Source organism: Populus alba, chromosome 18, assembly GCF_005239225.2.
Source record: "Populus alba chromosome 18, ASM523922v2, whole genome shotgun sequence".
In the NCBI taxonomy this organism is placed as follows: Eukaryota; Viridiplantae; Streptophyta; class Magnoliopsida; order Malpighiales; family Salicaceae; genus Populus; species Populus alba.
The window spans coordinates 8,503,677-8,575,765 of NC_133301.1; the positions used below are offsets into that span (position 1 = coordinate 8,503,677).

At 31.2% G+C, this 72,089-nt stretch overlaps 4 protein-coding genes across 8 annotated transcripts; 2 read left to right on the forward strand and 2 right to left on the reverse strand.

The window, feature by feature from the left end:
- Window positions 1–5,226: 5,226 nt before the first annotated feature.
- LOC118054121 (phenylalanine--tRNA ligase beta subunit, cytoplasmic) lies at window positions 5,227–14,361 on the reverse strand. Its single transcript, XM_035065566.2, has 20 exons — window positions 14,209–14,361; window positions 14,053–14,108; window positions 13,844–13,950; window positions 13,625–13,754; window positions 13,425–13,540; window positions 13,266–13,332; window positions 12,845–12,886; window positions 12,355–12,396; window positions 12,037–12,113; window positions 11,216–11,342; window positions 10,954–11,121; window positions 9,259–9,387; window positions 9,049–9,150; window positions 8,770–8,904; window positions 7,994–8,068; window positions 7,436–7,543; window positions 6,550–6,645; window positions 6,385–6,468; window positions 5,676–5,764; window positions 5,227–5,500 (listed from the first exon to the last, which is right to left on the reverse strand). The coding sequence occupies exons 1-19, from the start codon at window positions 14,264–14,266 to the stop codon at window positions 5,696–5,698; spliced, it is 1,788 nt and encodes a 595-aa protein (XP_034921457.1). The 5' UTR covers window positions 14,267–14,361; the 3' UTR covers window positions 5,227–5,500; window positions 5,676–5,695.
- A 6,272-nt stretch (window positions 14,362–20,633) lies between these two features.
- Window positions 20,634–23,283, reverse strand: LOC118054196 (probable caffeoyl-CoA O-methyltransferase At4g26220). 2 transcript variants are annotated; one of them, XM_035065682.2, is made up of 6 exons: window positions 23,057–23,271; window positions 22,221–22,401; window positions 22,010–22,089; window positions 21,748–21,892; window positions 21,459–21,590; window positions 20,634–21,187 (listed from the first exon to the last, which is right to left on the reverse strand). In XM_035065682.2, exons 2-6 carry the CDS (start codon window positions 22,281–22,283, stop codon window positions 20,897–20,899), a joined length of 711 nt encoding a protein of 236 aa, XP_034921573.1. In that variant the 5' UTR covers window positions 22,284–22,401; window positions 23,057–23,271; the 3' UTR covers window positions 20,634–20,896. The 2 variants fall into 2 exon arrangements, with proteins under 2 accessions (XP_034921573.1, XP_034921574.1); XM_035065683.2 differs by lacking the exon at window positions 21,459–21,590 and having other exon boundaries at window positions 23,057–23,283.
- Window positions 23,284–28,023: 4,740 nt separating this feature from the next.
- LOC118054175 (nudix hydrolase 19, chloroplastic) lies at window positions 28,024–39,983 on the forward strand. 3 transcript variants are annotated; one of them, XM_035065650.2, is made up of 7 exons: window positions 28,027–28,751; window positions 30,554–30,694; window positions 30,785–30,889; window positions 31,089–31,188; window positions 32,847–32,939; window positions 38,882–39,203; window positions 39,581–39,983. In XM_035065650.2, exons 1-6 carry the CDS (start codon window positions 28,128–28,130, stop codon window positions 39,169–39,171), a joined length of 1,353 nt encoding a protein of 450 aa, XP_034921541.1. In that variant the 5' UTR covers window positions 28,027–28,127; the 3' UTR covers window positions 39,172–39,203; window positions 39,581–39,983. The 3 variants fall into 3 exon arrangements, with proteins under 3 accessions (XP_073262472.1, XP_034921541.1, XP_034921540.1); XM_035065649.2 differs by lacking the exon at window positions 39,581–39,983 and having other exon boundaries at window positions 28,028–28,751; window positions 38,882–39,391; XM_073406371.1 differs by lacking the exons at window positions 32,847–32,939; window positions 39,581–39,983 and having other exon boundaries at window positions 28,024–28,751; window positions 38,882–39,391.
- Window positions 39,984–48,979: 8,996 nt separating this feature from the next.
- On the forward strand, window positions 48,980–52,877 carry LOC118054176 (uncharacterized). Of its 2 annotated transcripts, none has more exons than XM_035065653.2 (3): window positions 48,980–49,268; window positions 51,394–52,542; window positions 52,642–52,877. In XM_035065653.2, exon 2 carries the CDS (start codon window positions 51,472–51,474, stop codon window positions 52,489–52,491), a length of 1,020 nt encoding a protein of 339 aa, XP_034921544.1. In that variant the 5' UTR covers window positions 48,980–49,268; window positions 51,394–51,471; the 3' UTR covers window positions 52,492–52,542; window positions 52,642–52,877. The 2 variants fall into 2 exon arrangements, with proteins under 2 accessions (XP_034921544.1, XP_034921543.1); XM_035065652.2 differs by having other exon boundaries at window positions 48,981–49,268; window positions 51,425–52,542.
- Window positions 52,878–72,089: the final 19,212 nt, after the last annotated feature.

The following is a 72,089-nucleotide window of genomic DNA, read 5'->3' on the forward strand; positions in this document are numbered from 1 at the left end:
ATATAACCATACTCGTATTTCTAATAAAATAACCAAATTAATTATAGGATACGAGAAATACAATTAACCTAATTAAATGATACTTTAATCAATCTCGTGAATTATTACAAGTTCACTTATTAAATTTGTATTGAAACATAAGTGTAGTAAAATTAACTTCGAATAATATTGAATTTTTCAGATAATTTATCTTAATTAACCTCATTTGATAAAAAATATTCTTCCAAAAATTTCATTTCATAAATTTTATAGATACATATTATTGAAAAATAAAAATCTGGAAATTGTTTTCTTAATTTAAGGAGAGAAATTGATTTATTAATCCTTAAATTTTTAGAACACTACACAATCTCAATGAATATTTTGCCGTAGATCTCAATGAGCAAAAAACTTTAGGCGATTGATAGAACTTTTATCTCTAACAAAATTCCAATAATGATTTATTAAAATTTATTCTTGGAATTTCTTGTTATACGTACTAAAGACACTTGTCACTCTAAATTTAAGCGATAGATTATTTCATTCCTCTGAATTTTTGATTTTCTTACATCCAAAGTTTAATGGCTTCATGATTTCTCAATGGAAGTCTTGCTCCTTACAATAATGTGTCACAACTTAGATTAATCTTTCATTAGTTGACTCAAAATGCGTTTGAAAATTCATTAAAAGGAACTTCTCCATCTAATGTTTCTAATAATTTTATGATTTAAAGTTTTAATCTTTCAGCATTTTATTCCTATAATTATGTTGGAATTATTGTTTTTTAATATCCAATGTTCTATGGCTCAACAAAATTTTAAGTTTTTTTCTTCTGACACATAAATGTGTACTAAAATGTATATAAAGTTTTTATTAATCAACTTCAAATTTAATTTAAAATTCAAGAATGAAGAATCTTTTCTTTAATTTTTTTTTAATAATAATTCAGTGAAACTGAATATTAAAAAGTTATTTATATTAAAATTTTATGAGTTATTTTTTCCCTTTTTGTAGGAAATATATATATAAAGAAGAAAAAAGTTATTTTTATGATATCATCTTCATTAGAAAACTAAACCCTCACATTTTCTTTCTTCAAAAACCTCAAATGTATCCTTACAACCTTCATAAATCTATTTTCAACTCCAAAATCCATTTAAATCCACCTTAAAATTCTATAAAATTTTAGAAACCAAAACCTTATATCCCTTCCTCGGAAAAAATGGATTAGTTGTGGCAATTAAAAGAAACTTACCTCATTTTTGGATCAAGTCCTATGTTTCTTTTTTTTTTTAATCTAGAATTAAGTTAAGAAACATGGAATCTTTCTCTTTATTTGTCTTTGTCTCTCTCAAATGTTCTTTTTCTCTCTCATTGCAGGGATACAGGGACCAAAACGAAACTCAAATAAACTTCAATGATGAAATTAAAATCACCAATTAAAAAACTAAATGGTTCATCAAAGTCATGGAAATCACAAAATTGCCATCAAGTCAATAAAGTTATGTATGTGTGAACTATAACCATTAAATAGTAAATTGTGTTTATGTGAATAGTAAACCATCTACAATAAAACACTATTTTTTTTAGTATATTGGTTAATATATATATATATATATATATATATATATATAGTATAAAAATTAGTTTGTATCCCACATTATGTTATAGGTAGAGTTTCAAGTTAATTTTTTATGTAAGATAAAAACTTGACAACTCAGTTACAATAAAAACAAAAGGAATTTTAAGATCTATAAGAGAAGTTTAGGCTATTGTTATTGGTTAAGAAAAAGCAAGCTTCCAAGATGTCAAAAGTTATGGGAGAGGCATTTAAGGCTTAAAAAAGAATAACAAAATTGAAAGAGGCAAATAAAACACTTTGTGGATAATACAGTCATCAACATGAAAGAATAATTGCTTTTCTAAATGAGCAAATTGATTAGTTCTTTTTTGTCGAGTAGCCTTTGATGTTGGCAAAAGAAAATGTAGAAAGAAAGTAAGAAAAGTAGGCATCTAAGACTATACACTGTCATTTACAAGCAGAGAAGGTTAAAGCTTATATTATAAAATTGAGGAACAATGCACAATATATAGTACGAGGTAACCAAGTCACTCGGGGTGCTTTTTTATAACTCTTTGGTGAAGTTAGAGAGGAACTCAACCAAATTGCATCGCATTCCAACATGAAACCTTGGAAGGAGTAAGCACTCTTGTTTAGGGTAATTTTCTAAGGAAATTCATGTTGTATCAAGCTTTGTCATTATAATCAAACCTTTTGGATTAATAAAAAGAAGTATTATCATTTTGTTTCATACTTATAGATGATTCAGGTTCTTATAAGTTTAAAGTTCTTAATGAGAACCTCTCAAAAAAATCCAATTAAGTTTGTCTTCATAGTTACCAAACCAACAATCAAATGAAAAATTGAATAAATAATGAACATACATATTTAATCCAACATTTTGCATCTATTAGAACTTCCCATTCATTTATATACATTCTAATTATTTAAGTGAGATATAAGACCTCCTAAAAGATAATATTTTAGAATCCATAATACTTTACTCTACAAGAGGTAAATGCAAAATAAGGAGAGAGTCCAATTGAAGGCCCAAGATCAAACCGAGATTAATAATCTCAAAGGAGATATCATTGCACTTGCCAATCTACTTAAGCTAACCTTATAGTCTAATCCACCAAAAGCTCCATAGTCTAACTTAGTAGTAGGACCCTTAACAAAATCTGCAATCAATACACAACAAACACTCATGTAAACAATTTTTTTGTCTTTATTCACAAAACCTGAGAGAAAATGACACAATATTTAAGTCTCAACTTGCTACCAACTTTCTTTTTACACAACCTGTTTCTCCCTTATAAGCATCAGTCATTGTGGACTTGATGACTAATGAGTCCTAAGAAATAAAGATAATAACAGATGTTGATTTCAATAAGCTATCTACTATAGAAGAAAGACTTAAAGATATTGAAGGGACAAATTTTTATGACGTGGTAAAAGCTGTGGAAATATGCTTAGCTGTAAAAGTTATGGTTCCTAAAAATCTTAAAGTTTCATAATTCACTAAATATACTAGTACATGGTGTCCCATGACATATATGAAAGTGTACTACAACAAAATAGTGAAGGTCATGAATGATGAGAAGTTGTCGATCCATTTCTTCCAAGAAAGTCTAAGTGGAGCTATGCTAAGTTGGTACATCCAGCTAGACAACAATAAGGTTAGAAAATCAAAAGAACTTAATGGATATTACCAAAGACTAACTCAAGATCAGATAAATTTCTTCAATAATTTTATGAAACTTCTTTTCCATACAAATGGTAGTTTCTTGATCACTTTGAACTTCATTATTATAGAGTACTTTTGAAAGATCTTTTGTTTTGGTGACATAGAAAGGCTCTTGATGAAGTTATAAAAATCTCAAATTGGATTTAAGTTTTTTATGGTTATGTCTTACACTAAAAGTGTATGAGCTTATTGTTCCACACTTTCTAGTAAGAACAAGTCCTTTATCATGATAGGAGACTCTCTAATACTTAAGACAATAAATATAATTAAGAGAGCAATAGTTTAGGAGAGTGAATATCATGTATGGTTGTGTTGTTTGTTCTTTAGTTTTATGTTCAATGTGTTTACCTAGTGCCCCAAAGTATTTATATACCTTAATTATGTGAGATTACCTTGTATAGCACAAAGTTGCAATAGGACTAATCATGAAAAATTATTACTTTATTGCACAAGTAACCTATAAAATATGTTTTTAATTATTGCATATTTTTGTGTTGTTAGCGGAAAAGGTTGGAGCTTGTGGATGATTGGAAAGAATAGTTGGCACCGTACTAATAACATGTGTGCCATACTTGCAACTAGTTATGGTTATTGAAGAGAAAACCAGGCAATTCATTGGCCTCTAAAATATTGTAACATTGTATTGTGATGTGTGTCAATCATCGGGATTCTTGGGAATTTTCACTAGATTATCAATCCTAGGTAGAAATATTTTTTTTCTTTTTTGATGAGTTCTCAATTTAATTTTATAATTATCTATCTATAATTTATAATTTAACTATAATTTCTCATTCTACATTACAGTAGCATTGACAAATTGATTCTATAATTACCCGGGTTCCTTGAAAATTTCTGAATAGAACTTATTTTCAGTGACTTTGTTTTTCTCTTGATTTGGATTCGGATAGTGCTCTCCTTCCTTCTCTCTCTCTCTCTCTCTCTCTTTTTACCTTCAATTGGGCAAAGGAATTAAGCTGTAATTTGTTTTTCAATTTTCAAGTATAAGGAAACCTTAATCCCGCTTGTTTTTTAAGTCCAGGTAAGCCTCTTTTTATATGTCAATAAAGTCAATATTTTTTTGTGACGTGGCAGCTATGTTCTTTAAGCGCAAATATTATTTGTAATTTTCTCTTTCATTCCGATATGCTTCAAGGGGTGAAGAATATCGGGTGTACGTTTTGAGATTTCACGGATTAAGAAACAACAAACACTCCCTATTTAATTGGTGGCTTTCACAGAATAATGTTGATAAATACGATAAATATATCTCAATATTTGATTGAATATTATGAGATGTGTTAAATATAGATATTAGCTAAATAACATAATTGTGATTTTAATTAGTATGCATTATTTAAAATTTAATTATTTCTTTAAGTGTATGCATCTTTTATATATAATTTTTAAATTCTACTATAATAAAATAATAATAATAATAATAATAATAATAATAATAATAATCTTCTTTGTCAACAGTACTCGCTACATTTAGCGAGTACTGTTGCACTCTTCAATTTATAGAAGTCACAGTAGCATGGAATGAGGAGATTTTAGTATTGCTCGCGGGAAAATAAAAGAATAGAGGGCTTACAGAAAAAATAATAAAAGAATAGAGGGCTTACAGAAAAAAATTCATTAAAATAACTTGAAAGGAATTAACAAAAAAAAATAAACACATAATTTGAATAATAAAATATTTGACTCTATTTTAGACAGTATAAATGTGATCACAATTTTTAGATAGCTAGCAGAAATGACTTTCTTGCTATTTTAGTTAAGATTCAGCTAAAAAATAGCTAGCCGTTACCTTTGTGTAAAAAAAATGCGGAGTCGAAGGTGACTGACCAAACAGCTAGCCTGCAAATCTCCCTCACGTAAGAGCAGTGTTTAAAATGAAAGAAAAGTAAGTATTAGTCAAATTTTGAGAAAAATCAGAATATGAAACGAAATGGCCACAGCATCTGCTTTCAAGTAAAGTCATAAGCAATACATCATCAAGTATTTTACATCAAAATCAAAGAGTTTTAATTGCATAAAAGTCAGTGCTAATAATTTCATTAGCTGTCTAAGAAAATGAATTGTCAAATAAAACACAAAGTACTTGCAGGTGTTGGCTAGTAATTCCTCTCCGGCTTCTAGGCTGCAAAATCACCATCTCAGGCACAACATGTCTTGCGCAGTGGATGTGCCAAACTACCATTTGGCCACCGTATCTGCATGCGTGAGGAGTAATAAAATTAAACAGCAACCACTACATCAATTCCAAACAGGCCCTAAGCCCAGCTCATCGATATCAGACACCCACACACATATAGGTAACATTGCTCAAAAAAACTATAAGCTCTCAAGAAAAATATCCTTGAAATAAGGAAAATAACAATTACTTACATTTGTAATGACTGTAGACCTTACAAGAAATGCTCAATGTCGATTTCCAAGAAGGAACATGGATCAGTAATAACGAAGTTGTTCAAGACCTGAGTGATCATAGCAAATCAGAAGGATGTTTAAACCATACAAAAGGAGTTGCAGAAAAAAGAGATCTAGCAGAAAATTGAATCGTTGTAACTTGAATGGAAGACATCTCTATAGTGTATTAAACAAGGCCCATCTGTTTTTCGTAAACCAACTCCGAAATTCATTTTTCATTTATTGCATTGATGTCAGCATAAAATAAAGCTTAAATTCATTAAAAAAAAAAAACAAGAATACTGTGTTAAAACAATACCTTTTCATCACCACCAAAAATCATAATAAATAGCTGCTTGCAGCCACCAAAAATACTACCAATCATATAAAATATTATCCACAAATGTATGACAACAAAACATTACACATCACTGTTTTCACTAAAAATCACTTCTGGAACACTGCAACTGCATATAACAAGTTGTTACAGTACACAACAAAGTAATCAATAAAAAATGCAAGACTAGAATAATCACTTTCATTGATAAAGGCATCCTCAATAAAATTTACAACACATTCCAGATTTTAGCAAATTGATAGAGACACACAACAGTACTAGTTACTGACTATTATGATGAAAATCACAGTGCATATAAAAAGTTCTTCTAAGCATGAGATCGCTAGATACCTGGGGGTGCACAATACCAAAATTGCCAAAATGCTTCCCTTTGTAAATGATGCTAGCTTGTCTACCCGGAAGAAATTCAGGTTCCTTCAGTAAATACCAAAAAAGGGTAGGTATCATAACCAAGAATACCAGTGACCTGAAGCAATAGCTACACAAAATACTTACATTTGACCGCTGTATGTAGTAACCTGTATTGTCACCAATCGGGACGAAAGGGGTTCCCATGACTTCCATGATTCTGTCCACCAAAGAGTGAATAAGCTGCAAACAAGGTTTAAAATGCCATCCATTAACTTCATAGTCTTTACAAATTCTACAAGAGTGACAAAATTCAGAGACAAATTGCTGAATGTGGAGCAGTATAGGGGTAAAGTCTTCGAATGATTTTTCTTGGAGTTTAGGGTTGTAGAATTTTAGGTTTATCAAGGGGTAGAGCTCAAAGAAATACTAGCTGCACACTTGTAGTGTTAAGAAAGCACTCCATTGATCAAAGCCTCACGCTGTCCAAACAATTAAAGAAATTGGCTGCAATTTTATTCAAAAAATTGTGAATGCTGGAATTAGAAAATAATACACATATTTACAGGCTTGCAATATTGCTGATGCAAATGGAGTTTTGGCTCTTAAAAGGAACACTTCAATTTAGAATTGAAAAAAACATGAACAAAAAACTTAAAATTTGCTAAGCATGAGATACTCTATGCTTCCTAATTCTAGCTAGAAAAACACTCGCCTCCCAGCTATTACTGAAATTACATTTTGGCCCCTTTACATATTCACAAAATCACACTTAAATCCTTGGGCTAGAAAATGGCTGCACAAAAGCACAAGAATTTGAATAGTGTTTGGTAAAAGCAAAGACATGCCTTCAAATTAGAAAATCAAATTGCCATATCTTTGATGGGGGACAAGATATCAAAATAAGAAACGAATAAACAAGAAATAAAATCAATGAACTGATGGGGGATCAAATAATTAATGTTCAAAACTTGTAATGAAAACTATTCCATACAGTATAGGAAATGAAGCTCAGCAACTTAAGAAATCGCACCTCAAATCCTGAGTTTGTGCCACAATACAAAGCTGCGAGATGGCGACGGTTTGTTGCACCAACATCTTTACTCTCATCCAATAGGGCTATGTCACCCACTTCAAAAATCTATTGACCAATTTCAAACATGAGAAGTGATCCACACACAGTGAAAAGCAGGAACTTATAATTACAGCAAGAAAATTATTATTGATTCTCATTGTTATAGCGGCTAACAACAGCATAATGAGGAAGATGTGCAAATGTGCACATTAAAAGGAACAGAATAAACTCCTGATGTGCAATGGAACTAGACTCAAAACACATTAACCAACCAATCTTGGACGTGCATAAAAACATTGTGCCCTAGATAGTTATTGTGTTAGGTGAAGAGACTTCCTCCTACCACCGAGGATAAATAATATTGCTATTAAATTTCAGGAGCCTTATCATACTTGATAGATATTTGAGCACACTCCAGAGGTTAGTAGATTTGTCTATCCATTCAAGTTGTCAAACTAGTATAAGAAATATACAATTATCTAATAATAATGGTTATCAGGAACCAGAAAGAAGTACCTTGATTGGCTTAGGATGGTCTTTGTTATGTCCGATAATTTTCAAAGCACCAGGCATGAGGCTGGTTCGGACAACCTACAGGAATATAAAGGAAACTAAAGTTTTAATGCATGGCGAAAAATTATGGATAGATATGCCAAAAGAGGTAGCAAGCAAAAGCAGCAAAGATTATGTAGACTATGTAATGTCATAGGAACCAACATAGCAATTCAGACAGTTAATTTCTGCCCATTTTGTCAGGCTTGGTTAGAACTCTCTCCATTCCAACGCCAGAACACTTTAAGACAATCACATTATTACCTAACCACAAATACTGCAAAAGCGACTGGTTTCTGATTCACGATACATAACTGATCATGTGAAGTGCCAGTGATGTCTAACAGTCATAAGGGTGTATCTTTAAGATATATGCAAGTCTTGCAATAATTGAAACAAATAGGTACATCTGCCAATTGAAAGAATGATTTTTGAAGAGGATATCAACCACACTCCACAATCACATGAGACTACAAAAATATAGGGTTTTAATATGCAGGCCCTATATGGTAAAACCACAGTCCAAACTCCAATACACAATTTACCTACACAATAATTTGATTGTTGGTTCAAAAATCTTAGGAGCAAAACAAGAAAAAGTAGAGGCACAAGTAAGGTAAAAAGGTTAAAACAAGGATGAAGGAAAGCCAGTTCAAAGAGATTGGAACAGCCAAACACCAACTAGACCATGCAAACATTGTGGGCTTTTGGAACATCACCAAAGACGATTCAGCACAAACCTCAAAATCTGAGGAACGGGGATTTCCAATAATCACTGCACTTGATTGATCATCTTCTCGATTTAATGAGGCAAAATTCTCTCGATAAGAGCATAAAATCCATGTTAAGACCTCTGTAAACCCATTCATTGCAATCTAGAAATTACAGACAAAACAAATAAATAAAAATAAAATAGCCAGGATAATCAAAGTAGAATAATAAAAACCACAAGAAGAAAATGCTAGCAAAGCACAAAAATTAGAGAGAGAGGGAATAAGAGAGAGGTCCCCTTTTGGTACCTCTGCTCTGATAAGATCCTCGAGCTGATTCAGGGGCAGTGGCTTCATGGATGGCAGTCTTCTCTTCGGAATGTCATTATACCCATATGCAATTGCAACATCCTTGAGAAAAATAAATAAATAAAAGGATGCCTTGTCATTCGCAAAAAGAAAGAATGCAAACTGGTTATATTCTAAAGACAGTATAATAGTAACCATTGCTGTAATTACCTCCATAACATCACAAGGGTGAAGAACATCACTTCTTGTTGGAGGTATTAATACATTGATATTGCATTTGTTGTCATCAAATACGGAATGTTCAGCACGCAATTGCATCCGATTTAATAAACTGGTGACCTAAATGATAAGAAAAAAATTACAATAGAACAAATATTACAATCACAAATTTTCTTGCATGGACAATGGAACAGTGTCAGCAATAAAATGCCATAATCCATAAACAAATAGCTAACAGAAAATCCAGAAAGTATGCCAGAGGGTTAATATACCCATCAGGTGCAGAAACTCCAAGCACAGAAGACGCATGTATTGTACAATATCCTCTGATGAGAGATGGTTTATTCAAGACAGAAGTAATTTAGATATGGTCATTGAAAAAAATAAAAAACAAGAAGATTTACTCTTTACTTTTCTTAAAAATTTACAAGGTACATGACAATGGAGAAGTAATGAGTACAAGGATAATGACCTATAGAAGTGCAATCCTAAAGAATGAATCAACATGAAATCTATGGCTGTGAACACAGCTTAACAATTCTTAAATCTCAACTGCTTCAAACAACTTGTGTAATTTTTTAAAACTAATCAGAAACTCAATTATTTTCACCGCCTAAACATCTGTTTTCTTTCCTCAACACTGATAGCACATAAATTACACTTCAAATAGCAGCATTTGTTGATCTCTGTTTTGCATGGCTAAAACATCGTAGATGACTTCACCTGAAAGCCACTGACTCAAACGAACTAGACATAATCCTAGACTGAATGGTGCCCCAACTTGATACTCCTGATATAAACTGTATGTAAAGTTATGGCGAACCAAGAGAAGAACAAACTAACACAACCCAAGAAAACTAATTCTCTGAAAACTGAAGTTATTTGAATAATCCCTCATCTTGAATGTCTAACCAGGGTGCTATTTACTGGCATCGAAGCAGCTAGAAAATAGGAAAAATCAAATCGTGATAGAGAATAGGAAAACCAAACCCAATAGGAATAAAAGACTAACCAATAGTCTCTACAAAAATATATAACAAAAAGGAAACTAATTAAATTCTAAATTTCTTCCTAAAATGAGAAGTTTATGATTCTGTGGCTGGTGGTTCTTCATTATAGATAGATTCAAAATTAACATTTGCTTGAAATGAGCATTGCCTATATTAATCCTCACTTAATAAAAGTATCACAAAAAATTAAACATGCTACCATCAAATATAAGCTTACATGCAAGGAACCAACCTGCATTTTCTTGAAAGCTATCCAAAGTTAAAGTATAATTTGCTCATTGAAATAAGACAGACTGTAAAATACAGTACACTAAATCATGTCTTAGATCAGTAAAACTTGTTTTTTTTTCACAGCAAAGCCAAGTGCAAGTATACTTCCAAGTCTTAATTTTTCTTAATGTTCTGTGCACTTCAAAGCTTTGTACATTTGAACAGTCGACAAAGGTATTTTGCTTCAGAAAAACGAGTAAACTTGACATCATCAATTATCATTTCAGATTTAAGCCTAAAATGATCAGAAGCCAAATTGGTTTACTTCTGCTACATCATTCAATCAGTGACAATTATGACATAAAATGGGCTGGCACTTCATTTTTAAATGAAGCAGATGCACGCACACTTGCATGTTTTAACACAAACCTGGTAACAAATGTAAGAATGACAGGAATTACAATACCTTTTCAGCTGCCAAAGAGACTCCAATTGAGCCAGTGATATATGAAAGAGGAACTTCCATGTTATAGACAGATAAATCAGGGTAGACGTATGACTTTCCATCAGAATATATCACTTTCACGGGTTCCACCTCAAATTTTCTTTGACAATATGCTGAAAAAGTTGTTACCTAAGAAAACAAGGAAAATTCATGAACATAAATCTAATAGATATCAACCACAACCTAACCATTAAAACGAAACCTGAACTTCACAGTTTCTTACCATTGTGTTCAAAACAATACTGGCCTTTGTCAGATCAGTGGCTGTGCATTCAATGAAAACATTCTTAGTCTTCAGAGTGATAGCTGAATGTGCACCATTAATAATTGGTGGTAGAGATAAAACAGTTCTGCGGAAAGAAACATGCTATACTCAATTCATGAATGATCAGAAATTCTTAAAGCACAAATGAGAGATGCATAGGCTATAAAAGAGCATTGCATTCATACTTCATGATCAAATGAAATATTTCAATAAATACACTAAGATATCCCAAAAAAATGGCATTAAATAGGAGTGTTGTCTCCATAACAGCTTATATCAGCTTTGCCCTGCCTCCCTCTGAAAAATAGACAAGGCTAGGCTGCTCATTTTAGAAAAACAGATGCAAAATGACATAACTTAATTTCATTGACCCCCCCACATATATACAAATAAAAAATTAAGGTTTCTGCCTCATCTGTCTTTGCTCAAATCCATGCCCTCTTTGACAACATATCCTTCACTAAAATAGGAGCATAAACTAAGATAGATAGGCCAATAATGCCCAAGGATGAAGCGGAAGCAAGAAATAGCAGAAGGAAAAATCTATATGGACCCTAATTCCTGAAATGGGGAGAAGGGAGGGTGATGTGCAGGGGAAATCTAACTTGTGCATTCACATCCTCCATAGGGTGAGGAATCTCTCTTACCAAGGGTCTATAAGGCAAACTGAACATTAAATCAAATTATATAAAAGATGTCATTCAATAAAGGAACACAAACAGAGTAATGAATTCAAAATTATAATGATTACAAGATTTCATTGAGAAACCTACTCACACCTTTTAGAATCATATATGATGGGATACACTGGTGAATTCTCAATTATGTGTAAGAACTTCTTCAGCTTCATATCAGACTGCCAAGTGATGAGTATTAGAACCCATAGCAAGACAAAAGGAAAAGTTGCAATTTTTGTGCCTAGTATAAAAATTAATTTTCTAATTCCTGCAAATTACAATAAAATCATGCACAAAGGATAGGCTCAGAACCATCAAGGCCACAATTGTTCAAATATAAACTAACAATAGAGTCAGTATCAAAACTTGACAAAATCACTGATGGACAGCAAAATGAAGACAGCATAATATCAAATTCACCTTGTAAAACTCCATCAGCTCATCAGCTCTGAAGTTTTTCTCCTAAATTATGAGAATCAAAGACAAAGAAATCACCATTAGGTTAGTCATAAACATTTTGCATTGAAAATGTAAACCACAAAGCAGATAGTAGGCAAAACAGCAGTAAAGAATTGGACACCAAAAGAAACACAAGGAAACTCCCGATGGAATGTGAATAGGGTTTAAGAAGACATCCTATATAGATTTCTAACTCCAACAGTATGCACTCTCACTCCAGATATTCACTGCATGTGAAAGCACACTCAAATATTTAAAAAGAGCATATAAGGAACAAGACATACCTAACACGTTACTAGTAAATGGTGCCAAGAACAATCATAAAAAGACCTATAAGACTCAGCAAAGGGGGAGAAAAAGACACGCTGATAGTTCAAATCACCTTTGCTGTGCAGATGGGAATATGTTCAAAACATGAGAATAATAAAATAAATTTCACAGCATAACTTACCTGTTTCAGTGGTACAAAATTTATGTTTTCAGGATGCAAAGCCTGGAAAATAAGCAGACAAAACATTATTGTACATTCCTTCAATTTCTTGTAAGACAAGCTTGATTTTCAAAAAGCAAATGAAAGCCAGAAAACCTATCAAAGAGACTCATGCAAAATCTACATAGGTGTGCTTTGCAACAAACAATTGTATCCATAAATAAAAAAGGAAAAATACTCAAGAAGTTTCAACACCAAAATCCAAAGGTCAATGCAAAAGCATTGAAGCAATCACATCTTACAAGAAGCATCTACTGTGCATACTATAATTATAGAAAAGACTTGCATGGTCCTTTTCTTCCAGACTTGCAGGTTAACATTACATCATTGACAATACAAGATGTATGTGAAGAAGAGATGATTTCAAAGATGTTGATTCTACCTCATAAGTGAAAGGGCCTTGTAATGTATCCAAGTCGTGAGTCCCAATTGCAACTAGGGTTCTTCGCCTAAAACATATGAATAGGATGGATGCAAGCATTAAGAGAGGGAGAGAGATAGGAATAATAAAAGAAGATTCAGATAAGAATAATAACATTACCTACAAATGTTTTGATGAAGCTTATCTTGGAGATCAATGAAGCTATTGTAACTTGCTTCATCAAATGTAATATCTCTCAGAACAGCACAAACCACAAAGGGACGAATCAAGGATGTCTGCAGCAGCAGAGGCAGTGCCAGTCTCCGTGAAATTGATGTTTGTGGCAATTAGGAATAAAGATTAAAAGAAAACATATATACCTCTGGTTGGACATGCATCTTAAGCATTGAGTCTTGTGTAATGTTGGCAAGTGTATATGTGGGCGTCTGCTCCTGCTCGTTAAAAATGCGGAGGGCTTGAGCGATCCCCTCAAGGCATAGCAAATCATATCTGAGAATAAATAAAACAGAAAACCCAACCGATATAAAATAAATTCTCAAATCAAAATTAAAATGGGTGGTAAGCTTAAGCTAGGCAACCTGTTAGCAGGAACTTCAATTTTGTAAATGATTTCTTCATCATCACCTACTTCTTCATCCTCTTCATCCAAGTGCCTCTCTTTTCTAATAATTGCTTTCTCAGTAGTCTGATATCACCATCATATAGTTCAAAAACAAAACACAAATTGATTGATTTTTGGAATGTGAATACCATCAATCAAAAGAAATGGGAGTGAGGGAGGGCTCACCACATCGTCGAGCTCGATACCGAACTTGAAGCACAAATCCTCAAACTCTTCTTGTGCTATAGTACAATACAATCAACGAAACAATTAAATCATTGATTCTTTTTTCTTTATTTTATTAATAACAAAAGAGAGATGGATAGAAAGCAATGAGCTTACTGTAAGATTTCCCTAGGGCTGCGAACAAACGATCTCTCCCCACGCTAACTGTCGGCATGCTGCTGCTGCTGCTCCTGCTGCCCTTCCAATGGCTCTTTGGTTCCAAAACTTCGTAAACCCCACTCCCCTAAACCGGTAGGGTTTTTTCTTTCTAGATAACGTGATTCAACTTAATATTTAAAATATTTTTTAAATTATTTTAAATCTAAAAAATATTTTTTAGAAGTTTTTTTTTATAATTCTAAATGATATTAAAAATAAAATAAAAATTTAAAAATAATTATTTTAAAGTTTTTTAATTAAAAAATACTTTGTTATAAAAACAAAAATATTTAAATTTTTTTTATTTTTTATTTTAAATTAATATTTTTTTAGTATTTTTAAATTATTTTGATGCATTGATATTAAAAATAATTTTTAAAAAATTAAAAAAAATATTATTTTAATATATTTTCAAGTAAAAAAAAACCATAACCACACTTACAAATATATTTATCATATTATTATATATACAATTTCTTTTACTATTTTTTTATGTTTAACTTCATTGTTCACTTTTTATCTTTTGTTTTTTCAAAAGAAAAAACCTAAACATGCGATTTGCCAATATATAATACCTGGCATTTGTAGCTTAAACATTTTTTTGTTTACTATCTCAAGATTAAAGAAATGAATATAATGAAAACAAAAGTAAAATTCCTTTTATACCTTAATATAAAAATTTATTTTAAAATTATTTTAAAAATAAATTTATTTTGTATTTTTATATTTATCCCTTTAATCAAATATGTTTTTATTTTTTTTATTTTATTTTATTTTATTATCAACAATAAACTATACTAACATGTGCATTAACAAATCTTTTTTAAACTATCTAATGACAAATACTTTTTTTACAAGTGTAATTAAATATATATATATATATATATAAAAAAAAAACATGTAGGCATTCCCCAAAAATTATAAAGGCTTGTTGTTAGTTCTAATTGTCCCTTGGCAATTGAAAATACAAAGCAAAAGTTAAAGGAAGATTAAAAAAGGTATGAGAACATGCAACCAAAACAATACTAGGGGGTAGCATTCGATTAATATCTAAAAAGCCTAGAATTGATCAACCGGTTATTCAAACAGAAATATAGAAAACCAAGAATGTTTAGAAACTAGTTGATCAGTTTTTGAAAAACCCATAACTAGTTAACCGATTTTACAGTAACATCAATGCAGAACTCGAAGGAAAGCCAGTGTAAAAGGACCCTATGACATTGTAAGACGCCATATAGACTTGATAGTAATTGGAATCTAATACCTTGGTTTGAGCTCTATCAAATGAGACCAAACAAGCTCGAAGATCTTCTCACTAATAACTTGGTGAGGGAATCAAATTTGATGGAAGACTCGGTTATTCCTCTCAAACCAAATGAAGTAAACCATAGCTAAGAGAACTAATCGATAAGTAGATGCATTAAATCCTTTTTTCTTTTTGAAGTGTGAGGATGCCCACTGGAGTAAAGGTCATCATGTCATTGCAGGACAGCTTGTAAAAGTCTTGTTCACAAGAGTACCCCAAACCAAAGTAGAGAAAGGGTACTGAAAGAACACATGGTCATAAGTCTTAACATACAACCTATAAAAAGTACACATATCAAGAAGGTGGTAATATGTTAGGCACGGAGTCTATTCATAATGTGAAGACAACCGAGACTAGTAAGCCATAAATAAATGTCTTAAGATGTGACCTGGAAACCAAATGAGATGATGGATAGAGTATTTGGGTCTCGAGTCTCGAAGAAATTCCCAAGCTAAGTTGTTAGTAAACTTCCATGATAAGTGACCTTTTCAGACATAGAAGTCTAGTAAGGCAGTCCCAAGATAAAAATGCATTAAGTTCCAAATAGGTTGCAGCTCCTAACTACCCAAGAGGAAAGCCCAAATATCCTTCTTAATTATGTCCGAAACCTTTGCATAGTAAGGCAACCTCGTGGAAGATAGCACTCTAAAAAGAGGTTATAGAAACATTGGCCATCCAATAACCAATAATCAAGTCAAAGAGAAGTAGTTGTCTTATCACCTATGTAAGGGACAAATAGCCCTTTACACTAGTATTTACTAAGAAGAATCTTCCTTTAAGACTAGGAAGGAGCTGAAGGAAATCTAATATACCAGAAAGATCTCCATCTAAACAAAGGCATTAAGCACTCAAACTGCCCAAATATAAGATCTATTTGATAGGAGTTAATAGACATGTTTAAGAATATTTGCTCTATTCCATGTCTTGACCCTTTTCATCCCTATACCCTTTTTTCCTTTAGAGGGTAAGAAATAGAATCCCAAGCTCTCTTAGCCACAAAATAGGAAATGGATGTACCTTTCCAAATGAATGCAATTAGAAGACTCTTAGTCCTCCAGACAATAGAGCATGACAAGATAAAAATTGTCACCTAATATACCTAAAAAGAGAATATAACAAATTTAATCAGCTGGAGATAATAAGTATAAGTAAGGGATGCTTATTGTTCTAGGATTAAAGAAATAATAACACCTAAGGGGGGTGAATTAGATATTTCATTAATAATAATAAATATTAAAATTAACTAAATTAAATACAATTAATCAATAATATAATGAAAATGCTTAAAGTAAAGAGTATGGAGATAGAAATTGCAAACTCAATTTTAAATGTGGTTCGACAAGCCTACATCCACACCTCAACCACCAAATCGATGTTGAGTATTATATTCTTTACTAATCAAAGCCAAAGATTATGATGCCCTTGATAAATCTCTATCAAGCCTTTTGTCATCACTTTAAAAAATATCATCTTCAAGATTTTTCACCTTGGTAATATACCTCAACGATGACCGGGAGTTTTTCACTTAAACTCTTAAAGGATTATAATTGTTTAAAATGTAGCAACACTCTCTCAAATAGTAGATAATACAATTGAAACTTATATCTTTATAGCTCAATTAATAGCACTAAGAATGTATGAAGGTGTTTTAGCATAGTGAGTATTATAATTTATACTCTTACACAAGAATATGAAGGTTTTAATGCACAAATATGAGTATGATTCATAATTGATGATTTAAAGTTGTTTTTACTCTTAAAATAGCTTGTATATGATATATATTCAAATTCAATATTTAATTTTCCAATTAAACAAGCTATATATATGTTTTTAGCAAAAACTAGTCGTTACTGTTCCTCTGACAAATGAAACAGTTGACTAGTTCAAATTGGTCAAGTCAATCGGTCAACCGATTCCTATAGATTCTCAGGTGTTCATCTCTAATGAACATGCGATCGACCGGTTCAACTTAAAATCTAGTTTTAGCAGTTTTGAGCCAGGTGAATCTTTAATCGAGTAAATGCATATCAATCCTATAATGTATGCAATGTGAAGTGTATGTCATTTTAATTTGTGCTATCAAGTAAGATATAAAGATTCACATAATTTTCACTAAAATGAATCCTTAAGAACTAAGTCTTAACTTGCTTTGCATCTTGGACTTGTTAATTGGTTTCTTCATTTAATTCTTCATGCTTGTTGATGTGATTTTCATATAAAACTTGTTTAAATTTATTCTCAACCAAGCATATCATTAGTCCATTTTCATTTAATTATTATTATCAAAATATATAAATATTAATATATGACCGAAAGGTCAATAATCTCCCTTTTTTTTATGATGATAAATAATTAATAAGTATACATATATAAAAAAAGAATGCCCCCTAATTTTGCAATATAATGCCATTTGAAGACTTTAACAATTATGAACAATCTATACATACATATTTACCCCCTTATGATATACATAATATAAATTGTTTTATATTTATTCTCTATTTTCTCCAATTTTATCCCCATTTATCATCAACGAAAAGTAATAGGAAAACATAAAAGCATAAAAAAAAAGATGAATATAAAAACATGTCATAATGTTTAAATGTAATATACATTACAATTAGGGAAAGAAAATACAAAAAGATAAAATCATGAAAATGAAAAAATGTTTTTGGTATAATCTCCTAAGGTGGTGGATATGGAGAAAGTAAATTTGTTGTCATGGTCTTAATATCTTGTAAGTTATCGGCCATGTGCTCTTGATTTGCTATGATATGCGTTTGAGAGTCTTAAAGATAGCTCTATTCCATCTTAATATAGGTTATGTGATCTTTCATCCTAGATATTTATGAACTAATACTATCATTTTTAGAAAAGGAAGTTGCAGGTGGCATTTCAAACATGTCAACAAACTCATCATCATCGCAAACATGTGGTTTTTCTTCCTCATCATGTTCTTCCTCAACACGAGCTCCCACTTTGTCTGTAGTGACCTAAACACCTTCCTTATTTAATACAATTTTCATCTCAGTAAGAGTTTTATGATATATCTCTAAATTCTTAGAATATGGTGTCCTATTCATACTAGTTAGCACAATATTAAAATGTTAAAAAATGGTGGATAAACATTGACACAGGGTAATGACTTTTGTTTTTTATCTCGTGTCATAATCATATTCTTTATCATTATGTATGGCAAATTTATAGGTCTTCTTCTAATTATTCAATCAATTAAGCACATATCCATATAAAGTAACCTTATGGGTAAATAAGAAATTGATCTAAAAATACATTTGGTAAAATGAAACCCAAAACCATCTAAAAAACTCTATCTCACGTTAGAAAGAACAAAACTTTCCTAGTATTTGTAACATAGGTAGTTGAAAAGTCAAAATTAAGCCTAAATAGACCCAAACTTTTTTAGGGGAAAGATTCTAGGCAAGATGGGCTTTGTGATTAAACCCACATATACATGTGCTAGCCTAACCTAACTTATGATTGGGCTTCGGATCGAGTTTAAGCTTGAGTTTGGATTTATTGTAAAATAATATCTTGATCCATAAAAAGATATTTTTTCCAAATGATATTTGGACTTGGGCCTAGTCCTTGAAGAAGTATTTCTTCTAAACTATTGTTTATTAGTCTAACTTATTAATATTAATAGTCTATTCGATAAGATTTTGTTGCAAATCTAAATTGTTTTTCAGCTTAAAAATACAGATTTATAGTAATTGTGTTTAGATTTGATTCTTTATTTATGGTGGTTAATAAAAGGTTAATTATATGAGAATTAATTCTGATTATTACTATAATTATTTATTTAGCTTTCTAGCTTCACAAATCCACTATATAAAAAAAAGGTGAATGAAGAGTTTTAAACAATGTTTTTTAGATTTTTTGCAGTCTTCCTCACCTCAATCTTAGTGTTTTCTTCTCTTTTTATGCTTCAGTTTCCTTCTAAATCTAAAGCTTAGGTTCACTTTGTTAAGAGATAATTGAGTTATTTCACTTTGGTTTAAAGATATATTTTTAGAAGTATATATAAACTAAGATTGTGTTGTTGAAATCTTAAGAAACATATTGCAAATATCCTAATTGTACAAGTCATGAGCAATAAAGTTTTAAAGGCAAAAGATTCATTATTGACGACAACAAAAATTTCATTACTTCAAAGTACTACAACAAATAAATATCCCTTTTCATTTTAATTTAAACATAGTTATTTTTATTATTAGTATATATTTTAGGTTTTTTTATTTTATATCAATTGCAAGTTTAAATATATGTATTTAATATACATGCTAGTATTCTTTTATTTTTTATATTGAAAGTATGTTTTACTTGAATTATGCTTTTGCATGTTTATAAATTTAAAATTATATACGCTTTAGATTTTTTTTGGATAAATTTTTATATTATAAATGCTATTGTTATGAACTAAACATCATTCCTTGCTAGTTTAGTATATTTACAATTTTAGAAAAAGTGCGGTCATGCACTTATTCTTTTTATTCTATACACAATGAATAAATCAATGCAAGAAAATTCTTATAATAGCCTAATGAATTCCTACGGGTTTAAAAAGTTGAAAACAGTTCAAGCAATTATTTTCAAATTTTTACACGGGGCTCTTGGAAAGCTTGATAACATGCATATGTCATATATTTTCTCGGCATTGGAGGGCTCGTGACATGTCTAACACATGTTTTTCTGCTTCTTCTTTGTACGATGAGAGACTTGTTGCAAGAAGAACACGACTTCACACTTTTTTTTGTTGGTTCATTTATGCTAGGACAACCCTAAGAGATAGAATGGTGGGCAACAATACTTGCTTCCTTCTTTTAACTCTTGAGCTAAAAATTTAAAATAAAATCTAAAATAATTTATTAAACTGCTAACTTAATGTTATTTTATTTTTTTTTCGTTGAAATGCATGCTACTGAAAAAAATACTCCATAAAAGGCCACAACTCCTATCACATAGCTTTTATTTTTAAAAATATTTTTCAAATAACTTTTTTTTTTAATATCAAATTAATATTTTTTAAAATGCTTTTGATAGTTTTAAAGTACTAATATAAAAAATAAAAAAATATATTATAATATATTTTCAATTAAAAAACACCTTTTACACCGCATAAACAAATACATACTTAATTCAATCCAATACAAATAGCAAAGTTTTATATTTCAAGACATTTCAGCCGAATCAACCAGAAAATGGTGGTCAGAATTTCATTCACGATATTATTATATCTTGTGATCACGGAGTAAAATGGCTCTTATTAAGCTTTCACCTCTTGCATTCACACAGTAGCACAAGCGAGTATAAGGCAGATATTCAGTAGATTCGCCTGCAAATGGTGATCCCATCACCCAATGGAGCATGTGAGATTTGGACGCGGGAGTCAGCTGCAAGCAATTTGTTAAATTCAATTATAAATTGCCTGCTTGCTTTCTTGTTCTCTGGAGTAGACTCTTCTGACAAAGCAACTGTCCCTCCCCACAGTGTGTTGTCATAGACAACTATTCCCCCCACCTTTAACAATTTCATTAGCCTCTCGTGGTAGTTCCAGTAATTGACTTTGTCAGCATCAACAAAAGCAAAATCAAAACTGCCTTCATTTCCATGCTGCAACAAATTTCAAAAACAAAAATCTTATTACCAAAATGAATCTGATATTAATTGAATGAATGGTAGAGGATAGAAAAGATGGATAAAATTCGGGCAACATATATTTTAAACCCCTAAGATTCAGTTTGCGTGGTGTTCTTTCTCCCAATGAAATGAACACATACTCTATTGTTCTTCACTTAAATTGTATAAGGACTGTTGTGCAGGTTTCAACAGCAAGAATAAAAATTAAACCATGTTAAAATCTCTCAAGGACTTGAGTCCTTACATCTTCTAATAGCTTGTCAAGAATCGGTTGAGCTTCTGATTCTATGAAGTTAATTTTGTGTTCAACACCAGCATTTCTAATAATTGGTAGTCCTATTTCGTAAGCCTCGCGATTCACATCTATGGCTGTAATCTGCAGCAAGGATAATCAATTATTGACTGTTCATAGCAAAGATATAATCAATATACTATAATATTACGAGGAAATCAAGCCTTTAAAGTACAAAAACCAGTATATACATAACATTGGTCAGTTGTGGTTAGATTACTTTTAATAAAGGACTTCTTACCTTTCCATCCTCAGGAATTGAAAGAGCAGTGAGGAGAAGGGAGTACCCAGTGAAAACCCCCACTTCAATTGTTTTTTGTGCATTTACTAGCGTCAAGAGCATTGCCATCAACTGACCAGCATCTGGTGCAGTAGCCATCATGGCCCTGAAAATAACAAGAAGCTCATTAATCTTCAAATTTAGTGTCATCAAAAACCTATGTGAGTAAAAGGCAAATTACTAGTGGATTTCTGGTGAACAAGTTGAATGATTATGTGGTTACCTTGGGTGGGTAGCAGTAAGCATCCTTAGCTCTCTGAGAGGCTCTGGTTCACGCGGATACACGCTGGTCTCCAGGACATACTGTTGCAAAAAAATTAAGGTAAGCCAAAGCTAGACCTTGACCATGGCATATATTATGGATACGAATGAACAGTGCATTTGTAGTGGAGACAAAAAAGAAGGGAAACACACAAAACTAACAGATCATATACCTGATATAATTCTTCACTCTGCAATAACCCCTTTGAAAAAGAAATTGCTTTCTTTGAGTCCATTGCCACTGAAACCTACTTCAAATGCTATCTAGCTAGCCACAGACTTAATTGCCTCAAATGGAAGAAAGCTGCTAGGCTGTTAAGAAATTGTACTCCTGTATATTATGCTTGTGCAGTCCTGCACGCAGGATAGAGAAATATTAACCATCACATTCACTATAATTGATTCGTATAGTTGGACAGCACAAAGCTATTGCTACATACTCCAAATGAAACATCATTTGTTAATTTCTGACTCAAATTCTTAGTTATAGTTCAACAAAAAGATATTGATGGTACTGTCATATATTCAAATTAAGTAATGGTGACATCCCATAACAAGGATTATCATTGAATCAAACATGGAAGGGTATGTGATGTGATCTCTAGTTCAGATTCGAGGTGGGCAAGTCCAGGATCTGATGACACGATGAACATTCAAATAGCAATTCGTGAGTGTGAATTATCCCTATACCTGTGAACATGCCTGGGCCTCCAAACAAAGTTTAAACCAGTGAGCTCTACCCCCTTTTATTTTCATATCTAACCATAAACTTCTACATTACTACATAAGAAAACACCATCAAGTGAAAGCTTTATGGTCCAAGTACTAAATTCCCAAGTTTCTTTTGGGTCCTAATCCCAATATCATCTAATTGTTGAATCAATTGAAACCTTTAATAATGATCTCATCAATGGGAAATGAATCATTTAACTAACAAAAGTTGATAAATCGCGAATATGGTCCCAAGCATGGATACAATGAAGTGAGCAGAGGGGGTGAGAGAGACTACCTGGCTTGGTACTGCCGCGGTGGTGTTGGCTTTGAGATTTGAGAAGATAGTAACCTTAGAAGAAGATGGGATGGCGATGTTTCCATTTTGTTTGACCTTGCTAACATAATATAGCAATTTACGAGGTATCGTTCCTCCGTCCGCCCATCGACCCGATTAGATCATGGTACAAAATGCAATATAACCCCGTAGATGGGCTCTATCAGATCAGAGCTTTTGATTTTATGTTTGAAAGATTTTCTTACTCTTTTTAATTTATTTTTAATTTTAATACATAGAGATCATTAACCGAGGGGTGAAAAAAAAAAAACATATGGGATTAGTAACAGCGAGCCTTGAAAAGGAATCCGTATGATCCCCGAAATACAGAGTCCGTACATGGATTATCAGCACATGGGGGTGGCTTGGGGATTGGACCAGCTGACCTCTCTAAGGCCTGGCGTGGTTGGGTGGTTGGTTGGACCACCCCCTCTCGAAAGTTACTAGATGCATGTCTCGCGCAATGTTATGGGTCATTTTTTTATAAAAAATATTAAAAAAACAAAAATTTAAAAATCTTGGGTTTTTTTGCAAAGCTATACCCAATAATCTTGAGTTTGGCTGCAACATCTGACCTAAGAGTAATATTTATAATATTAATAATCAAATTAAACTTGCATTACCTAAGTTTAAGTGAGCCTAGCTATAACACCAAACCTAAGAATATTGGATGTGAGTCTGCCTATAAGGTCGTGTCATAAAAGTGTGATAATTAAATAGATTAATTAAAAAAATAAAGAAAAAAAATCAACAGGAAGGAAAAAACTAATGAAGAAAAAGGAAAAAAAATTGAATTAATTGGGTTAACCCTTTAAACCAAATTATCCTGTAAAACCTGAGATTCGCGTCATGAAAGTTTGATAATTAAATAAAAAAAAATAACGGGTTTACCCATTAAACCAAGTTAACCCGTCAAACCCATAATACGTGTCATGAAAGTATGAAAGTCTGATAATTAAATAGAAAGAAAATTAACTTTAACAAACTAAACTAAATGAAAAAAATAACTCGTCAAATCAGGTTAACCCATCAAACCGGAGATCCGTATCATGAAAATCTGATAACTAAATAAAAAAAATAAAATTAACAAACAAAATCAAACAAAAAAAGTTAAAAAGAAAAAAAAAAGCTAATATTGTAGTAATTCTTGCTAAAGAGTTGGTATTTCTACTTTAATATATTTTTATGAGTGAGTGTTGGTTTATTATTTTTTAGTGAGATATATTATTAAAGTGTAAGGGGCACTATAACCATTCGGATTTTAGATGTAAGCTTTTGTGTGAGCATGTATTGGTTTCGGTCTTTATCATATAAAAAAAACCATCTAAGTTTTGACCTTAAGTTCACAAAAAGATCAGTTAGATTTTGTTGTTACTTAATTTTAGACCCCACGTGCTGGAGATGGTGTATACTTATTTTGAACAGAATGTAGGAGTTTAACTCATGTTCGCCAGAAGATTAACAAAAACAGAGAAATAAATATTTTTTTTTTTAAATCTTGTTTGAGTTGTTTTCTGCTCCTTTTATCCTTCCTCTTTGCTACCAAAATCGTCATATGTTCTTAGGTTCATCAGGAATTTTCATAATGCTAAATTCGTTTCTTTTTTATCCGATCTTTAAGGTTGAATAAATCCCTCAGAATTTACACTAAAAAAGAAAAAAAGAAATGGTTATGTTGTTGTCACAATTTTTATTCCAACTTAGACTCTGATTCTGACTCGGTTTTGTATGATATCTAACCATCCTAGCTATATTCTGTCACTCATGACATGTTGAAAAATTGACGTACACCTTTATTAAGTCCTATGGATTATTGTTCTTATGGCAGATTCTTAGTCAGATTTGAATATTGAGCATTGTCAGATCAAGAACTTTTTTAACCAACTAGATTACTACCAGATCCTCCCAATGAAATGAACATATACTCTATTGTTCTTCACTTAAATTGTATAAGGGACTACTGCTATGTAGGTTTCAACAACAAGAATAAAAATTAAACCATGTTAAAATCTCTAAAGGACTTGAGTCCTTGCATCTTCTAATAGCTTGTCAATAATCGGTTGAGCTTCTGATTCTATGAAGTTAATTTTGTGTTCGACACCAACATTTCTTATAATTGGTAGTCCTATTTCGTAAGCCTCGCGATTCACATCCATGGCTGTAATGCAGCAAGATTAATCAATTATTGACTATTCATAGCAAAGATATAAACAATATACTGCAATATTACGGGGAAATTAAGCTTTTAAAGTACAAAAACCAGTATATACATAACTTTCGTCAGTTATGGTTAGATTACTTTTAATAAAGGACTTCTTACCTTTCCATCCTCAAGAATTGAAAATATTTTCAATCAATTTTTACCTAAAAACACTTAATAAATACCCATAAAAAGCTTAATAAAGCAATTCATATCCCCAAATCACCCCTTAATTGATTCAAAAATATAAAATTAAACAATAAACTTCTTCCTTAACCCTGCTTTTATTTTCTCAAGTGAGATGGAAGTTCAAAAACATCTTAATGACACTCATCTATTAAGACACCGTTTGGGAACGCGGTGCAAACCGCGTTCTCAAAAAATTCAATTTTTTTTTTACTAAAATTTAATATGACTTGTATGTTTTGGATTGTTTTGATGTGGTGATGTCAAAAATAATTTTTAAAAAAATAAAAAAACATCATTGACATGTATTTCGGCATGAAAAGTTATTTGAAAAACAACCGCTACCACACTGCCAAACACACTCTAATCTCTATTTGAGCCCATCAACCTCAAAAATAACTTTTTAAACTTTGAAATGTGGTCAGCCAATTACTTTCCCTCTAATCTCTATTTTTCATAAATTTTTTATTTTCTCTTAAATTTTAGAGACTAAAACATAAAAAAATAAAATTTAGAAACAAAACCTTAAACCCTAAAAAACACAAGGACTAGAATGAAAAAATTAAGAAAAGTAGGGACCAAAGTGAACTTTTATGCACCTAATAAATGGTGAAAAAGGGAAAAAAGGGTGGCTTTTTCCTCATGTGTTAAACTTGTTCATTATTATTTCAAAATTTTAAATTAAAAAATTTAAATCTTATTCCTTGAAAATCAAGCGTTGTATCCTTTGATTCTTCAAATATGATGAATCACATTAATTAAAAGGAATTATAATGATTTAAATAATATAAATATAATGTGAAAAGATGAAATAAAAAAAAAATTCAGGTTTGAAATAAATAACTAACCAAGAATCCTAAAAAAAGAAGGAATGAATATTGCGTATTTTAGCTGTCCATATTACATCTAAGTATGCATACATGGTTAAAAATAAATTATGAAAGTATTGTTTTAGTTTACAGTGGAATGCATGGAATTTGTTTCCCTAGATTGTGCTTTACGTAACTTTCTTGCTTTAGGTAGGCTGTTTGGAAATGTAATTGTAAATTTTTTTTTAGGATGTTTTATTTAGAAATATATGGAAATAATATATTTTTTATTTTTTAAAAAATATTTTTAATATCAATACATCAAAATAATCTAAAAATATATAAAAAATAAAAATATTTTAAATTTTTTTAAAACACAAAAATAAATATTAAGATAAATAAGACATAATCTCTAAAATAAAAGGAAATGCAAAATCATTTCCCCTAATTTTTAAGATGACAGTTCCCACTTCAAAAAACAATATTAACTTGTTACTTTGTTTTCCATTTTCGATTCAAATTTAAACCATGTTTTTTTTCATTTAATTAGTAAAAGATTGGTCTATTAACGTTATTCTGTCATATTAATAGATCTTCTGCGTCGTAAGTTGATGGAAGGATTAATAAATTTCAAAATTAAACAGAAGGATAGGTATAATTTTAAATAAAAAAAGCAGTCAAAGTGACTAAAATTTGAAATTATGGGGGTATGAGATGATTTAAAAAATATATTTATGTTACTTCTATTCTTTAAATTAATTTTTAAATTAAATGATAAAATATTAAATTTATGAATTCATATAATTAAATTAATAATTTTAAAAGAAACCTCAAGTTAGCTCCAAACATTCCAATATAGGCGTGTTTGATTCTCTATGCTATGTTTTGTAAGAAAATTTTTTATTTTTATTTTTATTTTGATAATTTTTTTTAGTTTTTTTATTATTTTTTTTCTTTTTTAATTTTATCATTTAATCAAAGACCAAATTTATTTTTTTCTTTTCAATTTCATCTTACAATTAAAGATAAAATTTATTTTTTGTTTTAGTTTTGATTCTTATTTTTTTAATTATTATTTTTTTAAATCCTTTTATATAATTAAAATTATTTTTTCAATTTCATCTTTTAATTTTTAATTGATTGAGAATTGTATTTCATGATTTTTTTAGGTAAAATGCTTCTACTATAATGATCAAAATCATAAATTTAAAAAAGTTAATGCTAATTAATATTTTTTTATTTAAAAAAAGAGTTTTGTGATTTTTTTATTATATTATTTTGATCTTATGACTCGAGTTGTGGATCTGATGGAATAACTCGGGCTGACTCAACCCTGAACTGTTTGACATTGCGATCTAATCATGCTTTTAAAAATTTTAAATCTTTTTAGTTTCAAAGTAATATTTTTTTATTTTGTTTTTTAATTATTTTGTTATGGTACTATAGAAAAATCATTTAAAAAGTAACATCTATTATATTATTATATTAAATTAAAGTTTTTCATAAGTAAAAAGAGATGACAAGCAAAGCATGACCTGGGATTTAATTGCTAGATTATTTTTGTATTTTAAAAATTTAATATTTTTTAATTATTTTATTATATTAATATAAAAAATATTATTTTAATATATTTTTAAATAAAAAATATTTTCAACAACAACCAAAATATCAAACGTCGTGGGTTTGTTCGTTTTATTTTCATGAATAAAATTCAGACTCTGACAGTTGTCAAGAAATTGAACACGCATCTTAATCTGAGCCATGCAACCAGTCGGCATTCTTGAAATTTGAAACGGTACAAGTAAAAAGCCGAAGACCCCAATGGAAGAAGAGAGCAATGCCCTCACTCCTCTCTTCATCATCCACGTTTACTCTGTGTTGTACTCTCTCTAAGAAGTTCATCCTCTCTCCCAAAGCAACAACTTTCTCCTTCACAAGAAAAGCTGTATCCTATTTCGGTACCAAAACCACCATGTCCACAAACCTACAATCCCATGCCTTTGCAGGCAATCCTCTAAGATCTAAAACACCCAAATCGACCGACCCATTATCACCTCCCCTAGCCTTTGAAACCCTCAAAACTCAACTTTTAGGCAATACCCACCAATTATCTTCTCTTAATTTCAAGGTTCTACCCTTTAGGAAGGGCAGGCCTTTGGCATCGTCCAGTAGCACAGACGGTGATTTGGGGCCCAAGTGGCATCTGGGTTGGATCAGTTTGGATGATTGTAAAGGTTTATTTTCTGGTTCTGGGGATGAATTGAGCGGAGACAACATGTTTTATCTGGGTTCTAGGTCTGAGGAGGATGTGGTTTATTGGGCAATTGATGTCTCTGGAGAAAATAGTTTGGTCACTGATTCTGTTAGCAAGCAGTTTTGCTTTGTAGAGTTAAGGACACTTATGGTGGCTACAGATTGGGCTGACGAGCGGGCCATGTCTGATTTGGCTGTTGCTGGTCATGTAAGTTGGTTTTGGTTTTCAGTTGGTTAATTTCTTAAACTTATGTGCTTCATTCCAAGAATGAGTTTCCGATCATTTAATTGCCTCAAGTTAAATGGTGATATGAATGTTAGGTTTTCTAGTTACTGAAAATGCTTCTTCTTCTTTTTTACCTCTTCTGTCTTCTAGTCTTTATAGTTGGGATATATCTGTATTACCAATTTAGTTTTGAAAATTTGATGGTGCCATTTATTTATTGAATGTTTCAACTTTTTCAAAGCCATGGAAAAATTTTCTTGAAACTTAAAATTCAAACCTCACGCAACATAGCGAAAATATTTACCTGAGCTGCTCTCATGTTTATTCTCTAGAAGCTGAATTGCGACATAAGTATATGGATAACTAAGCGTAGACTAGTGATATAATTTGGATGTGAGGTTTAATTGAGTTGATGAGGCTACAAACATGTGCTTGTCACAATTTCTCATCTTCATTACTTATTTCTTTCTTTCCCCTCACAGGGTTTTTTCTTTAATTTAGCATCTTAATAGAAAGGTCTCACTTGCCATGGAATTTTCTTCCCTTTCTTCCGAATGAGAGTTGGAACCTAGTGGGTGGGTGTTTCCATGACCTTGCTGCTGGTTAGCCTCATGACATAAATCTATGCCATTTTCTCCAATTCTAATAGGTCAGGGTCCGTGTTACCTCGTTAACACACTCCTATTTAATTATTATATATATTCCATTTTGATGCACTAATAGGCTGTCTTGACAGGGTTAAATCAATTCTTGTGTTTGGAACCTTCTAACCTTAGAAGGGTATTGATTTGAATTCCAAATGGAATTTAATTCATAAAAAAAGTGCGAAAGCAAATCAGATCACCCCTCTGGTTTGCTGCAGTAATTCTTTTTAAAATACCTAATCTAAAAATACCCACCTCTCTATTTTCTCCCAAGAACCCAACACTATATCTTTATCTCATCAATTCCAAGTAGAGTATTCTTTATTATATTTAACTAGTTTCCTGCTTCATTTATTCTTTCACTCGCTCTTTTTCTGAAGCCAGAGAGAGACATCCAGTTTGGGTTCCAATGGCTAACTTGGTGTTGTCAAAATATGGCCTAAAGCCTCTTCCTCAAATTTTGCCTAGACCAAGAACTGGAATCATCTCTCACAATAACCCTTCAAAGACAAGATTTTTATACACCAACAAGACACTCCTAGATTTAATAAGAATCTGTAAACCATGTCAAACCAAGACAGATCAATATAGCTGGTATATCCTTGAAAGCTTAGATGGAGAGAATAAACTGACTCCTATTGATAAGTTTTCAATTGGGTGTTTTAGGGAGAGGAATTGGAGGCTTAAAATGTGTGCTCCGAATGGGGTTGCATATGGTGAGGAAGATAATAAAGTTAATGGCTTTAATTTGACCCTGGCTCATCACCTCCATTTAACTTGTCTGATATTAGAGCTGCTATACCAAAGCATTGTTGGATCAAAGATCCATGGAGGTCAATGAGTTGTGGTTTTTGGTTTAGCTGTAGGTGCTGCTTATCTTAACAAAAATGATTTTGTAACAAAAATAATAAATTACGGTTAAAATAGTCAAGATTGCTAATTCAATTTATTTTCACAAGTATTTCAAAAAGAATATTTGAATTCAATTATGTGATTTAGTATTTTATTCTAATCATAAAAATTGTAATAGGATATGAATTGAATTCAAATTGTCTTATGAATTGAATTCTATTCAACATGTGATTTGGTTCCAAACAATAAGAGTTCTTTATTTACCATTTTAGTCTTTATATTTGTTAGGCCAAAGCGTTGCTGGAGTGGCATAACATCTCACGTTTTTGTGGATATTGTGGAGAGAAAACTATCACCATGGAATCTGGGAGGCGGAAACAATGCTCAAATGAATTGTGCAGAAGGAAAATCTATCCTCGTGTGGATCCAGTACAGTGATTCATATGCCTCTCTGCTGTGAATGTTGTTTAAAATGCTAGCGACGCATTGACTGTGAGAATTTCTGCTCTCTTACTGCAGGTTGTCATCATGTTAGTTATTGACCGAGAAAATGACCGTGTCCTTTTAGGCAGACAGTCAAGATTTGTACCCCGAATGTGGAGTTGCTTAGCTGGTTTCATAGAGGTATTTTTCTTGGCAATTTCAACTGTTCACAAAGCTAGAAGCAGATTTTGTAAGCTGAAGAATCCAAAATGTATACAAGCATTTAATATATTTGATATGAACCTCATGATTTCATCACGAGAACTCATCTAGTTGCCAATTATTTTATTCTCTTTTCTGTAATGAAATTATAATTTTTTAAATCCTTTATTGTGTCTAGCCCGGAGAAAGCTTAGAAGAGGCAGTGAGGAGAGAAACTTGGGAAGAGACTGCTATTGAAGTAGGAGAAGTAAAATATCATAGTTCTCAACCGTGGCCTGGTATTACCTTTACTACTCTTTTATGACTGCATATTTCTTCAACTTTTCGCTTGCATGTCCATCTTACTGGAAATGAAACAAAGCGAGATATTTTGGTCATTTGTTCTTTAATCAACAAAACTAACAGCATTAACATTTCATTAGTCATATAGTGGGGACCAAAGATCAGCAACTTTTGGTAGTTTTAGGCTTTTAGCACCTTAAAGGTTAAAGTATATCCATACCCAAACACAGACACTATAATTCATCATCTTTGGTGCAGTCATTTCACTGGATATAAGATTAGTGAGCACAAAATGCAAAATTCTAAAATGCCAACCTTGTGCTATTACGATGAGTGTAACAATACAATGCATTTACTTTGGAATTTTGTCCATAGAAAAAGGGAATCTTAGCAAGGTTCTTTCAAAATGAAAAAAATTAGAAAACTTGTTTTGAAGGTTTTTATTTTTTTCTTAAAAACTACTAATAAAACAGTTTTCTGAAGTTTGAAAATTTTGGAAAACTATTAATTCAGTTTTTTAAATAGTAGAAAAACTCAAAACATGATTCTCCAAAATCATATATCTGTTTTCTTTTGTAAGGAAAGAAAAAAAATGGATAACAATTCTATGAGTAGATGAATTCCCAAAGCCATAAAGTTATCGCTTCCTGCAGAATGCATGAGAACTAGAATTTTCATCTAATTTTGTTGCTTGTTATTCCATGAAAATGCCACTGTCAAAAGGGTTAGATTATTTTGCCTTCATTATAACTTCAAGTAATCTGAGATTCTGCAGTCACAATATTCCCCATCGATATTGCTACAACAACCAAGCTGCAATCCCAAACTAGTTGAGGGCAGTTATATAGATGCTTTTGTGCCATTTTTTTGCGATCTTAATCCAAATTCATCTCAATATCATTATAGTCTAAATCATTCGATACCATTTCCATCCACATTATTTTGGTTTCCCTTTACCTCTTTCCACTATTAGCCTCTCAGTTCCTTGAATCAAAGTCAGCATATGCCCAAACCATCTTACTCTTTCTCCTTCTCTCTTATTGAGAGCTACATGGTTCTTTGACAAATGTGTTCATTGATAATTATTTGATCCTAATAATGTTGCAGTCTAAAATTCATCAATTGTCTATCTACTTTAGACATTTGGTCACATCAGTACTTGGTCTAACTGAATCTATATGCTTCCATTTTAGGGAGATTTGAAACCCCCCCCCCCCCCCCCAAGTGGGAGTTGAGATTGTATAAAAAGAAAAATTAAAAAATGTAAATACATATGAAAATTTTTATGAAAAGAAAAAAAAAGGAATTGAGATTGTATCAAAAAGAAAAACTAGTGTAAAGTTAATAATCAATAACAAACTAAAAAATTATATTATTTTACCTATTGTTTTTGCTCCATCGCTCATGGAGTTGGATGGAAGGTTTCAAAGTGTAAGGTTGTTTGACAGAATTATTTGTGTAGAGTTCGATTTGGCCTAGCCTAACAATTGGCTTCTTTTTGCTGTCTTTGTTTTGTAGATTGATTAGAGTGCAGTTATTTTATGACTTCAATTTTGTCTTTTCATGCAAAATTGTTATAGTTCTCGTTACTCTCTGATTTATTTATTTACAAATGCTGCTAACTTATTGTGCACCTGTTCTGGTTTCTTGTCAGTTGGCCCAAGCAGCATGCCATGTCAGCTGATGGTCGGATTCTTTGCATATGCAAAATCATTTGAAATAAATGTAGACAAGGAAGAGTTAGAAGGTATTTGAAGATTTAAAATTTGGTTGCTTATGCTTGGGCCTTTCTTTTTGATGAAAAATCTTTCTTTTGTATACAAAATCACCTATTTGTGCTGTATGGCTAAAATTTCTTGGCAAAATAAGTGACTTCTTGTGACAAACTCTAAAGCAATAATAGTAGCCAAATTTATTACCTTTAGGTTGGCTGAATTTGCGCACATGTCAAATTTAGATGTGGCAAAGGTTTGGATAACTTAACTATAGAAAAGAAAATAGAAAAGAAATAGTAAGGATAACAACAATTACAAACAAATAAAACTAATCTAATTGAATCACCTAAACTCTTAAATGCAACCTAATTTATAGTTTCACAAAGTTGATTTGATTTTTGGTGGTGAGACTGTATTAGTCTTAACTAGTTATATTGGTCTCCTTCATTTCTTTGTATTTATATATTAGTCTCCCTCATTTCTTTGTATTTATGTAATATATACTTTTTACTCTTTAGTAGTTATATTAGTCTCCCTCATTTCTTTGTATTTATGTAATATATACTTTTTACTGGTGCTCTAATTATATAGTTGCCATTTGAATTATGTTATAAGTTGTGATGGGGAACAAAAAGACAACAATAGGAATATTATTTGACCATATAAGAATTTTAATAATGTATGATTGTGCTAAATTTTTGGTATTTATAGGAATATTAACATTTATTATTTAGTAATGAAATTTGAATTGTAGTTTCTTATCAAATTAGTGCTATTATTATGTTTTCCTATTTTATTCGTTTTAGGTGGCAATAAATACGTTTCCTATATTTACATTTTGTTTGATCATTGTATATTGAATAATATAAATTTGAGTTCTCTTAGAGTGTGTCTGAGTGCCACTCTTATTTTGGTGGTCTTGTTGGTAGTTCTGCATTAGTTTGGTCTCATAGAAATTCAACAGAGATTGTTCTCTTCCTCAATCTTGTATCTATTCCTTGAATTTCTATAAGGATTCAGTAGAGATTTGGCTAGGTTTATTCTTATTTTATAAGAAAAAAATAAAATAAAATTGCTATTGCGATTAAGAGTACTTTTTATGCAAAGATGAGAGAAGGATAAAGGAGTTTGTTACATGTTAAAACCTGTAAAGACCAAAAACATCATAAGTATATGGACTCTAAAAATACTTAATTTTATTAATTTATGTCTCCACTTGTCAAAAAGCTATTACAACCTTTCATATAGAAAAAAACTAGAAAACCTTAATAATACTAAATAGAAAAAAATAAACTAGGAAAAATATTCCCTTCATGTAGGAAAAAAAACATCATAATATAGAATATAAAAACAACTATTTTTCTAAAAAAGCTCTTGCATCAATTTTCCTTTTGTGAAGGAACTCATCATTGAGTTCAGTCATTAATTAAAAATTGCCTTGTATCAAGAACCTCTTTTTGTATATGGACCCAACTCACCTAATCATGGGTTTCTAACATCTTTGTATAGATCACCCTATCATGGATCCCCAACACAACATGTTTGCTTGTACTACTTCATCGTGGATTCCTAATACAATATCTTTATGTTAGTCATCTCATCGTGGGTCCCACCACCAAGGATTTCGATAGACAACAACTGAAATAGGCGAAATAACACACTAGTTCTTGGAAGTTTTTTTCTTGAGGGAAACTCTTCATTCTCTCCTACACAAGCACATCCTAATCTGATAACCTCTTTTAGCCATGACACACAACAAAACAAAATAACAATTAAGGATCACTGGGCTTTGATACCAATTGATGTAGATGAGAGCGAATGATAAAAGAGTTTGTTACATGTCAAAACCCTAAAGGATTAAAAACACCGTAAGTATTAGGACTCAAATATTTTATTTTATTCATTCATGTCTACACTTGCCAAAAAGCTATTAGTACATGTTATATAGAAAAAACTAAAAAACCCTAATCATATTGAATAGAAAAAAATAAACTAGGAAAAAAAAGAAGAAAAACTAACTAGAAAAAAATCATAATAAAGAATAGAAAATAAAAAAATAAAAAATTAGAAAATATCTATTTTTCTAAAAAAGCTTCTGCATCACCTGTAACAAAGTATCAAGAGTCCACAAATCCACTTACTTGGATGTAAAAAAATATTGGATATAGGCAATCTCATAAATCAAATCATTTGTGGTAAGCTATTTCTACTCTGGAATGTTGAAAAAATTTATAGTGGTCTCAAAAAATAAATTTTGGTGTTTTGAGAAGAAAAGGGATGTCTAACCTATGATCATTCTTTGGAAAATCATAGAAAATATAATTATGATTGGAGAATTGAATTCTTGGGGAATGAAAAAGTGAGCTAAGTTGAATATTTTGGTTAGTTTCTCACATATTCTTTATCTCATTGAAAGGTTGTGTTACATGAAATATATAGTGAAAATGGATATTTGGAGGATATATTCATGTTTAAGGAGTTTGCTTTAGTTCAATTTCAATATGTAAGGCATGCTATTCTAGCTCTATTTAGACATAATCTAGTTTATGAAAATTGTTGTGTGATGGATATTCAACTCATAGATTTAAGCTTAAGTTACAAATGTAGTACAATATTGCGAGTCTTATTGATTCCATCTATCCTTCAAAACGAAATTCAACTCATCACAAGAAATTGTTAATCAAGCTCCATTGGCTAGAAGCACTGGATACCTACAAAATCAGCAAGCTTGTTACTTATTTTGAAACCTAAGTCCAAACTTCATAAATCTATTATTCTGAACTTAGAGCAAAATTAGACAAAGTCAATGCTAAACTTGACTAGTTAATGATAGATGAGGGGTGTCCTATGAAGCAAGAGGTAACGAATTGTAGAACTAGTTGATGAATACAATGTAGAAGTCCTTGGAGAAATCTTGTTGAGGGAAATTGAGAATTTGAAGAACCAAGATGGGCTTAGTTGCAAGGATGATGAAGTTACTATCTTATTGCCTACATTGTTGTCTGAAGAAGTTTTAACGAGCTTTGGAGCATATGTAAGTTCCTAGAGGTTCGTACTTGCATGTTCATTGAGTTTTTATTACTTCAACTCTTCAAAACTCAAGGTTGAGTTTTTTCCAACCAAGGGTGAATGATGGAAATAAAGAAAGACAACAATTAGATTATTATTTGACTGTTTAGGAATCTATAACATATCATGAATATGACTGAGGAAGCAGTTGTTGACGTGGCATGTTAATTTGAAGAGTTTTGAGCTTTCTAAGTAGAGACTTGTCCTTCTCTTATATGATTATAGAGGATTGGTAGGATAAAATGGGAAACTCGTACATTTAATTTTATTTCCATATGTCTCCTCATCTTGTATTGTCCTTTTTTAAAACTATTTCATACTAAAATAGGTTTTTTTTTTTTTTTCCTTTTAAACATCCTAAGTTTTTCCACTATTTTTCATTTTGATGCATATGGCACATGGAATGTCTATTGAAGAGGGGGAAATCTAATGCTAAAACAGGCATGGCTATGCAGCTCTTTACTTAGAGCTAACATGGATTAGTTTACTAGTTCATAGAGTAGGAAAAGTTGACTAGCCAACTGTAATATTAAAAAAGTGACTTGCAACTAGGATCAACAGTGGGTATACATATTGGTTGCAATCCTCACTTTTAATGGATGGTTTTAGTGAATGAAACATACATTTTCAACTTTCAAGGTTAGGGTGTGATGCATCATATCTTAGGTGTGAAATCTAGGAATTCATAGGAGTGTGATGCTAGGTTTGTTTTATCCTTTACCTAATTAATTCCTCGTTTCTTATTTGCTTATTTTTCTAAAGCATAACTTGAGCTAAATACATCCCATTCCCCATTTTCTAATCCATCAAACCTATGTAACTTGTAAAAGGCTTGTGTTTAGATGTTATAATGGAAGATCCTGCATCATATTTTGTATCAAAGCATGTGCATTTGGCTTGAGCTTAATTAAAGCTAACCTATACTATTTTACAAGGTAATAGAATAGGCTTTATTTAATTCACAAAAACTATCCTTCAAAAGTGGGATTACAATCAATGTATATAAACTAATAAGTAAATGCCCTGAGAGGTGCAATTTATGTATTCTTTATATCTCGTAATATAAAAATACAATAACAAGATCCATAATTGAAATTGACAATTCTTTATCAACATGATGGTTTAAAGTTCTTATTACTAGGAATAAGAGTTTTATTTATTTATTTATCTATCAATTCTAGTTATTTGGGTTTTGGAAGTGTCAAATGAAACAAATTATCAATTTGTTTTTACTTTGGAAAGTTTGCAGAACTTTTTTAAAAATTTTTGATATAAAGGAAATTGTTACGTAGTTATATTTTGACTATTGGCTTTTCTTCTTAAACTCAATGTACAACCTCAATGATATAAATAACAAAATCAATTTGAGGTTGTCTAAGACAATTACATTGCTAAATGAAATTGAATTTTTTTCCTAAATTATAATTGCCGAGGTGAAGAATTTTAGATTTAATTTGTGTGAAAAATGTTTATATAAAAAATTTATGATACCTAATGCATTTTGTGTTTAGATATCAAACCATATATTTAATAATTAACAGAATTTAGTATGTTCAACAAATAGCAATTGATGATTTTGGGATGTAATATTTAACTTTGAATAGATGATAATATGTTTCTTGTGCAAACAAATCCGGTCTAATGATATTGATGCCAGTAATGCATTATCTTGATTTTTCTATTTTACTATATCATTAATCAACACCAATACCATTTAGTGTATATCTAATAATTGTTTTGACCATGTCAACCAATCATGCAAACAATCTCATTTACTTCACCTATACACTAAATTATGTCTATTTTTAAATGGTTTTATATGATTTATGTGAAAAATTAGCTAAAAAATGATTTTGGAAATAAAAATTACTCAATTAAAAAAGAACACAAAATTTATAGGTTCTTGAAGAAAAATGAGAGTTGTTAACAAGTTTTAAATATAAATTGTATGAATGATCTATAATTTATATTTAATAAATATAGTTTTAAAAATTCTTTGTGGAAAAATATTATTAGAACAAAGAAGAAAAATAGTGATAGAAACAAAATAATATTTTTTGAAAGTAGACATTACCTTAGTTTTTCCTTATCATGTTAATACTATTGTTAGGTTCTCCTATTTTATTTTGTTTGGGTTTTTATAAATAAACACCTGATGCATACTTTCAGATTTAATTGTTGAACATATAACAAAATAAACTTGAGTATGAGCCTTTGTTGTTTTGCTACTCTTGTTGGTTATTCTATACAATGTAGTGGAAGGATTTTTTTTTATTATTTTTTTTTTATAATCATAATTTTAGCACTTTGGGTTTTTGAAAAATTTGTATTTGAGTTTTTCTAATTTTGTTTTTTGTTTTTGTGGTTTAAAATCAATCATCTCCTTTTCAAAAAAAAAAAACTGTTGAGTATTGTTACAATTAGAAGTGTATTTTGGAAGTAGATGTATTCACTCCATCATCTGGAAAAGGTGCTGTTTCCTAGACTAATTCAATTATGTGGGATTAATTTTAATTCCATGTTTTTCTTGTCAATTTTCATACTGATTCAATAATGTGTGGTTTTCTCATGTTTTGCTTGATGCTAAAAGTCCTCTTTTCTTATCATCCTGTCCTACCGATACTTTCAGATTTTATTCTACTTACCCCCCCATCAAGTAAAACTACTCTCTGTATAACTAGATGTTTGAACTTGACTATAGTAAAAGGTACAAAATAGTGTTTCTTTTACATCTTCAAGACTCTTGGAAGCTGCGAGTCTCAAGATCCCTTTTGAGGATTTGGCTACATTCCACTCTCGATTAGTTAAACTGCGTTTAATAGAAGTGGTTGCTTTAGTTTACAGTTGGATATGACTTGTAGAGATGTGGCATGAGGCTAATATTTTGAGTTTTGAATCGTTTTAGATGCTCAATGGCACAGTAGAGAAGATGTCCAAAAAGCATTAATGTGCGCGGAATACAAGAAGGCACAAAGAACAGCAGCGGCGAAGGTAGAACAGATGTGCAAAGGAATTGAGAAAGGACATAGTTCATCATCAGATTTTAATTTAGAAAGTGGGGAACTTGCTCAAATGTTTTTTCCTGGACCCTTTGCAATTGCGCATCACCTAATCACTTCCTGGGCAAATCAAGACTCAGCATTTGATGCAGTTCAACTGAAACAACCACCGAGAAGTTCCGAGTCAAATTTGTAGCTCCGCTCCCAACCTTCACTCTCGCTGGAAGAGTATTTGATTCTATCCTTCACTCTTGTTTCTGAAGTTCTTAGAGACAGTATTTGATTTCTGGGTTACAAATGTTGCAATAATCACTGATAAGGAAAGCGACACCCTTTGTTATTTCTGGGAGGCGGCTTCATAGAAAACATCCAGTGGGTGTAATCGATTCAGATTTTCTATTTGTTTTGTTGCAGTCCGGATTCTTGTCACCATGTGCAGTTAACTAGATCTTCTCCGTACCTTCTGGGATAATATTACAACGAGTTTATGTAGATTAATACACGGCTAATCAGGGGCAGCTTTCCTTTCATCCAGCTTTCCGCGTATGCTCGTCGTCAGCCATATTTTATTTAAAGCTTCTTACTTTCAGCATTTTTTCTGACAGATGCATTCAGCTCAAGCAGTTTTATGGAATGCCATCAAGTGATCCTTGCACGCCCAGAGCCCTATGCCCTCGCATGGAAGAAGAGAATTGTCACAGGTAAAATGATCCTCGCCTCAAATTCAAACCACATACCACGTTAGGAAAGAACCAATCAGAGACTCGTGGACAGCCGGAACCTGAAGTTTTCATCATTGAATGGATTACCAACGCCATAAAAAAAGAAAGATAATTAGCACCCATCAGTCCATTAGCTATAAACTAAAAGAATCACCTTGCACACGCAATAAAATCTAAGATGGATGAAAGGATGATGTTTTTTAGTTATATGTTTTTTTAATATTTTTTAATTATTATTTTTTTATGTAATTTAGTTTATTAATATTAATTTTTTATTTATTTATCACATTTTCATGACATGGATTCTATGTTTGATAGGTTAATCTAGTTTGACGGGTTAACCTAATTAATTGAGTTTTTTTTCTTTTTTTTTAATTATTTTTTTTTTCGATGGTTTTTTTTTTTGTTTTTAATTAATTTTTTTTGTTTAATTTAGTTCATTAATATTAATTTTTTTCTATTTAGTTATCATGACACAGATCTCAGGTTTGGCAAGTTAATTCAGTTGATTAAGATTTTTTTTTCTTCATTAATTTTTTTCTTTCAATTTTTTTCTTTTAATATTGTAATTATAACTAAAAAAGCTCAAACCTTTCATTGTGGATTGTATTATGAAAATCCATGCGAAAGGCAAATGCTTTTTCATTATAGGTTTTTTTTTTTTTTTTTTTTAAATTAATATTTTTTTTGGTTCAATTCTAGGAGCATAACTAGTTGATACTAAAGTATTTCTGAATAGTGAAATCTTGTCTTGTCTTGTGTGGTCAACATCATTATTGATTTTTCAACTCATTGACATGTTGAACACACTTTCCACGATATAGGTAAGGTATCTCTTACTTTTAATTTAAAATGTTTACAAAATTAACGTCTAGCATTGGATCCAAGGATTTCAAAGATTTATGATGTGTTAGCGTGAGAATTTGACTTAATTATCAGTACAGTATTTTTTCTCATCAAATGAAATTTATTAGGCTAGGAAGTACATCTATTTAACTCTATACAGATTGTCCATATCAAATGAAAAAGTTTACGTATTGAATCCTAATACTAAATCCTAATACTAATTGTAATCAATCTAAAACATACCTCCTTTTATGATAATTATTTCAATTCTAATATTATGAGTTTAGCTTAACTAGTTAGGTTTTAAATTTATTTTTTTTAAAATCATTAATTTGATAGGCTTGGATAACTATCTCTAAATGTTGACAATTCCTGTACTAGATAGGCTTGGATAATCTAATTCATCACATGAATTTTTTTTTTAATGATCACTCGCTTCATCCTTGTATTTTACAAGGATTGCTTTTTTTTTTTTTTTTTTATAGCCAATCATAAATATTGCCATTGATCATATTATTTAAGATCAACTTCAAATGTTTTTTTTTCCTCATATTTTATCATGAAAAATTAATATTTTTATTTGATTGATACGTGGATGTTCATTTTCGTTGTAAAAAATCCTCATAACTTGATGTTTCGACTACCAGATGGGTCAATTAAACCAGGAAAAAATAGGTTTTTTTTTGAATTTATGGATGACATATGCATTGTTTTATAACATAGATCAAACAACTTGCAACTAAAAGGTAATGTCTAGGGATTCAAAACCTGGAACTAAATGAGTTGCCATGACTTATATGCATGTTATGAGGCTTTTGATGAAGCCTATAAAATATATTAGGCACAAGAACAAGATTTGTCTAGAAAAAACTTGATTAAGATTTCAGTTCATTGTGCCTGATATGGAAAATCTTCCTCCAACACCACCCAAATAGATGAACAAACTAAAGTTTAGGACCTTTTAATTAAAGTTAACTTAGACCGAAGGTAATCCAAGTGATATACATACTTTTGGAATGTTTCTACTTATAGAGAAGTTATTAGCTTAAAATGTAGTCGTCGGAGAAGTTATAGAGGGCATTTCAAGCTTTCTAGAAAAGTCAGGTTTATAAAAATCCTGTATTTTTAAAAAATTTTAATTTTTTTATTAAAATTAATTTATTATATTTTTAAATTATTTTGATATATTAATTTTAAAAATAAATTTTTTAAAATAAAAAAATATTATTTTAATATATTTATATAAAAAAAATACTTTAAACTACAACTACAATTATATTCTCAAATAGTTAATGTAGAGGTGGCTTTGAGAAGATTTGACATACGGAAAGGCTTGATTTTTGGGGAGTGTAACGTGGGAAGTTGCCAAAGAAAATCCAAATTAGTTTGGTATTGAAAAGGATGGCTGGCATTTTAATTTGGACGCTAGCACAAGTGTAGGCCTTGAAAATGGAAGGTGCAGTGCAATTAGTGGAGGCTGAGGTTTTTTTTTTTTTTTTTTTTTTTTTTTTTTTTTTTTTTGTGTGTGGACAGGAGGACGTCTAAGATTAGAGAGAAGGGAACTGTGATATTAATTTAGTAAAAGAAGCGGCTGGAGGGTGACAGATAACAAGGGTAAAAGGTGTAGGTGACTGATTAATTGAAGAGGTCGTCTTGCAGCGTGTTAATAATAATAATAAAAATAAAAAAACTGGGAAAACTTTGATTTTTATTGGGGAAGGTTTAAAAGAAAAAAAATCAAAATTTTTATTGGGTATTAAGGAGAGATTTAATGATCTCTAAATGAATGATCATTTAATTTCAGTTTTGATTTTATTTATTGATATTAATTTTTTATTGCTTATGATATTAATTAGGCTAGTATCTAGTTGATTATAATTAGTCATCGATTGTGAGATTTTAATTGATGAAAACATTATTTCTAATTAAAGTTTGACATGAATGAATGAACTTATATTGAATGCATAGCATGTATTTGATGTACGATTTTTCAAAGTTTTGAGCTTTAATATTTGTTAAGTAAGATTAATTGCTAGTAGTGACTATTTTGCTTAATTGAATTTAGTATCATCTTCCACACATCTAACAGACTTAATACGACTTAAGATTGGATTTTATGTCAGACTTAATTAAATTAAAATCAATAAGGGGATTAATTAATCATGATTGAAATATCTGATATTTTTTAAAATTGTTTTCTCCTTCGCTTGTTTTCATTGCATACCCTTTTTCTTGAATTATTTAGTTTAATTAATCTTCAAACCACAATCATTCAAAATACTGATTTAATTTTCTATTAAGCAATTTAGTTAATTAGGTTAATTTACTCTATTAGCAAATCTTTAGGATGATCACGTGGGTTTAACTTACTGTATATACTATATGTGATTCATGCACTTGTGAGCTTTATGAATTTAATATTTGTGTGTATGATTTGTGGGCATCACCAAGACCAACTTTTATAGATTATAAAAAAGACCTAGTATCATTACCTCACACTTATAAAAACTATTTTGCTTCATGTTATGATGAAATGTTTGACTTGCAAAAAAGTCTCATAGAACATGCATTACCAATCAAGTTTGTGTTTGGTCCATACAAATAGCCTCCACAAAGAATAGTTCTAGATGTGATTGATTATGTGAAAAAAGATTAACCGGATCCTAGAAGCTTGATTTATTAGGAAAATAACATATGCTCAATGGATGTTAATATAGTGCAAGTATTAAAAAAGAATAGAGTATGCATAGATTTTAAAAACCTTAATTCTGCAACTTCAAATAACAAATATCAAATGTGAATGGTTGATATGTTAATCAATTCAGTAGTTGTTAATCAATCCTCGGCTTCATGGATGTACATTTATGATATAAATAGATCTTTATTGCAAAAAATGATGAGTTAAAGTTTGCTTTTAAATATCGTGGCTCACTTGGAATTTTTTAAATGGGTAATGATACCATTTAGTTTAAAGAATATTTGTGCTACGTATCACAGAGCTATAAATTTAATCTTTCACGATACAATTAACCATAATATAGAGGTCTATATTAATGATATAATGGTTAAATCAAAGTCTAAATCCAATCACTTGGATGACATAAATTCAACCTTTAAAAGCATAAGAATATATAATCTCAAGATGAATCCACTAAAATGTACATTTAAAGTACAAGTAGGGAATTTCTAGTACATCAGTGTATAATAAAAGCAAGAAAAAAAATAAAAATAAAGGCCATCATAAAAGCATGGCTTCCACAAAATAAAAAGGAACTATAACACCTTAATAGAAAAATTAATTCCATAAGGAGATTCATATTGAACATTATAAGGAAGATCAAATCATTTACTAAGTTATTGGAGAAAATAACATAGTTGAGTTCCAATAGATTGAAAAACAACAAATTATTTTTTTTAAAAATAAAAACTTATTAGATAAATCTCGAATATTGAAAAAAAAAAAACAATGAGAGGCTTTACTGTACTTATTTGCTATACAAGGATTAATTAGCAACATTTTAGCATAAAAGAATGAAGTTGAGCATAAGCAAGTTGTATATTATCCCAGTCACATTCTTATAGACGTTGAAGAACATTACACTTCAATAATAATAATAAAAGCTTTGTTTGTTTATATACCTTTTCTATGTGAAGCTTTACTAGTAAGTCTTTTCAAGTAAATACGTACGTGATTTGTAAATCATTTAATAAAACACATTTGATTTAATTCATTATTTTAATTCAATCTTAATCTAATTAGAGAAATTAAAATAGAATATTGGACTAGTCTATTATATGCCATAAAATAAGCTGAATATAGTGGTTAAATGATAGTCTTTTAGGGTTTTTGCATGAACATAATTGATAAAATACATTCAATTTTCTCAAGAGGGAATAATTACATCCTAGTAGCTACAAATTACTTCACTATATGGATTGAAGCTATTCTTTATCGATCAATCAACTAAGAAATTATGATTAAATTTATTAAGGAACATATCATCCACATATTTAGACACCTAAAACCCTTAATATTGACTAAGTATCATTATTTACTAGGAAAAATATAAAATAATTTGCCTAGGAGTATGGATTCAAATAATTCATTCTACTCCATATTATACTCATGACAATAGGCAAGTAGAATCGATGAATAAAACTTTGATTCTTAATATAAATAAATTTACCACAAATAATGTTATGGCTTGGCATGATGCATTGTCAGAAATACATGGGAATATAGAAATTCACGTAAGACCATCTTAGGAACTAAACCATTTAATTTATCTTATAGCCATGATGTTATGTTGTCCATAAAACTTATATTTATTCACTTAGAATAGTTATAAAATGTGATATAAACAACATAAAATTTCAATATGCTATGCTAAGAGAGTTTGAGGATTTGGATAAAGTGAGACCCATTATATTAGATCACTTACTAGCACTTAAGAAGAAGGTTGATAGAGTATACAATAAACATGGTCAATAAAAATAATTAATTAAAGAATTGGTGTGGAAGGTCATATTAGGAGGGCTCATAAATCGATGCCAAAGTTATCAAATAATGAGCTTATTATCTAGTAAATCAAGATTAGAGATTACAAGTGTGAACTAGCTTTAGATTTATATTGTTTGTGTTTTGGGCATGACAGTTAGGCTATTTTCATACTACAACATGTTTTTGTTTTTTATTTTCAATAATGAAAAAATATATAAGTCATCAATAAAATAAGTTAATTAAGTTAATAACAAGCAGTTTTGTTCACAAATTATAGAGGTAATTTTAATATTAAATTATAAAATTCAGTGGCATTCATGAAATTATGAAAAGTGCAAAGAGAATAACAATTATTCATTACAATAACAAAAAAGTTTAGGAAAGATCTCTTTTTAAAGTTCATGAGATCAAGGTAACTATAAAATTCTAATTAAAAAAAAAATCTTCATAGTGAATGTTGTTGTTGGTAACTATGATATGGAGGATAAATAATATTTTCATGTTTAAGAACTTCCTTGTCTCTTTGTTGAAGAAAAAATAGCAAAATGTCAAGTCTTTGCATATGAACATAGAACACAGAAATGATAGTCAGCAGTTCCTTAAGGATAATAAGTAGTTGAGTCTCGTAAAAAAAACTTTCTAGCATTTTAATTCCTTACAAAAATATTGGTGCATTTTATTCAACTAACTAATAAAGCCTATAGTAGCAACATTGAGTCATATGGAAGAAAAAAATTAAATGTGTCATTATTGGGATCAAGAAAAGAGAGTTCAAGATTTTTGGTTAATTTATTTTCTAAAAATACATGATTTCTATAGAAGGAGATTTGGAGATTTTATGGAAGAGATAAATGAATTAGGCATTAATTGAAAAGCTTTTACTACAAATAATGGCCAACCCCATGTATAATTTTCTTGATATAATTTATCTTCCATTGCTTTTATTTATAGCCTTTACAAGTTTATTTTCTTAATTGCTTTTTTTCATTTATTTGCTAGTGTAGTTTAGTCACATTATCTTCTAGATTTGTCAAAATCAAGTAGAGTTTCCTATATTTTATTTGATTTGTGAGCTTGCTATTAATTTTGGCTTAGGATTCATTTTCTCATGATAGTTTCTCCTTGTTTAAAGAAAACAAATGAAGAACAATTAAAATAATTGATCCAAAAAATTATCTAACAGGTCAACAAAACTCTACTAAATGGATGTTAAGATTACACTTCTTAATAATAATAAAAAAACAAGATAAAAAGAGAAGGCAATAATCCTAAAATAATAAAATTCAAGAGGAATGTTTACAGACATGTACTATCAGTTAATTGATTGACAATGATCAATGTTGATCTATAATTTGCTCCCACTACAATTTTTAAAAAGTTTCGAATGAGATTTGGGTAGTTTTCTTCATACATATTGGATTCTTTAAATATTAGATAATATTTAACTTTCTTGTCAGATATACCACATAAGATGTCGCATTTATGCTTATGTGTCTTAATTTTGCCAAAAATAATGCATTTCACTTATAATATAAAAACTTATGTGTGATTGCGTTCTTAGGTATTAAATATAAAATTGATTATGTATAAATATTTATTTTTTACATTTTTCACACCGGACATCACGATAATCACACCTTATTTTTTAGAAGGGAAACAAGTTTTTATGGTTTAGAGGGGGGGAGGGGGGAGGGGGGGATCTTATGTTGAAAAGGAACCACTATATGATATTATGTTCACTAAAAAACCCTAGCTGTTTTTTAGAGTTTTAAGGTAAAGGACTAGTTAAGCTAAATATAAGATAATATCACCTTAAAACATCTTATCTAGGATAAGCTACATCACTTCTTATTTTCTATTTCTAATGGTTTATTGTGCCTAATATCAATACTATATCTACATTGAACATAATAGGTTTATTGTAAAAGTTAAACTCTGGGTGAACGAGTGGGTTAAAGCTTATCCATTATAAAGTCTAAGTCATATCTTCCACTCCTAATTGTTTGGTTAATTGATATGTTTACAACCAGTTACTTATAATCATAATCTGTAACTATCAATAGTTTATCAAGCCATATAAATAAATAATTAGGCGGGTTTTTATTAGGCTCATTAAACCTAACCCAAATAATGGAAGGTTCACTTGTAATTTTTTTTATTGAATGAGGTGTTTATGCCACAGACCCAAATATCCAAGTAATAAGTATTATGGGTTGATTTACTTGGAGGTAGGATCTAGTGACAATGCTTTGGATTTACTAAAAAAAATTAATACCTTCAATTGATACTTAAAAGTTATTGATGAATATAAGACTTAAAGGCTAGAAAATCTGAAAGGAAAACATGTTTTAAAAATAAAAGAGACTAAGGTGTTACTCCTCATTAACATTTAAGATAATAACTCATTATGAGTCTATTTATCTCAAACGAGTGAATAACAAATCATTTTTTTTGTAGTTTTAAAAAAGAAAAGTTTTTGAAAAAGGTTTTGGAATGTTAGACCATAAAGGCCATTTTACTATGGGCTTAACCCTTAATGAGTTTTATAGATGAGTTATAAAACCCAATGTAAATTTATGAAAGAGTGTGAACATTATCCTTTAATATAAAAGCAAACTCATGCATAAATAAAATAAAGGAATGACCAAAAACATCAAACATGAGCAAGATGCAAACTTTGAAGGAATCGGTTTGATGCATAAAGAATAAAATATTTAAAAACATATTAAATACAGATAAAATAATTAAACACAAAAAATTCAAGTGTCTACAAATATATCTCTTGGTGGCTAGGATTTTTTTTGGTGGAAGAGAGGAGGTTATGGATTTTTTTTTTTTTGTGAGAGATAATGTTAGGTTTTTCTTTATGTGGTGGCTCCTCTTTTTAAACACTATTCACTTCTATTTATAATCTAATTCAGGAATATTTTTACTCTTGATCCTTTATCTCAAGTATATCCTAAAAATATTTTTATTGTATATTTTTGTTGGTTATTCATTCCTCTTATCTTGCACTTTAACCTTTTGTCTATTTTTTTTTCTTTATTTTGATTTTCATATTTTTTGAATTATTGTTTAGAAAACACATCAACATCAATTCGATAATAAAAAGTACTCAAGAATTATGAAATAGATGCAAATACATTGAAAACATATTTTGAATCTTGATTTTTTGAAAAGACATCAAGAAGATAAAAACAGTCGAAAATCACAAAATAGATAATGGCCGAAATGCATTGAAAACACATTTTTTTTAAAAAAATTTGGAAAATATTTTGAAAAGGTATTCAAAATCCGGGTTATGGCAACATTTATCATATATATATATTTTTTATTTTTAAATATAAACGTTAAAATCTTTTTGGAGAAGTAAAATATTAAATTTGTTCAACTTAATTTATGAGTAATTTTATGATACTCATGGAGTAATTAGTGACATTTTCTTAGTTATTTTCTTGGGTTAACTTTTTAAAAAAGAGATAAAAACAAGTAGGAGAGAGAATGCCTAGATCAAGATATTTTTATTATTTCTGATGAGTCATGCATTTGATTTTTTTCTTTTAATTTATATATATGTTCCTTTCTTAAAAGTGGATCCAAAGAATAACTAATAAGATACCACTAATTATTTCTTTAATACCATGAAAATTTTCTTTTAACTTATATCAAGAAGAATCTATTTGATCGAGTTTTAGGATTTTAGGATAGAAAAAAGGTTTTGGATCTTCAGATCTGGTTAGATTTCTAAACTGAAGAGGTAAATTGATTTGTGCTTGAAACTTCAACGATAACATCGATTCATTTGAATCCTCCGTGGGCTAAAATGGAAATACCCCAAACTTCAAGGGACAAATTACAATTAAGCCGATTATAATATAATATGCTGCGAGGCTGTGACCCTGATTCAGTATCGCAAGGACAACAACCGTAGCGACTTAAATAGTCGTTGGAATTTCCAATTTATTTTTCTTTTTTCTATGTGGGTGTGTATATATATATATAGAGAGAGAGAGAGAAAGAGAGACTTGTCCTTCTTTCTCTCTTTCGTTTTTTATTTTTTTTTTTCTTCTGTTTAATAGCTCATTTTCACCTTCTCTCCCCTTTTCATCTGTCTTGAACTGAAAGGAGCCCTAGAACAACCCAAGAAAAAGCAGCTTCCTTCAAAATCGATCTCTTTTCATTCACGATCTATTAAAGTGGAATCGAATTCTCAAAGGACTTGTGGTAATATCTCTTATAAACTTTTCTGCTGTTTTTCGATGATTTCTCCTATTTAAATCTCTATTATTTATGTGTTAATTCTTATAGGTAGGGATCAGATTCTTCTATCACTCATTCGTTTTGCTTGTAATTTCCGGGTTTTTTTTTGAAGGGTTTAGGTTTTATTTGTTTGTGTTCTAATTGTGTCTCTGTTTGAAAATTGTGGAAATAGAAATTAAGTTAAAAAGAAATGAAAAGGGTTGATTTCTTATCTGCGATTTCTGTGAGTATTCATTTAGCTTGATCTTTTGGCTGAATACAAAAATCAAGAAAGAACTTTGTTTAGAAATTTCACATCTTGCCATTTGATTTTTGGCAATTTGAGTGTCCTAGTTATGTTGAGAGCTTATTATTATTATTATTATTATTATTATTATTATTATTATTATTATTATTGTTTTGTGGGAAATATGGTAAAGGCTACTATATTTTCTTAGTGATTGTTTTTCAATTAGAACTGAAGTTTCTTTGAAGCGCCTAACCAAAGTGAGGTGCAGGGTTGTGTATGCATTTTTTGTTGTTGTTGAAACCATTTGTGTCTGGGAGGATAATTTGGCTGTTGGAAAGTTTATAAAGCCGATTCTTTTAGGTATTTGTATGCATGATCGATCATCTTGAACACATTAATATTTACTGGCCATACTTAAGTGATTCGAAGATGTTCTGTATGTTTTGACTCCTGGAGAAAGAGAACATTGAGGGAGCTAGGTTATAATCACTTTTGTGGGGAAGAATTGTGTCTTCAATGCAAACTCTCTTCTGTGGCCTAGGAGTAACAATGAATATGGTAAAAACCAAGAGTGACATTGTGTTGTGACTTGTGTAAGGTCAAGTTTGCGGCATCCTTTGTGGCCTTGGGTAAAGTTGAAGGCTAAGAGGGCTCCTGCAACTTACAAAAAGTTGAGTTCAGAGATTTGTAAAGATGGGCCGTGCATGCTCTTCCTATTCAATTCCTATGTTTCTGACAATAGCTAATTCAGGACTTGGACTCCATAAACTCATTTTGAATACTAGTTTGAATGATCTTGTTCGTGTCAGAGAGCAGTATGGACTGTGAACGCACCATTATGGGGGAATCTTGGTGCTCAATTGAAACCATGAAGGTGATGGCTGTTGCTCTAAAACATAATTGCACTGTCATGGTGTTGAATGCCGTCAACTTGCATTTGTAACTCTCATTCTTTCTCTTCTTCTTCTTCTTCAATATTATGCCACTGCCGATAGTTGTATGATTGGAGAATGCCTTCTTTTGGTGGCTGTCCATCATTCAGGGACTGGACTTTATAAACTCATTACAAGTGATAGTTCATAAGAACAATATTGATGTAAAAAAGCAAGATGGAATTGGCTGGGTATACTGTTAAGGTGAAGTGCCAGTGCATATCTTATTACATAATTGATGCCTTGAAGTCTGTGACCTCCAAAACATACTTGCACTTTAATAGTATTGAATGGTTTGTATAATCCCCACCCCACCACCCCCCAACCACCACTCTAACAAGTAAATAAAACACGATTGTGCTTTATGTTGATTTCTTTATTGATACATTTTTTTTCAAGATGTTGTGGACCATATAAGCTTCGGCAAGCACAGCTGATGTCTATGAACATAGGTTGTCTCAAATGAGATATGTTTATTATTTTTATTTTTCCATAGTTGTTTCAGTTTATGCATAAAATCTGCATTGAATCTATCTATAAGGCTGAAATTTTCATCAAGGGGAATATAAAGAGTATCTGTTTTCTCATAGAGAATGGTCAATGATGGTCCGTTTTTTCTCTTGTAAAGTATATCTTATGTTTATGTAATTCTCCTTTAAACTGCTGTGGATTGGAACAATTTCCTGTTTGTGTATAAATTTGCAAGTCTGCCTTGAAAAAGGTTATTTTTTCTGTTTGCTGTGGCTTCTTGATCTTTTTTTACTTTCTTTTGTTTGGGGTTTGTGTTCATGCATTTTCAGGGGGTGTGTTAAACTCTAAAAGTCTATTGGGATTTCTATTTTCAGTTATTATTATTCCTTCTTAGAAATGCTAGCCTTTATTTCACTTACTGGGTTTTCTTATGAATGATCTTTATGTACTTTCTTAGAACGTCGTTCATTTTGCTGCTGTGGTTTTAGGAGCACTGGTTTCTTTAGTCTTCTCTTGATATTTTTGAAGTATCAACATGCCAAAGGATAGAAGAGATCGTTCCATATCTTTTGATAGGTACAGGGCATCTCCTTATACATGCAGCTCCAGTTGTTCAAGACGATCTTCACCTAAAATCCCTTCAGATACTGAGGAGAATTTGAAGGAATGGGAAGAGGCCAGGTGCCCTGTATGCATGGAACATCCTCATAATGCTGTTCTCCTTATTTGTTCTTCACATGAGAAAGGTTGCCGTCCTTACATGTGTGACACAAGCTATCGTCATTCTAATTGTCTTGATCAGTTTCGGAAGTCATTTGCAGAAACAACACCAACAACTCCACAACCACAAGAAAGTAGGTTTAGAACCATGAATTCTCCTGCAGTCGTCAGCTCAGTATCAACAGTTATAGTTCCACCAGAAGATCAATCTGAGGAAGGATCCTTACCCACTGAAACCATTTCTTGTGAGAACAAGGTGCAGCCAGAGCTAGTATGCCCACTCTGTCGGGGGCAGATAAAAGAGTGGGTTGTCACAGAACCTGCGCGAAGTTTCATGAATGCGAAACCAAGAAGCTGTGCCTGTGAGTCATGCAATTTTACCGGCACGTATTCAGATCTCAGGAAGCATGCGAGGCTTGAACACCCACTTGTTCGACCATCAGAGGCTGATCCAGAGCGGCAACGTAATTGGAGGAGGCTGGAGCGTCAGAGGGACCTTGGCGACTTGCTTAGCACCCTCCAATCTTCGTTTGGAGAAGAGAGGGGTGATGACGTTTTGCCTATAGATGATGGTGGTTGGCTTACTGTATTCTTTCTTATAAGAGTTTTTAGACCTGGATCTAGTCCAAGGAGTAGTAGCTGGTCTGGTATACAAAGAGCCAGAGGACAACAACTAGGTATCAGAAGGAGAGCCACCCGGCATTGGGGGGAGAATCATGAAGGTGAAACTGGATCTTCTTCCAGAGAGGATGACAATGATTCTTCAGATGGCGGGTCAGGCCCTTGGAGGCGCAGCGAGCGGATCAGGCGAAGGACAACACCAGACCAGTTGTGATTGTGGAACTTTGTGGTATCTTTTTGGTTGCTTTTAGAAGATCCTAAGACTGTAAGTCATGCTTTCGGACTACTCTGTTGAATGATTTATATGTTCATTATTTGGAAATTATATAATATAAACTGAATATAAACTTTTGTGGGGTTGCAGGCGGAACACAAGGAACCAAGGTTCTTTGGCAAGCATTGGATGAAGTTCCACGAAGTATCAAATGGTTTCTCTTAGAAGTTGCATGATTGTTTATCCTAAGAGTGAGCATATTGTAACTTGATGAAAAGAGAATGAAATAATTTATATCCTTGGCATTTGTTGTTGTTTGGGTTATGTCAAATATTCTATATTTCAATTACTAGAAAGCTGGAAATAAATTTGCTGGTTGTTGACTATGGAAGGCTGTTGTTTTGCCTAATTGCTTGACAGCAGCCCAGCTGTAATGTTTCTATTTGTTGGGAAGAGTATAGGTAAAATGTTAATTAACATGGTTAGACGAGAAAAGAGGACGCCTGAAAAATGGTTTGTAGGGGAATTTGAACCTCTTTGCATGTTTTTATATTTTTTATTTTCAATCTACCATCACTCTCAAACTCTCCCTCCCTCTCTAAAACCTTCAATACATCTTTCTAACTAAATAAGATGAGCATATCACCAATTGTTTCCTTTCCTCTTCTACTCTCTTTCCATAGTTAGGGTCTTATCTGCACTTGGAGTGTCATAGAATTCTTTTTAATATTTACGTTTCTTAACTAAATATCATGACAACACAATCGAGAAGTGGGTAGAAATTCGGAATTATTTTGTCTTGATTAAAGACAGCAAGAGAAGACAGTTTATGTGATTAAAGTTTTAACAATCTTAAGAGTTTTTGTTACTTTTCCTTGAGGTTTGGGTGCTGTTTGGTAATGTGGTTATATCCGAGCTTAATCAAGCCACAATTTTTATGTGTTTGATTATGCAAAAAATAGGTTTATTTTGGTAGGATCCACAACAATTATGGCTGCACATGTAGCTGATAAAAATTCAAAAAATTATGCTTTTTAACAGCAGCTAACCTCATTTTTCTAGATCCACCAATAAGCTAAGAGAAAAACAAAGCCGGCTTAATGATTCATCTTTAATTAGTCTCTGGAATTGCAAATTTTATATGACTGTAGCTTGTCTTCCCCATGGTTGTTAAAAACGAGTTTTAACTTGTAAAATTATATGATTTTACGAGTTAAAAGGCGTAAAACGTGTAAAATCGGGTTTAAAACTGGAAAACCAGTAAAATCAATCAAACCTTGTCAAACTCGCATAAAATCGGGTGAACTCGTAATAACCATGAAAACGGGTCTAATTTCACGATTTCTACTGAAATGAAAAAACAAGTGCCCTTTTCTGCTTTACCCGCTTTCCCCTTTCCCCTTTCCCTAAATCACCAGCGACCAAGCAAATTAAGAAACCAGCAGCGCCTTTAAATCTAATTGTCTCCACTCACCAGAACGTTCTTGGCGAGAAGAAGATAAAAATTTATTACCAAGCTTTTTTTTTTCTATCTGGTTTTTAATAATTGCTTGCTATCAAGTCACGGGTTTTTCATTTTGTCATGTTCTGTGTTTTATTTAATGGTGGTTTATTCATCTGATGGGGTCTTCAATTATTCAATATTTTATTCTGTTTTTATGTTTTGTTTGCGGCTTGTCTGGTGTGTTGCGGGAGTTATTATGTTCCCATCTGTGTTCTACATATATTCTTATGATATCATCCAAAACGGGCTTGGTAGATGCAGACCATCAATTTGATTAAGAGCATGTTTGTTTGCAGGAAAGTGAATTCCTGGAATTCACTTTCCTGCTTTTCCCATGTTTGGTAACATTTGGAAAAGGAGTCAACGGAATTTAAATTCCGGTCAAAGTTAAAAAAACAACACTGTGGAAGGAAAGTGTTTTCCTTCTGTTAAAGAAAGGAAAACACTTTCTTTTTTTTTTTCTCCGTTCATTTGCTCAAATACTACTGTCTCTCTTTCTCTTTTATTTCATCAAAATCAATTGGAATTGGAAGTTGAGTAGGAGAGCATTTTTCTGGAGCAAATGAGATTACTGTGACATAGAGGCAGAAAAGAAAATTAATCAAGCAACCCACATATTTTTTCTTCATCAATCACGGAGAGACAAAAACCGGTGGGGGGGGGGGGATTACTGTGACATAGAGGCAAAACAAAAAATTAATCAAGCAACCCACATATTTTTTCTTCATCAATCACAGAGAGACAAAACCGATGGGGGGGAGATTACTGTGACAGAGATGCAAAACAGAAAATTAATCAAGCAACCCATAAACAACACATTTTTTCTTCATCAATCACAGAGAGACAAAACCGGTGGGGGGGGGAGATTACTGTGACAGAGAGGCAAAACAGGGGGCACCATTTTTTGTGAACAGAGGGGGGGCGCCATTTTTGTGAGCAGAGATATGCCAAAACGGGGGGGGGGGGGGGGAGGATTTCTGTGAACTTTACTGTGAAGCAGCCCCTCCCTGTCCCCGATATCCTTAGCAACGATACCATAGCAAGTAGCCGGGGGAGAGATGGAGGTGAAACCGAGAGTGAGAGGGAACAGGGGAATGAGAGACCGAGAGGGTGAGGGAACATGGGAATTGGGGAACCCGAGAGGGTGAGGGAAATGATAACAGAGGAATTGGGGGAACCGAGAGAGGGGAATGAGAACTGACCCGAGAGGGAGAGGGGAATGGGGAGAGGGGAACTGAACCGAGAGAGGGAGGAGAGAGGAATGGGAACATTGCATTTCGGTAATGTTACTGGGGAATAATAAAGAGGGGAAATGGGGAATGGAAATGGGGAATTAATTATATAAGAGTGGAAATGGGATGTGAATTATAACAGAACCCTCTAATAAACATAAATTTGTGTTTTATTTTTCTTTGATTAATTTATGATTAGTGTTTGATTATATTTGTTATATATGGATAAATTTGTGGGACTATACCGGTAATTATATGGATTTCATTGCGTAATGTCTATTGATCGTTGTGAACCAACACTGCTACAGGCCTGCTTGCTAAGATAGTTTGACTATGTTTAAAAATTTAGGTTCAGACTATATTTGTTATTTAACGAGTATGTTTACTTGTTTAATTCGGTCTAGCATGTTTATGTTTGTAATTTGAACTAATATGTATGTATATGACATCGAAACTTAATATTTATGCATGCCTATGTTTGATGTTAGATATTTATATTTATATTTTGATGTTTATTTGATATATATTAAAGGGATATCAAAGAAGATAATTGCCTTTACCCGTACAAAAAAAAAATATTTATCCAAAAAACCCATAAAAATATTTTTGTATGTATTTATCTTTTAAAAAATTCTTTATACAAAAAAAAAACCCAAATAATAAAAACAATTCATCATTATACTTTTTAGATTTCATTTTTTTTTATTGTAAGTGATTAAATATTTTATATATATTAGATAAACTTGAAAAAAAATTAATTCATTAATAAATTATTTTCCAGTTCATTTTCCATAACACAACCAAACACTGGAAAGTGTTTTCCAGTTCATTATTCATAACACTACCAAACATCGGAAAATACTTTCTCGGAATTCACTTTCCAGGAATTCACTTTCCCCGGAATTCACTTTCTAAAAGGAAACTATTTTTCTGTAAACAAACGGAGCCTAAAAGTGAAAAATTGAGGTCAATGAATTTGATGAAATTGCTCGCACTTCGGTAGGGTGTAAGTAGAAGGCTAGGAAGGTAAAGGAAGCTTTGGTCCCTTCTGTCTAATTAAGGAAATGGAAGCTTCAGTTCAAGAAGAAAAAAATCTTTGAAAAAGTTTCCTTGCTTCCTTTATTTTAACCCTAGGATGCATAGCCATTCTCCAAACCAGTTTCTTCCTTTGATTTTTCCATCCCAGCAAATGAACCAAGTTACAGATGTTCCTCCTCCTCCTCTTCTTATTATTATCTTCTACTAAATTAAGTAAAAGGTTGTTTTTAACGGTAAAATGTTTGGGTTTAGAAATTGTACATTTTGGAACTGGCTGTTATGTTTTCCAGATATGTTTAAAATTGTGTTCCACTCATTTGCCATTTCGAAGCCATGTATCCACATGAAATAAACAAAATAAAATGATAATACACAAGTCCTTTGCCATCAGTTTTGTTATGGCTTTTTCTTTTTCTTTTATCTTTTATGCTCTATAAAATGTAATAATGAAAACATGAATCGGATAATAAAGAGAATTTAGCTATTTCACCATCCAATCCTTTCTTATTATTGTCTTGTAGATAAGTGAAGTTATTTTTTGTTGGCAAATTCTATATATTCTTCTCTTTTGCATGATCTTTCATGCTTATTTGATATAACCTTAAGAGTATATAGTAATTTAGTGAAATCATCAGCAAGATGTTGCATGCATTCCCATTTTGGATGATAGCAAATTCTATTTATCTAATCTTGTCCAACACAATCTCGGAGCCCAAGTATTGCATTGTTTAAGTTTTTATTCAAAAATACCTTGGTGTCTAATATCTTAAAGGAAGTGTGCATGTTTTGAGTTCCTATTCTGGTTCGTCTTGATTTCTCTGTGTTGCTTTGCTTCATCTTGCTAGGTAAGAAAGTTTGGCCACCTGCTTTTATCTGACTCGTCTAAAGATTCCCCAGACATTCTAGTTGCTGTATCTTGCCAGGTAAGAAAGTTTTGCGTGAAACTTTCTTACATGAATAATAATCATAATGCAGTGTCTGTTCTGTTTCTTTCATGAATAATAATGGTTTTAAAATCTAGAATATATTTTACTTAATCTTCAATTCAATGCAGAAATGACATTAATAAACTAAAAGCTAGTTTTTGCACAATATAATTGATTAACCAGGTGGCATTAGTTCCTCATCAGTAAATTCAAAGATCATTACAGATCTTAGATGGTGTAGAACCACAACAAAGTATATTTTACTTGTGATTTTATGATTTTAGTTAAAATATTTTATTTGTAATTTTATGATTCTTAGTTAAAATTTTTTAATTATGATTTTACGATTTTACAATTCGAGTTTATATTGTATGTTCCGTGTCGTGTCAAAAAAGCGTTTGTGACAACCTTGGTCTTCCCCAAACATTAGACACAAGTCCGCATATCTTTTTCCTTCTTACAAGAAAACACAGCGTGTTCAAAAGCTTGGAAGATAAAAACTCAAGAAACACGAGAAAGAAGGTGATCTTAGAGGAGGTGAAGAGGAATATTGTTAGTGTTGTGGTGTTTAACTTCTGACGTTTGAATAGATCACTGCTGCATCTCTGTTACATCATCCTGCAATGATCTCTCAAGGAAAGGAGACAACGAGGAAGTTTGAAAGGACATGGCTTGTGCATATCATCGCTGATTGAGAGGTCAACGAAGAATGTGATTAAGCATTATTTGATTTTGATGCATCGTTTCACCAGGAGCATGGATTGGAGAAGAAACTCATGGAACAAATATGAAGCCCCATCTTGCAAGTGTAATTAGTTTATTCTACTTCACAATATATATATATATATATATATATATATATATATATATACTTTAGGTAAAAATATCAAAATAACTCCACAACAAAAATAATGTTGACTTTTTTAGAAAGAGAAAAACGGTTATTTTTAAGAAATTTTTTTTTTTAAATATTTTTATCCAATCTCAATTTCAACTATAGTTCTAACCAAACATATATTTTTCAAAACCAATTTCAACTAAAAATGCTTTTTATAAAATAATTTTTTTTAAAACCACAACAACGACAACTACCACAATACCAAACAGTAAGGCCAATGGCTCATTTGTTTTGCCTAAAATATTTCATACATGAAAAATATTAATTTACTTTTAAAATGTTTTACATATAAAATATTTTTAATGTTTGGCTTAAAATATATTTTCATGTAAAATATTTTACATGTAATATTTTTCAATAGTAATGGTGGTGATTGACATAGTTAGATAATATTGTAATTGAATTACTATTTATAAAATATTTTATAAAACTTCATGAGTTGAGAAATATTTTTTGGTTAATGAACTAAGTTTTCCTGTAAAATATTTTATTTAGATAATATTATAATTGAAGGTTGACTATAAAATATTTTACTTTGACTAGTTTTTCTGTAAAATATTTTATGGGAAACAAACTTTTTGAAGAATATTTTTCAGAAATAAATATAAGAAAATCTAGAAAATATTTTCTTGTATAATATTTTACACAAAACAAACATACAAACATGTGTTTTTCCAACATTCTAATCAAAGAGGGAGTGGAGGGTTGTTAGTGGTTTATTAATATATATTTTTGAATTATATTTTTATTAAAATTATGTTATATAACATGTATTTAAAAGAAATCACATGTTTTTTATTTTTAATGTGAAGCTTACTTGGTACAAAATATACTATTTGGGAAACAATATTAAAAATACATTATTTTTGACAAATAAGCTTTTTATCTTAATTTGTAAGTAAAAATAGATAAAAAAAACCAATCAATTATTTATTAGCAACTTTTTTGTTATTTTTTTATTCCTATATTCTTTTTTGTTTTTGTTTCTTTAACATAAAAAGAACATTTTACTATGTGGTTAGTTGTTGGGTAATCAAAGGATCAACATTGATAATTAATTATTAATAGCTAGGGAGTGTTAGTACAAACTTAATTAGCACTCAATCGTTTCTTGTGCTAAAAAAGTCACAACCTAGTATTATAATTACTATAAAATTTTTATTAGTTTTTAGAATTCTAAAGTAAAAGATTGACTATACTAAAGGAAATATATTATCACCCTAAAATATTCTACTCAAGATACGCTGCATTGTTACTCTTGGCTTTTATTTCTAATAATTTATTATGCATAATCTACCATTGGTCTATCTACATGGGTTATAATGGGTCTACTTCTAAGAGTTAAATGTTGGATGGTTGGTTTAAAGCCTAACCATTCTAAGATCTGGTTTATCTATGTCACTTACGAATATTATATTTTTATAATACTTAGTGAATTGGCATGTTTACACCTTGTTATTCTTGATAATGACATATAACCAATTAGTCTATCAAACCTTGCAAATTATTAACTAATGAGCTTATACTGGGCTTATTGAAGCTCGCCTAGATCTTAGGAAGAGTCCATAAATAATACCTTGTTAAGGTTTATTATTCCTACAATACCTTAATTTCACTCATAATATTTGCTAAATGAATGAAGATTGTATATCACAATTTTACCTAAATGGTGACCATCATGTGTTCATCTACTTAGAATAGTATCTGGTGACATAAAGGTCCTTTATGGACTAAGTTTTGACAAATTACCCTTTTGAGGTTCACTTGTTTTTTAGATATGTTATTTAACAATCACATTCTTATGATTCCAACTTTACTTGTTGCCCCTTATTAATATTTGTACACATCGATGTTATGACTCATGTATGCACACCAAATGAATAACTTTTTGGATTCTTATTAACATGCATGTACGAGAATCATTAAAGAAGCCAATACTTCTAATTTTGTGGTGAATATAGGACTTAGACATTTCAAAGACATTTTTATTTAAAAATTAAAAGGATTAGCTACTTCTTTTAAAATTTAAGGTAACAGTTCATGTTGAGTCCATTTATCCTAAATGCTAATAGTTAATGTCAAAATATATTTTGACGTGATTTTTTTTCTTTATTTTTTAAAAAAAAGTAAGGATGGTTGTTGCTCTTAGTATTCAAAGTAATGACCAATGTTAAGTCCATTTAGCCTAAATACAAAGGGTGAATAGCAAAATGATTTTTAAAACACTTTTTTCTTTTGAAAACACAAGGATGATTTTTCTTTTAGTTTGGAATGTCAGCCCATTTAGGCCTTTTTTATGTGGGTTGAGACCCATTAGGTTTTTTTAAACTAGTTCCAAAACCCAGAAATGCATGTATACTATGTTTCAATTGTTTTTGTTGAAAAGCTGAACAAGACATCATTCATGTATTGGAAAATTCTGAAACATAATGAAATGGGAAGAGATAAGATGTTTATTTGAGTTAGGATAGCACTAACAATGCTTAAAAACACATAAAAATACATGATGGAACTAGTCTATGTATCTTGGCTAAATGCAATTTTAAGGGAAACACATGAAAATAGTGTTGGAAAATCTAGGACATGGTAAAAGATAAGTCTTTTAAAAGACCTAATTTGGTTAGTCTTGGGGCTAGCTTGTAGGAAACCAATTATAACACATCCATATAGAACAAGCACATCACCATAAGCAAATAAAACACGCATCAAGTATAAAAGCCAACTATGAACATACTATAATAAAGATGCATGTTTTGTTTTTAAATTAGTAGCCCTTTCAAAACAAAATCAACATCACACTTTAGGTCATCCATCATTAAAATAATTAAACTCAACATTTAAATGAGGTCCTACCACAACCTCAATAGACATATTTTTAAGTCATCAATGGCATAACATAATCAATATAACTCTATAATAGGCTCCATTATCTCAATAACTTAAAAAAAAAAAAAAGGATTACCCACAACATTAAACTTAAGATAGCTTAATGATGGTAACTTGAAATTTTTTTACATTTAGTAATTTCAAATTAATATTACAGGGTTATACATAACAATAAACAACAATATTAATTAAAGTGTTAAAAGGTTACACATAAACAGTGACATGTAAATTATAAGGGTTATACCTATACTTGAGAGCAAACAATGTTGTTAAAACAATTTGGATTTACATATTCTTAATTATCAAACTCTTTTCTAGGATTTAGAGAAAATAAACTCACAAACCCTATTTCCCTTCTCTTACTCACGATCTAATCACTCTAGTCTCTTTAAATTTTCTATTGTATTTTTTCAAAATCTTAGACCTAAATTTATAGAGTAGGACCACCAAATTACCCAAAATTATCATTAGATTTCCCAGTAGAAAATCAAGCCATTAAGAATAATAGATAAAAGGATAGCCAAGCTTGTGGCAAGAGAGCGCACAAAATGCTCTCTCACTTGATTCAATGAAACAATTTCTGAACCATAACCAAATAAAAAATGAAAAAGTAAAGGATAAGGACATGATTACCTATCAACACGTGGAGAAAGGTTAACCAAGGCATGAACGGTGCAAAAATTATAAAAGGACGACAATGGAGGCATGGAGAAATGATGCCAAGATCATAAGATGAAGTGTTACTTTTAAACCTGAGATATTTTGATAAAGTGTGCCCTTAACTGGTTTTTTTATTTTTATTTTTTGGAATTATATCTTGCGATCTGGTTCTACTTTTATAGTTTACAGATTAAACCAAATTTTGGTGGTGCAACTGTGCAACAAACTTTAATTCATTGAGATAGCTCAGATGAGATGTTTAATATCTAGATGCATGATTGTTTGTTTTAAGTTGGTTAATTGTTAGTTAATGAAAAGTTACTTAAATTATGTATGAATTTTTATTTGAAGCATGTATTTTAAGGTGCTTAAACTATGTATGAAAAAAAAATTCCTTATAATTTTATGATTTTAAGATCCGTTTTTACCATCCGAGTTTAGTTTGTATTTTCCGTGCCGTGTAAAAAATACGTTTTTGACAACCTTGATGCTAGATTCTTTCACCCTAATTTAATTCTTCATTGTTTGTTTAACATTTATGAGAGTTCTGTTAGGGATAATATATAATCTTTCCTATAAGAAATTATAGACTCTATTAATCAAGGCTATTATGGTAATGGTTTCAAAAAGTCTTTTCATGTTGAGCATTTCTTTACTAAACCTTTAAATACTCTTATGTTCTCATTGTGTGTTGACGAATAGATCTATTATTTATTTTTTTAGCTAAAATGATTATGTTGAAGTGAGAGATGAGTTTGGAGTTAAGATCACAAAAATAAAGGATATATTAAGCTATATGCTATGGTGTCATACGCATGCAGATCCTCATAGTATTGTTGGAAGGATTTTGCATATGGCATCACACTTTTATGTCACAAGCTCTAGAATGCTTCTAACATTTTGAATGTGTTATCTAGGATTTATAAGACCATCATAGTTGTCTAGATTGGGCTTGGTAAAGAAACATTAATTGAAGAGGCAAGTGTTCATTCTTAGAAGATCATATAATCACTAATCATGTCTCACATTCAGGATTTTTTTTTTAATATCAAAGAGCTAGCAAATGAGAATTAGATGGATATTAATGGAGATAGTCACACTTATGGCTAAGACCTATAGAGGAGTGCTCTTTATAACTAAAACAGCTCCTTTATAGAGTTCGCATATCATGCATACTTTGCATGTCATTTTGTCTTTTGTCTTCATGAAACTAAAGTTGTTTATGTACATTTGGTGCGTATAATAGAGTTGTAAGTTGTATTTCTTTTTGATAGAATGGAAAAAAAAGCAGAGTTATTCTAGTATAAATAGAACAATAACGATAAGCACTTACATTTGATGAAAAAGTTATTGGAGAGCTGGAATAGCTAGAATTCTTATGGTGGGGACATTTATTACTCTCTCGTGTTCTAAATTTTTATTAGCCATAGAAAATGCTTTTAATAAGGAATGATTTTTTTTTTATTTTTTTTACTCGATCAAAAGATTGATGTCTTCTCCCAAGTGCAGGAAGTGTCGAAGTAATAAATAACCCGGCAAGACTGGGGTCGAACCACAAAGAGGTTAATTGTATAAATTATAAATAACAAGACGACAATAACAACAATAACAGTAATAGTAGTAGTAATAGTAGTAGTAGTAGTAGTAGTAGTAGTAGTAATAATAATACTCAGTACGTGACGTTGTTATACCTTGAGAATGATCTAAAAGATCGGGTTACAGGTTTCCAACCTATATACTGAGTTTATGAAAAGATCAAAAAATATATTATATAATATAAACAGAATGTAAATAATAATAATAATAATAATAATAATAATAATAATAATAGTAATAATAATAATACTAGTAGTAGTAGTAGTAGTAGTAGTAAAAAAAGAAGATGAAGAAGAAATTAATGAGAACTTTGAGATAGAAGATTAATGTAAGGATTAAACAATGATAAAAACAAATGTCAAGGTTAGTGGATCCACCAATGATATTTCAAATAAGTATAGTATAAACTCTTATTACTCAATTTGAAAACCACACACGGAGGAGGTTCCAATCGGATGATTTGTCATTAATAGCTTATTATAAATTATTAACATGATCATATTAATTATCTTATTTACATAACACCAAACTTTTAAATATTGTTAGGAATTCATGATGTTAACTGATGTTAACAACAAATCAAGTTCCTTTCATAGCCCAGGTGTAGGTAACACCATATGGTTGAGCTATGCGAGTGCCAAGCATTTTTTGTACCAAGTGTTATACAACACAAATCTAGATTAACCATTTAACAAGTAAGGTATTAAGAATTAGTAAGATAAAAAGATAAGACATGTTAATATTAAACATTAAGGTCCATGTTGAGTTTACACTATACTTATTCTTACACCATTAGAGTAACCTTTTCACCTTGACATAATAAACTTAGCTAAACATAATGAAGAAGAGAAACATAAATAAACAAAACAAGAACATAAATAAGATACAAGTTAACTAAGGAAATGAAAAACATAAACACGATATTAATGAAAGCAAAACTTAAAAATTACAAAAAAAATATAAAAAGAGAAATAAAGAGCATGAACTTGATCTGAACAACCAAGCTCCCAAATACATGGCAAATGCCTCCTTTTATAGGCCAAAATTCGGAATTATTGATTTGATGATTAATTGTTGAGTAGGTGGCCAACTCTTGACTTTGTGAAAATCCTTATCTTCTTGTCTGAATAAAACGAAAATGCTAGTATCAGAACTGGGTCCACTTGAAAACATGAAAGTTGCAGGCAATTGTCTTAACAAATCTGTGTAAAAATTTGAGGTTATTTGGACTTCTAGAACTCCAGATATGGGCCAAACACTGAACAGTGTTCGGGCTGCAAGACAGATTCAGACTTCTCTGTTGTTGCTATAATTTGGACTTGAAAATAGCCTTCTTAGATCTTGATGAAAACATGAAAGTTGTAGGCCTATGTCTTATTGAATCTGTGTAAAAATTTGATATCATTTGGACTTTTAGAACTCGAGATATGACCCAATTACCAAACAGTGTTCCAGTTTGGACTGCACCAACATCTCTTTTCTAAGTTTGGCCCTCTCTTTGTCCTTTCAATTTCCATACTTGAACTCATCAATCAATCCTTTGATTTATGTGATAGACCTGCATTTAAGATGAACATTTACCATATATTAAGGCATTTTTATAGTATTAGACTTGTTATTATAAAACATGCTTTAGTTAAAGAGTTATTGATACTTTAAGTGCAAAATAATGATATAAAACCTTGATAAATATGCACTTTTAAGTACTAATCACACCCCCTAACCAGCTTATTACTAGTCCTTAGTAATCAAAACGTTAAAATAGAAAAATAATTTGCAAATTCTATAAAGTAAGGCATTCATCATTCAACTTACTTTAATTTATCTAGATAAACAAACTCTCATTAAATTTATATATCTGCTCAATACCTCTTAAACAAGATATTACTAAACCTTTATTTTGTGCTCAAAATATCAACATATAGTTATGGGGCTTTACTTGGAAGAAAAATAAATTTTTGTTCTAATGTTTAAGGCTAACTTCCTTGGGTTGGGATTATTATTATTTTTTCATTTTCTTTTATTTATTTATTTATTTATATACACATACAACTTGAAACATAGTGTATCTTTAACCCATATAACGAGTTTCAGGCTAATGACTCCCAAACCAGTTGGTCTTAGGGCATTAGGTGTTGAGACACCCCTACGAGCTTAGCAACTCGGGTTGCAGATACTAATACGTAGATAGTGCAATGTTTGATTCCTTTAAGCTTTTCTCCTCAATCCATGTAACAAGCGTTGGACCAATAACTCCCAAGTCAGTTGACTTTAGGGTATTAAGTGTTAAAACACCCCTTCGGGCTTAATTGCTTAGGTTAGGGAGGCTACAAAACCAAACTTATCTACCTTTTTATTATCATTATTTATTTATTTATTTTTTACAAATTATGTACTATCCCTTTTCCTTAGTTGTTACCTTTAACAAAAGAACATAAATAATGTAATAATCCAATATGCAACCCACAATCATATGTTAAAGTGTGTGTGTGAAATAAAAGATTTAAAAATACTTGTTAAATGAGCATATGAGCAGAATCAAGTGCTACCAATACAAGAGTTTGTAAACCTGAATATTTCAAGAAGTATTCTGATAAACCTTGTTAAAAATGTTTACTAAGATGCGTCTCAAGAGTCACTTTAACAAAATAACTCATTTTACTTTGCCATCCTAGTAACAACAGTTTTGCAAATAGTTTATGAAATAGAAAACACAAGTTTTTTTTTTTTTAAATATCAACTACTATCCTTTCCCCCCAACCAAAATGAGACATTGTCCTCAATGTCTTAAGGTAGAAAGATAGAGTATAGAAGACATCACATGAAATAGCAAACACTAACAAACCAGAAACACACTCAAACAAATATAAGAAACAACAAAACACAATAATAAAACCAAAAGACGCAAATATTTATAGATGAGAAATTAAAAATGCAATCACACCACCTATATGTACGCCAGTCTTAGTCTCACTCACTCTCTCTCTCTCTCTCTCTCTCTCTTTATTTATTTATTTTTAAAAGGCATGTGTATGTACAGGTAGTGGTTGTGGCTCACATCTTTTCTTGGTTTTACGTCCAAGAACAGTTTAAACGCTCTTTAAAAGTCAGGGATAGGCTTCCCATCCAGTTTTCTTAAAAACTAGCAAACAAGGTCTTTTTTAGTCAGATTTCCAAGACTAAGTCGAGCATGTTCTTTATGGAATTGGGGCTATAAATCATAAATTGCACGATGCACATCTTCACTAGGGTGTGTCTCAAGAGTCAATAGAAGATTATCTAAAGATCCCTTACTCAGGCCATCCTTAATGAATTGTATTTTATTTTCACGGTTTATAGATACCATTCCTAAAGAACGACATGTCACATTACAAGTCCATCTGGCACATCTGTGACAGACTTTCAGTCGTTTTGCATGATGTTTATTTACAAAAGTGCTTTTACCTGTTCCAAGCATGTGTCAAATGAAAGAATTAGAGGACTCACCTGATAACCGGACCTTTACTTCAATAAGCCAACGAATATCTTCAGGAATTCCATGGTTCATTAACAACCTCAATCTTGCACATTTAGCACGGTAAATTTTTGTAATCACATTCTAAGGCAGGGCAGGAAAATACTTTTTCAATTTTTCAAGAGTGGTGTCCATTTTTAAATGAGAATTGGATGAGAGATTCAAAGAAAAAAGAAAAAACAGAGAATTGCACAATTATATACACAGATATCAGTTATCATGGGAAACTAAAAGAACCGACTTAAGAGTCACGGAGTACCGTTATCCGCCATTTGACCGGTGTGAGAGAGACTAGCAAAACAAAAGTCACACAAAAAAGGAACACAAAAAAATTGTGAGAAAAACAAAATAATCAACCTTTATCTAAAAGATCATTCAAACCAATGGATTCATTTTCACTTAAAAACTCATCAAAGTAAGCTTTCAAACGATGTCCATTTACCTTCAAAACATTGTCATTATTTGAATTCTCAATATCAAGGGTCCCATAAGATACACATGTTTCAAAATAAATGGACCGCTCCATCTTGATCTTATTTTTTCAATAAATAAATGGAGTCGAGAATTATAAAGCAAAACTTTTTGATCAGTATCAACTTTTTGAGAATTTTCACAAGTTTTGCAGAATGCATATGTGTCCTTGAACATGGTGGGCCAATAAAATCCTTTTTGTAAGATTTTTGCTGTCGTCTTTCTTAATGAGAATTGACTCCCACATGCTTCAGAATGATAAAGTTTAATGACACTGCTTACCTCATTGTCAAGAATGCATCTTTGAAATTTTTGATCAGGACAATATTTGAATAAGTTAGGGTCATCCCAATAAAAGTTCTTCACTTCGTTCAGAAACTTTCCTTTGTCTTCAGTGCTCCAGTGAGCTGGCAAATCTCCTAAAGCAAGAAAATTGATATTTTTAGCAAACCAAGGCATTGAACTAAGAGAAAGTAAGGATTCGTTAGGAGAGTAATCATCGATTGGTGGGATGTCAGATGTCAAATCTGTTTCACTCTTGACAAAAGATCGGCATCAACATTTTTGGTGCCTTTTTCATCCGTGATTTCTTCCTAAGAATAAATCATTTGCAAATCTTCAGATTCATCCAACTCAATTTTACTCAAAGTAGATTCAAGTTGATCATGAATTAATTCTTTAATATAATCTACTTCTTGTAAATCATTATCATCTCTAGGCTGCTTGCAAATGTTGAAAATATTCATCTCCAATGTCATGTTTCCAAATGATAGCTTCATCAATCCATTCCTACAATTAATTAATGCATTAGAAGTTGCAAGAAACGAACGTCCTAAAATAATAGGAAATGAATTATATGCTTCAACAGGTTGCGTGTCCAAGACAATAAAATCCACAGGATAAATGAATTTATCGACTTGTACTAAAACATCTTTAATTATTCCTTTAGGCACTTTTATAGATCTATCGGTAAGTAAAAGAGTTACAAAAGTTGGTTTTAACTCATCTAGATTGAGACTTTGAAAAACTGAATATGGAAGTAAATTCACACTAGCTCCAAAATCAAGTAAAGCTCTTTCAATTGTATGCTCTCCAATAAAGCAAGAAATGGTAGGACAACCAGGGTCTTTATATTTCAAAGCATTATTATTCTGAAGAATAGCACTTACTTGTTCGGCTAAAAAGGCTTTCTTTTTCACATTCAGTTTTCTCTTCACAGTGCATAGATCTTTAAAAAATTTAGCATAGGAAGGTACCTGTTTAATAGCATCCAAAAAAGGTATATTGATCCTTACCTGTTTGAAAGTTTCAAGGATTTCAGAATTGTGATTGACTTTTTTTTGTTTGGTCATAGCATGAGGAAATGGAAGTACTGACAGAGAATCAGTCTTTTCTTTACAATGTTCAAATTCAACCCCTTCCTTACCCTCAGAGATTGACTCATCATCTTTCTCACAAGGTTCAAGAGTGGGTTTTTCAATAACCTTACTACTACGAAGAGTGATGACTGATTTGACTTGATCCATGTGTTGACTCCCGGAATTACTTGCATTTGCATTGTATTGCCCCTTTGGATTTTGCTGTGGTTGAGATGGAAACTTACCTATCTCTTGGAAACTGAGAGCAGATATTAATTTTACAAGAGCATCTTTAAAATTTGTCATGCTTTGAGCAAATTGAGTGTTGATTGTCTCTTGCTTTTCAATGAATGTATGTAATGTTTCCTCAAGATTTCTTCTAGGAGGTGGAGCATAAGGAGGTGTATATCCATAAGAATTTTGAAAATTATGGTATGTTTGAAACAATGGTTGTGAAGTTTGTGCATTATTGTTGTCACTCTTCCAACTGAAGTTTAGGTGATTTCTCCAACCAAGATTGTATGTTTGCGAGTATGGGTTTATGATTGGGCCTTTAGAAACTATTTAAAGCATGGGCTTGTTCATGGAGGCATTCCTTGAAAGAAGGAAAAGTTGGACAATCATTGGTTGCATGTTCATTTGTTTCACAGATTTGACACACAATGTCTTGAATAGATTTTAATTGACCACTCTTTTTCAATTCTAGTGCCTCGACTTTTCTAGCTAAAGATGCAAACTTGGCTTGGAGGTTATGATCTTCCCTAAGGTTATACATACCTCCACTAGATGTATGAGGTTGGGTTTTAATTGGTGCCTCATAAGTGCCTGTAGTGTCCCAATTTTGCACATTTTCAGCCAGCAAGTCTAGGTACTCCATTGCTTCATTAGAGTCTTTATCTTCAAAAGTTCCATTACACATCAATTCAATAATTTGCCTATCTTTAGGTGTTAACCCTTCATAAAATTGTGAAACCAATCTAAATGTTTCAAAACCATGATGAGGGCAAGTATTAAGCAAGTTTCGATACCTATCCCAACATTGGTAAAATGTTTCACCTGGTTTTTGAGTGAAAGTAGTGATTTGTCTTTTGAAAGAGTTGGTTCTATAAGATGAAAAAAACTTCTTTAAAAATTGTTGTTGCATTTCATCCCAAGCACGAATGGATCCTGACCTAAGATTTTGTAGCCATGTTTTAGCTTTATCTTTTAATGAAAAAGGAAAAAGCTTTAATCTAATAGTATTCATGCTACAATTTAAGTCATTATAGGTGTTACAAACTTCTTCAAATTCTCTCAAATACAAGTATGGATTTTCTAGATCTAAGCCATGAAAAGAAGGTAAAAGTTGAATAATGTTTGGCTTAAAATTAAAATGGGATGCATCAGGAGGGAAAACTATGCATGAGGGTGCACATGTTCTTGTGGGATTCATGTGGTCTGTCATAACCCAATTTTTGACAATTTTATTTTTATTATTTTATTTATTGAAAAAGGATAAAAAAAAATTGATGAAAAAATAATAATGATGATGATGAAAAAGCAAGTAAAATGAAATAAATGAAGGAATGAATTAAAAATTGGGTTAAGGGCAACATGATTGAAAGTTTTTGGGGTTTAATTAAACTTTGGAATTAATCTAATTAAGCTTGAGATTAATTTAATTCATCCAATTAAGGGTTTTGTTGAAAAATTGATAAATTTGAGACTTAATTAAGCTTGGAATTTATTTAGTTCATCCAATCAAGGATTTAATTGGAGAATTGACAAGTTTTGAGACTTAATTAAGCTTGGAATTGATTTAATTCATCCAATTAAAGGTTAATTGGAGAATTGATAAGTTTTGAGACTTAATTGGACTTGGATTTATTTAAATTAATGAAATCAGGGACTTAATTGAAGAAATATCAAAGTTTAGAGTTTAATTGGGGTCCAAATTGCAAACATTAAAGTCTAAGGACCAACTTGAAAATGACACAGAAATGTAAGGATCCAATTATATTTTAACCAGGGGTTTGATTGCAAAATTAGAAGTATCACAAGGACTAAATTTGCAGCCAGGAAAACGAGGCGTTTTGCAAACAACTGTTCACCGTCTCTTGCAACGGCTCTCTGCCATTAAAGGCAGAAGCGTTTCATCCGTTGGCGCGAACGTTTTCTCCATTGAAGGCGTCGGTTACGGAGCATTTAGGGGAGGCCAGCCGTTACCACCACCGAGGCTACTGCTGTCTCTATAAAAGCGAAGCAAAAATAAGAAATCACAAGGGGAAAAAAATGGACTGAAAAGGGGACGAAAAACCGAGAAAAAAACAAAGCAAAAAAAAAAAAACCAGTGAAGAACAACCCAGAACACAGAGAGAGGAAAGGAACCGGAAGCTAAACCCAACCGAAACCCAGAAAACAGAGGAGAAATACCCAGAGCAAAAGCAGAGACAAATGTAAACGTAAAACCCAGAAAACCAACGATTGACATCACCGTCTTCTCGATCGTCCCTTGCAAATCAGAAACAAGAAAGAAAGGAGGAAGAAAAAGAGATCGAAGAAAACAGTGATCGATGTTTCTAGCCCTGCCTTGGTCTCAAAACGCAAGCAAATAAAAAAAGAGAAGGCGTCCACATTGGATCAGTTTTGGTCATCCGCCCTTCACTTTCAGCCTCGGGTCATTAGCAGCAGGAATAGGGCCAGGAGAGCGCAAGGAAGGGAAGAAGGCTGCCCTGCCAAGCGTGGTTCAGGCACCAACAACCCTCAACTTTGTCTTCACCTTCAGGAGCAGCGGACCACAAGTAAGTTTTCTTCATCTCTTCCCGCTTTGCATTATCCTTTGACTCGCCGTGAAATTAATTAGCTTTCCCCAAGTGCACGCACGCGTGGTGCGTGCCTGTGCCCAGCCGGGTCACTGGCTTGGGCCAGTGACCGGGCTGGGCTGGCTGGGTCCAGCCCAGCCCCAAAAAAAAAAAAAATAAAAAACAGAAAAATAAAAAAGGTAAAATAAAAATTAAAAAATGTGTATCATGAATAAAAATAATGTAAATTTATTGGTTTATTCACTGACGCCAGAGTCAGGAATAAAAATACCAGTTTAAATTTATATTATTTTTATTCGTTGTATCTTATTTTATTTAGCTAGAAAAATAAAAAAAATATGCATGCATAAAAATAAATTTATTTTTATTTGTTCACTGGTGCTAGAGTAGGAAATAAAGAATATTGATCTAATTGTTTTTTAGCTATGAATTTTTATCAACGCCAGAGTTGCAATTATTCGAGCTCGAATATTCACTGATGCCTGAGTCAGGAATATTATAAACAAATCATCATAGCATAAATTAATAAATATTTAGCAATTTAAGACAAAACCAACAATGCAGTCTACCTTAGACAGAACGTTTAAGGGGTGATAATATGTTTTCTTTTACGTAACCAATCCCGAGCCATAGAATCTCTGTTGACCAGTTAGGGTTCCTAGTGATCATAATACTAGGTGACGACTCCTCAAACAAGACCTTTTTCTAAAAGAA

Bases quoted from the DNA above. Each gene is read 5' to 3' on its own strand.
- LOC118054121 (XM_035065566.2), bottom strand. From the start codon at position 14,266: ATGCCGACAGTTAGCGTGGGGAGAGATCGTTTGTTCGCAGCCCTAGGG. The intron at 13,755-13,843 runs GTTGCCTAGCTT...ATTTATTCTCAG, and splicing joins ATTGAAGTTCCTGCTAACAG to ATATGATTTGCTATGCCTTG. The intron at 12,887-13,265 runs GTAGAATCAACA...CTTATTTTCCAG, and splicing joins AAGGCCCTTTCACTTATGAG to GCTTTGCATCCTGAAAACAT.
- LOC118054196 (XM_035065682.2), bottom strand. From the start codon at position 22,283: ATGGACTCAAAGAAAGCAATTTCTTTTTCAAAGGGGTTATTGCAGAGT. The intron at 22,090-22,220 runs GTATATGATCTG...TTTTTGCAACAG, and splicing joins AGAGTGAAGAATTATATCAG to TATGTCCTGGAGACCAGCGT. The intron at 21,591-21,747 runs GTAAGAAGTCCT...TCCTTGCTGCAG, and splicing joins CAATTCCTGAGGATGGAAAG to ATTACAGCCATAGATGTGAA.
- LOC118054175 (XM_035065650.2), top strand. From the start codon at position 28,128: ATGCCCTCACTCCTCTCTTCATCATCCACGTTTACTCTGTGTTGTACT. The intron at 30,695-30,784 runs GTACAGTGATTC...CTCTTACTGCAG, and splicing joins TCTATCCTCGTGTGGATCCA to GTTGTCATCATGTTAGTTAT. The intron at 31,189-32,846 runs GTATTACCTTTA...GTTTCTTGTCAG, and splicing joins TAGTTCTCAACCGTGGCCTG to TTGGCCCAAGCAGCATGCCA.
- LOC118054176 (XM_035065653.2), top strand. From the start codon at position 51,472: ATGCCAAAGGATAGAAGAGATCGTTCCATATCTTTTGATAGGTACAGG.